Source organism: Odontesthes bonariensis, chromosome 3 (assembly GCF_027942865.1).
Source record: "Odontesthes bonariensis isolate fOdoBon6 chromosome 3, fOdoBon6.hap1, whole genome shotgun sequence".
Taxonomy (NCBI): Eukaryota; Metazoa; Chordata; class Actinopteri; order Atheriniformes; family Atherinopsidae; genus Odontesthes; species Odontesthes bonariensis.
This window is the reverse complement of record NC_134508.1, coordinates 33935362-33994317: the sequence shown is the minus strand read 5'-3', so window position 1 is coordinate 33994317 and position 58956 is coordinate 33935362. Positions and strand designations below refer to the sequence as shown.

General features: G+C 41.0%; 1 long non-coding RNA gene and 1 pseudogene across 2 annotated transcripts; one reads left to right on the top strand and one right to left on the bottom strand.

Annotated features, from left to right (window-relative positions):
* Nucleotides 1-753: 753 nt before the first annotated feature.
* On the bottom strand, nt 754-1467 carry LOC142377487 (uncharacterized). Of its 2 annotated transcripts, XR_012769517.1 has the most exons (4): nt 1439-1467; nt 1151-1298; nt 979-1031; nt 754-878 (listed from the first exon to the last, which is right to left on the bottom strand). It is a non-coding gene; the product is annotated as an uncharacterized LOC142377487 (long non-coding RNA). The 2 variants fall into 2 exon arrangements; XR_012769516.1 differs by lacking the exon at nt 1439-1467 and having other exon boundaries at nt 1151-1361.
* An 11617-nt stretch (nt 1468-13084) lies between these two features.
* LOC142376962 (dynein axonemal heavy chain 8-like) lies at nt 13085-52326 on the top strand (annotated as a pseudogene).
* The last annotated feature ends 6630 nt before the right edge of the window (nt 52327-58956 follow it).

Sequence of the window (58956 nt, the reverse complement as noted above, 5' to 3'; positions counted from 1 at the left end):
ATAAGGGCACGAAAGGGCGTATAGCTCCATAGGACTCCATTCATTCTGGTCTCCAAAATTGGGCGCCCCACGTGGAAAGAGGGTGGAACTGCAACCAAAATCGCCTCGTTGGAAACCGGAAATGCACCGTGAGTGGCGTATCTGTCCTATTATAGAATCTGTGCTTGGCATCAGTTTTGGAAGAGTCCCCTCCCACCAAAGCTTTCTGTCGCGCTTACTACGTCACAGTCAGTTGCGCTGATTGGTCAGAGCGTTGGCCTATAGGCACAGACGCGGTTTGAAAGACAACGGGTTGTGCTCATCAACAATGTTCCGTTGTATCCATTGATCGGTGCCAGACTAAATTAGACATCCAATCCATTTAGGCTGGTTTATCAGGCTATACGATATACACAATAAGTCTAAACGCCGCCGTTTGGAATCCGCATTCTTCGCATTCCTCCGGTCCCTGCAGAGTCTGCGGAGTTGTCAGACGTCCTCATCCTGGATCAGAAGCTGGCTTCTGGGAGCTGTTGGAATAACCAATAAATAATCCATGCACAGCATATTGACAACTTGTCTATAAAGTAACAAAAGTCATATTGACAGCGTATATGTTCTTACTCTCTTTCACTCTTCTGTGGTGAGACTGTGAGTATTTCGGGTTGGCTTCAAGACGCGCCTCTAGCACAGCACACAGGTCCGTCACGCAGCTAAAAACAAACAAACAAGAGGAATGAATAAAATGACCAGTGCTTAAAAGTATCAGTGCCAGCCGTGGTAAAAGTCAGCGCCGCTCACCCTCGATAGTGTCCCCGTCTGCCTCTCTGAAGTTCGGACTGTTTGCCACCGCCTCCTTCAAGCGACTCGTTACATCCATATTGTGAGGTGACAGTAGCCTGTAAAAACAACAGGCCTATGGTTAATAAAAAAAACTGCATTAACGTAACATCGGGTCCAACTCAACTAGATATTGGGAGAACATTCACTTATTCTTACCCTTGACCTGGATTATAATGCCACGGTGAGTTATGCAGGCGGCGAACTGCTTCCTATAAATTGAAAACACGAAATACATTTTTTTAAATAAAGCAACTCACACTGGTTTTCACGTGATGGACACAATTAAGTTGAGTTTAGCCTAAAGCCACAGTCAATAACCTACTCTTACCGCGGTTTTCGGATTCTGTATCCGCCTTCTCTTGGGGGTGCGCTCTTCAACTTCTCTGGAATGTAACTTCAGTCCGTTCGACGGCCATCTTGCCTCCAACCTAGTGAATCTCGGTCATAGCATTCAACAGGACTTTCATTTGATCTGCCTGTAAGCAAGTGAGTAAGTAAGTTTAATATACAGCACATTTAAAATCAGCGAGAACTGTCCCAAGTGCTGTACAGTGTCAACAAGACTAAAATTAAACAATCAAATGGTCATGTGCAAGTAGAAAAAAAACACACAAACCTGTAGACCCGCAGAGAGTTGCTGGGGAGCTGAAAGCAAGTAGTCTTCCAGCCAGATCTGCTCCTTAAACTTTTTGTTTACACTGCACGACACAATGTTTCTCATACGTGATTGAACGAGAGCTTATGCGAGCCGTTAAGCTCCACCAATCATATGCGTATACGTCATTACACGGAATACTCGCGAGACAACCTCCCGTCCTTTTGCTATTTAATGTTGTCTGACCACAGCTGGCAATTTGCAGTGTTGACACAAAAATGGACTCTGCAAGGAGAAAGAAAAGACCTCGGCGATATTGTGACCATTGTGACACCGAATTAAGCCATACACAATAAAACACTGAGCGCACTACTGCACATTATGTATACAGGCCAGATTTCTATATTTTTATTTCTATTTTATTTAAGAAACCTTTTAGAATATTGCTGTTGCATGCTTATTTTATCTTTATCTTATCTTTATTATTATACATTTGGACATCCAGTGCGTGCAACAAAGAAAATAATTTCATTGTTCAGGGAAACACGTTTCTAACTGCACACATGACAATAAACCTTTGAATCCTTGAATCCTTGAATTTTGCCCACAAAAAGCGGTTACAAAAGAGGTGTTTGGGAGAAAAAAAAACAGATATGCATCACCTGTCACCAGCAGACAGCGTGCACCTCTTCTTTTTCAAGACAACACAGCAACAAACTTGGCTGGAGTTGGAGGTGATAGTGAACGTGTAGAAACAGGCCTGCCCACCCCCCACCTCACCTCACCCCACCACACTTGAAAATGACTGTGGCACCTCCTGACCTGATCACTGGCATTTACATATTAAAGGCTCTCCTAAGTAGGGGAGGGGAGGGGGGCATGGGGGAGCAGTTGCCAGGTCAATTTGCGACAATTTGGGCCAAGTTTTCACTTTTACCACCGCAAATGCAGGGGCTCAACGTATGCGGACATGTAAGGGGCCACATACATCCGTAAATCCCTCTTTTCATGCAGTGCTGAACATCCTCTCCATGAGACTGTTATCAGAAAACAGAGTCTCTTCAGTCAAAGGCTTCTTCAGTTTGGATGCAAAACGGACCGCTACAGGAAATCTTTCCTGCCCACAGCCATCAGCATCTATAATAACTCTTTGATTTAATTGAGCTACATCAACATTTAATTTCCCTCTGGGATAAATAAAGTATTTTTGAATTGAATTGAATTGAATAAAGTGCATTGCAGTAATCTAGCCGAGATGTAATAAAGGCGTTGATTACTGTTTCAAAGTGCGTATGTGCAAAGAAGGGCTTCACCTAAGACCAGATACACTGAGACTAAGATACAAAAAAAGCTGGACTTCACTATTGCACCAATTTGCCGGTCCAATTTAAAATCACTGTCCATCTTAAAACCCAAGTTTGCGACTGTTGGCTTCCTGTATTGCACCAAGGGGCCCAAGTCAACAGGAGGGGATTTGCAAGAGCCACTGGGACCAAACACCATCACTTCTGAAACAGGAAGGAATGCCGTTGGACCATCCTACAGGATGTGACGGACCACAGTTTCTGTTGAGCATGAAAAATATAGTTTATTATTTTTGACTGGACCACAGGAGTTGGTCCTAAATAGGTGGACTTTGAGCCTCCAGCTGCTGTGCAGACGGGTGAAATGGATCGGTCATGTCAGCTTCAGGGCCTCCTTTTGAGAAGTTTTGGTTTGTAAATGTTTGTCCAGCAGACCCGAGCACGACACATTCAGCAACAATGTCCATTGGGTTTTACGTTTACATCCCCCATCTGAGCTGGGGGACTGATGTAGAATCATTTGACGGGGGCAGAATGTCAGTTGTACCATTTCCCATTGCAGACACAAGCCACATATTTGTGTGATTTTATTTGATCAATTTATTTATACGCCATTTATTCTTCACAGCTACTGTTGCTGATAATGCAATATTCTGCCCGTACAGTCTGTTTGGTTCCCAAGCACCTACGTAATTGTTTTCTGGTGATGATGCACGCCTCCTCCTCATTATATCCACTCAGGAGAGTCAGATCAGGCCAAGTGATTTCTCCAAGAATAAAAAGCAACAACAGGCTGGCTGAAGATGCACTTAGACTTTCCTCAAAGCTGCTGGGGTTAAATGCTGGGGCCCTTGTCCACTTGAAAGCATGACAAGCTGTTCTTATGGAATAGCCAGCCCTTTCAAACCCTTTAATTACGTTCACATCTTTTCATAGCTGACACCTGATCTCAGGTGGTAAGCTGTTATTCAAATGAATTGTTCTGCGCTATTTATCAGCATTCTGAAAAGGCTGATTTGTTTATTTCACAAGAGCAGGAGAGCCGCACACTTTCCACATGTTATGTTGAGAAGTGATCATTTACATACGAGGTGGCTCCAGTGCTCTCTCATCTGTACCCTCTTCATACTCACTTTCCTTTTGACCTACTATCCACTGGATACAATAACGATCAGCTTAACTGCCTCGTGTGTTTCTTCAGCCTTAATGTTTGTTCTCATATATTTTCTTATGTGTGCAGCAAAGCAGTGAAAGCTTTGGTTGGCATAATGATCACCAGATGTGAACACAAACTACTTTGTAAAGCTGCCCATCCCCTTTGGCATCTTTATTTTGTTGTGTTACAACTTTGACATGTGTCTGTTTTTTTGGATTTTTATGTCATAAAAGTGAAAAATAACTGCATGTATGGGTTGTTTTTTAAGGCCTTCAATTATGATCCGTTGCTGAAACTTGCATATTATGTCCATTTTTATTCAATCAAAGTGTCTGAAGATCCCGGTATGTTTAAAGCTGTTGTGAGAAGCCCCACCACTGAGCAACATCAACTTGTGTTTCATTTTGTTAACAAGCATCACGTCGGTACGTGTGCAAAAAGATCCCGTTTGATATGTTGTGTCAGAATCATTGATCCAACTTTTAGTCTAGAGTGTTAATCTCATTAGAAATTATAAACATGTCAGTCCACATCCATCTGAACTTATAAGCAGACTCTTTTTGTCAGGGACTGACGGCACATTTTTATACTTGATCAAAGAGCCACCTGCTGGAGGAAAAGTAAGAGCAGATGTTTAACATTATTTTCCATATGATGGATGGGAAGCTGTTGTTTGAGTATCATCCGCACAGGTAAAAGTAAAGCAAAATCATTGTCATTAAGACTTTGGCTGTGGAGTCATGCTGCTTATTGCATTAAAAGTGAAAAAACACGTCGCTGAAGGTGTAAAATCAGTTGAACGACCAGTTGAACCCCATGGCTTTCGTATGCATCACGGGGAACAATGTCTGCTTTAATGTCTTTTACTAAGTTGTTTTGCAGGAGATGTGCACGTAAAATAATGTTTCTCTTATAGAATCCATCATATTGGGCACCTCAGTCTTAGTAAAAAATGGAAACGTACAGATCAAGCAACTTTGAAGCTTTTCTTGCAACCACAGGCCTCCCCTGTTATTCTTTCAGCGTGTTGCACTTCTGAAGACTGCTGGGATCACTGCTGGCATTAAAGCTGCAGTCTGCAACTCTTTTTCAAGCATAATGCCTGGAACTGTCCGGGGATTCTGAAAGTAGTACATTAAATACCCCAATACAAAAAAAAATGAGTTCTCTAGGTCCCCTATATGTCCCGCTAGGTCCCTCCAAAGCCAGCAGGTTTGTTTACAAAATTGCAGACCGGACCGGTAAAAGGTAACCAATCAGGTTTACGAGCTGGGCTCTGCTGCCTGTCAATCACCGATTGTGCACGCGCGATACAAGGTAGGCTCGTCCCCACGCTTATTTACCTGGACTATTGAACTTCATTACGGGCTAGTCTACTTACTGTGTCTTCCATGATCGCAAATGACAGGTGAGTTGATGAATGAGGAGTCGTGTAGGCGCATCTGGCATGCACGTCTACGTGCACGAGTTCTCATGTGTTTTGAAGGGGCGGGACAGAAAGTTGAATAACTTTTTATTTTTCGGTTAAAAAATAAGCATTTCTTGCATTTTGCGACTACGGAGGTCACCGTTTTCAACTTCAAGCGTTCTGATAGATCATATAAACTCTTAAAATGCCAAAAAGTAGGACTTTACGTATGACAACAACAAATCCTGCAGACTGCAGCTTTAATGTAAAGTTATTCAATTCAATTCAATTCAATTTTTTTCTGTGTGAGTACACCTGAGATTGATGCCGGAGAGACTGCTTTGATTGAAACATGGTGGAAGTCCGCAAGCTTTCCAGAACTATTTAACTGTGGTATTTATAGATCAGAAGAAGAATCTATCATTCCTCTGCTGGTGCTGCAGTCTCTCCAGTCTCTCAATCTCCATGCTTTTTGGTTCAACTCATCTTTAGCAGCATTTTGTCTCTTATGGGCTTAGCTCTGTCTGAATGAGGCTAACAGAAAGAAGCCACGGGCATCTCAGAGGTCAAGTAAAAGTGTTTTGCATCTTAACAGCATGGGGCTAATGTGCTGGAATTGTGCACACACGCGGCACACTTAACCTGGAAAGTAGCCAGAGTCTCTTTGTGCTGGTTTACTCAGCTGTGGAAGGCAAGGTCCGACCGAGTCAGATGACTCAATTACGGATACCCGACCAATCTCGCCTCGGGATCAGGGGGAATCGGGGAGGGGTATCTCTGTCTGAAAGGCTCTAACAAAGGCCCTGCCCTGCTTACTCTGTTCGGACAAGGCCCATCGACAATCTGCAGGGGGGATAATCCCAGCAGCACTAAAGAGTTCTCTAAGGAAATGATGCTCACTTTAGGGTTTAACAGGTTATCTCAACATTACATCTTCATGCAGGTTACGCGTATCGATGTTTCAAAAGTTGTTGTAGAACATATCTGAAGGAGGCTGACTAAAGTATGTCACTTGATTAAAGTTTTACTGGTTAAAACCCATTTTAACCAGTTTGAACTCTGACCAAAAAAATGAATGAGTCTGGCTGGCAGAGCCTTCATCCACCCTGTGGGATTGAATGTAGGCCTTCTTCACCAAATAATAGGGGGCACTCATAGTTTGACCCACCCAGTTAATGTGTTTAACCCCTTAGGGCAGTACATGACTGGCTGTTTAAAAGGGCTCATGTTTAGTGAATTTTCAAGGCTCATTTAATTTTGTGTTGATAGTTTGTATGTTACTGTTTTGTCATTTAGAATTTAAGATCATTCTTAATGAGTTGATGACGATGAAAAGATGAGTGACCTCAGGAAATACAGAGAAGCAGTGGGTAGCCTAATCTATCTTAGTTCATGCACTAGACCAGATTTGAGTTGTGTCGTAAGTAAACTTTCACAATATTTCAGTGCGCCAACAGAAGAGCAGTGGACGACTGTAAAACATGTACTGAAATATCTGAAAGGCACAATTGACAAGATGCTGTGTTACAGGAAATGTGATGATGGGTTACAGTTGGTGGCTTATAGTGACTCGGATTTAGCCTGATTAACATAGACTTTCAAATCTCTTCGAGATTCTGGTCTGACCAAGACCATAACGAATACGATTCGAAATGGCCTGGTCAACCCGCCTCCCTCGGGTTGCTACTGGTTGTTGCCAGAAAAGGCTGTGCCTAAGCTTAAGGCTGCGGCTACACGAAAACGTTTTTCACTGTAAACGATACTTTTTCTTATCGTTTCGCTGTCGCGGCCACACGGAGCCGGCGTTCCCACTACCCCAAAACGATAGTTTTTGAAAACGGGTTCCAGAGTGGGAAAGTTTGAAAACGGCCTCGTTTCGTTTCCATTGTTACAGCTAAAACGTTTTTGCGTCAGTCACACGTTGACGCTGGGAGCCAATTTTAACACTTCTCTATTGTCTCACAGCGTGGCGTGACACAGCGGCGTGTGTACTGCATCGTTTCATCGTTCTCGTCTGGACAGCAGCGCGTTTCCGTGTGGTCGCAAGAATTTTCGTACCCGTTTTCAAAAAAAACCTCGTTTCGTTTTCGTGTAGCCGTAGCCTTATAGTGACTCGGATTTAGCCTGATTAACATAGACTTTCAAATCTCTTCGAGATTCTGGTCTGACCAAGACCATAACGAATACGATTCGAAATGGCCTGGTCAACCCGCCTCCCTCGGGTTGCTACTGGTTGTGGCCAGAAAAGGCTGTGCCTAAGCTTAAGTCAATTACACCACTCTTTCCTCTGACGTATGATTTAACTACCAGCGGGGCTAACTGGTAGATTAAACTCTTACCAAAGCCAGTAGGGAGCAAGGCGAAAACGTCTTTCCTGTCAAGAAATGATTCAAGGGCTGTTCTTTGCTCGATTTTTAACGAGAATCTCCCGTCGAACACTTTTCTTACAGCGTCTACAGCAGTGTCAAAAGCTTGACGCTGCTCCATGTTGATATTGAATGAAGCGCTTCCGTGTACAATCCATGGGTTGAGTGGCAGTTCAATCACGTCACTACCTTGAACACGCCTCTACCCTGGGCCGTTGGCGCTGCTCAAAGTCGATTGCTTCCCGACAAAGTGGGTGGAGTTCCCATTTTTTCGGGAACTCGAATCCACCTGAATGAGCAGTTTGCCTGAGTAAGTGTAGCAGAGCCGAAGGTGTTGCGTCACTGCGAGGGCGGAGCCTGGGTAACTCGGATTGGGCAGGAGATGCAACTGACCGACGTAGTACATCTGGTTATTGTGTTAGCCTATGTAAGAATGGTCCTCTGATTTCTTGGAAGACCAAAAAGCAGCCAACTGTAGCACTGTCAACATGTGAGGCTGAGTACATGGCGTTAGCTGTCACTACACAAGAATGTTTGTACCTGTCTCAAATGCTTAAACATCTTGACTCTCATTATGATGTACCTGTAATTTATGAAGATGACCAGGGGGCAATTGCATTGGCAAAGAATCCCTTTAGCCGACAGAGATGCAAACACATTGACATCAAATATCATTTTGTAAGATCTACTGTAAAAAATGGTGATGTGTTTTTGGAGTATTGCCCAACAGATCAAATGGTTGCTGACCAAATGACAAAACCAGCTACAAAAGGGAAGCTTCTTGCCTTTTCTAGGTTTCTATTTAGGTGATTGCCGAACCAAAATGTGATTTTGCTCTTTGCAATGTTTTTGTTTTTCTTGTTGTAAATGTGAGAACAAGTGGGGGTGTTGATTGATGCTTGTTGAGGGCCTTAACTATCTGAGTGTGCTCTCAATTGACAACCTTGATTGAGGCCAGGTCATGTGACTTTACTTACTAACTCTCTCTGTTCATTTTCACCCAAACCTGTGTTGGTGCCTGTTCATTTTGGTCTTTGTCTCCAGGTAGCAGTTCAGTTTGTAACACAGGGTCTGCATGTGTTCAAGCAAACTTTTATTTCTTTTACTCGCAATGTTTTTAATGTAGGAATCCTAAGACAAGGCCCCTCCTCGCCTTGTAAGGCCAACAAACATGACAAATGTTAGGAGTGACTAAAACTGGAGTGGTGTGAGGAGAGCTCTTGGCTCTTGTCATCCTGTTTTTATAACCTCAGCTTGGTCAAGTCATTTTTAACACCCAACCTTAATCACATCATTTTCAGTACCAAGAAGTTTGTAATGTGTAAAAAGGAGATGAAACAGTGGGGGAAAATGCAAGGAAAGACTGAAATTTCTCAATTTCTCAATGAGCACATTGTCCTTACATATGTGATGCAACAGTCCATATGTCACAATTACACCAAGGCTGTGACAATGCGTTGACAGTTATTTTCATGTGCTGTAGCACATAAAGAAAAAGCAGCAAAATTTGTCTGTTGACACAATAAATGGATTATATTTATTTGAAGATTTCACACCTTGTCATGATACCAAATTGCGAGTAGTGACATGAATATAGACAAATTAAACTAATAACATTCAACATAGTGTGAAACATCCATCCATCCATTTTCTATACCGCTGAATCCGTCGGTCGGGTCGCGGGGGGGCTGGAGCCTATCCCAGCGGTCAATGGGCGAGAGGCGGGGTACACCCTGGACAGGCCGCCAGTCCATCACAGTGCCACACAGAGACAAATGAGGCAAACAACCATACACGCTCACACTCACTCCTAAGGACAATTTTAGAGACACCAATTAACCTAACATGCATGTTTTTGGACAGTGGGAGGAAGCCGGAGTACCCGGAGAGAACCCACGCTTACACGGGGAGAACATGCAAACTCCACACAGAAAGGCCCCAGCTGGGAGTTGAACCTGGAACCTTCTTGCTGTGAGGCAACGGTGCTAACCACCACACCTGTGAAACATCCTTTATGGCTAAATGAAAACAGCCCCCACCCTTTAGTAACGTTTGCTTTGACGTGGGACTTCCTAAAATGTCCCTTTGTTACTGATCTAATCCACGGTTCAACAGTAAACATAGAACTTCAGCAAAGAGTTTTTCACAAGGGCCCTTCATGCCTGCGCGTTTTTCAGATATTTTCATTCCCAAACAATTCTGAGCACACATGCAGTGCACGCAAGCAATTGATTATTGAATAACCAGAGTAATAAAAAGACAACTAAACTGTTATGGGAAGCTGTGTCTTTCATCACTTTATGACAGCTCTGTTTAAACATTTGCGCAAAGTTAGAAGAGCCATTTTAGACAATGTTGATTACCTGTTAACTCAACCTCGGTAACCTATTGTCTGTTTGCTTCCTCAGACACTGAAATTTCTATAAACTGCATGTCAGGCTTTCTAAGCTATTCATATCTGAGCAATTTAAAACCTGATATACATAATGTGTTCTATTTACAACCAGGATCTACATAAGACATGAAAAAAAGTGTTAAACATGGTGCTCAACATTTACTAAAGTGAGAAAAAGCAAGTTTTTGATATGATTTCAAACAGTTTTAGACATGAAAAGGTTCTGCATTCTCTGTGTTAGTTAAAGCTACATAGAATTTTTTTGTTTAGTCTGATCTGGTAAAAGACATTCAAAATGTACTTGTCTGTTGTTTTTGTTTAAGATATTTCTCTCCGTAAAATATCTGGTCAAAAGAAAGAAAGAAAGTCATGCAGGAGTGTGAATAGCTTGGTTTGAATTGATTTGTGATAGTGAATCACCTTTAAAGCTTCCACTGATCTGCACACTGTGCATCTTTAGTGAAGAAAAATGATACTTTATGGAAAAGAAAAGCATATTATCACATCTGGCCCATGATTCTGTGCAAGCATCGCTTGGAGGCTGTGTTCCAGATCAGCAGGGCAGTGTTTGAGTTCAATGTTACCTTTGCTTCAACATTAATCTCACACATTAGAGTGACTGGCTGTCAGCCCGTGACATGTCTTTCATGGATTAACAGTGTTACTGGAACGATTCTTTGTTCCTACTAATGCTGTGAGCAAGGTATCGAGGGAGCTATCAAACAGCAGATAATTAACTCAGGGGCCGACCGAGTTAGTAATAGAATGATGAATTATTCAGTATTTGTAGGCTCTCTCTCCTCATATTGCAGGCAACACAATAGTCACTGAGAGTCATACTCACTGAAAATTAGAAATTCATTTTTGTATACTGCCACTGTATAAATACACTCAGCAGAATGACTCAACTATTTGAATAGATGTGCCCAAGCAAACAAGCAAGTTCTGTGTTAGGTTTTGTTAAGTTTGTCTTTGTTTTATGCTTATTTGTTTTTGTTTTCATGTTCTTCTTGTCTTCCAGAGTCAGTTCCTTGTATATCTCAGTCTTGCTTTTCTGCTCTCTGCTCCCCCCTCCTGGCCATAGATTCCAACAACAGTTACACACAACCTTTTGTGACACTGAATCAACTTAGTAAATCCTCAAGTGAATGAAACAACACACAAAGCTTTAATATGGGCTATCTTTCAATGTACACTGAGTGCAAGTGCACCATCATTTTTATCAAGACCGAAAGCTCATTAAAGATTGATTTTAGAATTATTTTTCACATCAAAATAACTTTCAGTTTGAGGTTGCTGGTTGTGTGGATGGGAATATGACCAAAAGACACGAGGCTGTGTGCCCTTGAACAGTCTTAAGAGTATGAAGGCTCTGGGAACGCTGCTTTGAGGGTGCTGATTCTTATGTCTATTTTGAAACAAGACTACAAAGTTGTTGTTGATTTTTCTGCAGAGCAGTTGCGCTAAACCATAGAGTCTATCCATTCAAGAATAAGGGACAGGCTATGTGGGATTTGATAATACCTCTTAAAACTTGGCCTGTCACAGGCCTGTGTAAGGAGAAGGTCAAATTGTGACGGAAGACATTTTGTCGAGTTTGGTACCTAGAAATATGTATCTCTTTGTCCTCAAAGGCTATGCACTAGTTGCCCCCCCCCCCCCCGTCCAATAAATACACACACTTTACACCAGGGGTCGGCAATTAAGTTTGGACCTGGGCCAATTTTTTTCTGACAATGGTATTACGGGCCATGGCCATGTTTTTCTATTGTGGATTTACATAAATGCATTTCATTTTTTTTAATTTAAAACATTTTTTTCTTCTATACACTGTTATTAGGCTGAATGTTGCATCTCCTGGCATCTCTCATGAAACAGGCGATAAAACATGAGGTTTGAAAAATATCTTTCAAAAATCATATTTCAAAAATTCCATCTTGCGGGCCAGATATAATTGATGGCGGGCCACTAATTGCCTACCCCTGCTTTACACTGACAATGGAAGGACTTCAGCCAGAGGGTTCTTCAGGTTCACAGCCATAATGACAGATACTAGAGGTCATTCTTGTCTACAACTTTAACTTAAAACAACCCTTTATTCATTCTTTATCATCACATTTATCTATTTATTGTTTTGACTGTGACAATAAAAATTTCATCAGCTGACATTCAAATAAATGTTTTTGTCCCATTACTGTACACCACACTGCGTGTGGTAGCTCTTGACAATCAAAACAAAACTTTACTGTGAACAAAATTTGGGTAATGGCTCAGGAAAAAAAAAAAATCTTGGACATATACTTGTAATTCTTAAGCAACCCATTAAAAACAGAGTGTGAGAGCTAATTATTAAAACGTTAGCTCATCCAACAGTCCTACGTCATCCACGCGCCAACGGTCGTGACATCTCAACGTTTAAAAGGAAGTTAAAAAAAACAAAACCAAAAAAACGGTTAAATAAACGTTTGGAATCAGTAGCAGTTCTCAACGGCTGGAGAAAAATATTTCCATGGTCCAATAATTCAGAAACTCAGAAACGACACAAGAAGAAAAGCTGAACATTGGAAGCTACAAATACGTCGGATGATAAAGTTTCGGTAAGAGCAGAATATCAAACTTGAAAAAGTGAATGAACAAACAACATAAACTGAGACGTAACGGTTGAGCTAACATACCTTATCAGCTAGAAAGAAAAATAATTAGCGTTTATTCATGCTCAAATTGATCAGGAACCTCACCAAAGTAAGTTTAAATAATATAGAAACACAATAAAAACATTTGTTTGTAATTACCTGCTCCTTTGAATTTGAAGGAATTACTTTTAAAAATGTTTGAAACATGGATCAGATGTTGCACATCCAGCGCTTAGGAACTGAGGAGACTGTTGATGTCACTGTATGCATTTTATTTACTGAATTACAGGAAAAAGTTGATAAATCAACAACATTAGTGGCTAATAGTGTTTTCTCAGAGGGAATAAAGGGAACCGTTGAGTATTACGGCTTAAGGGGTGATTCTCCCTTCCAGACATCGTTATGATGGACACACCCAATCCAAAAGCAAACAAGTGTGTGTCTCAGGTAAGTTTCAGTTGTTTCTTTTTAGAATTAAAGCAGCCCATTTGATTCAGCTTATTCGTTGAGATACAGCTCTAGTTACGTAGAGCAAATACACTTCTACACTATTTACGACTCTTGTCTTCCTTCAGGCCAAACATAAGCAGGCAAGAGAAGAGAGGAAAAAGCTGCTCACCCCTGCACACAAGTACATGATTGACATCCTGGCTGACCGGCTGTCTTTGGCACCAACAGAGGTGGAGGAATTTGTTTTGGATTCTCCTTCAGTAAGTTCCTCCTCAGTGTGACTCCAAACTGGTACTAATGCTATCAAAAGCAGAAATATCTCACCAACACAAATCAGAAGTCAGGTGATCAGCTGAGGTTTTGTGGGATTGATTCATAACGCGTTATTTTTGTGGCTTTTTCTTCAGTTTGGTGTGATGCTTTCTAAACGTTTCGTTCCAAGGTTATGTTTTGTTTTTGGTTGTTTTATACTTGCATCGTAATATGATGCAATGATTAATAATGTTTTTGTGTTCTTCCTTTTTTCTTGCTGACTAGCTGCTCGCTTTTGATCATTTCTTCGCCTCGGGGGGCAGCAAAACCATTTCGTTTGTGTATCAGGAGTCCGAAGTCCCAGGAATAGGTATGAAGAAATCTGGAAAGTCTTCAATTGGAAAGACTGTCCATGCTTATTTTAATTGAAATTTTTTCCGTTTGACAGCTGTTATGCCGGGTTTTATATACTAGTATTTTTTTTGAAGTAAAATAGGAAAAACGTCCTATTTTCGAAAAACTGAAATACCGATAGATGATACAATTTTAGGGAAAGTCTTCTAATCAAATTTGATTGATTATCTTGCATGATAAAGACCCAGATATTCCACACAACATTATGAACCGGAATGTTTTTTCATCTCTTACAAAACCATTTGGATTTGATTTCAGAATGTGGGCGCGTATATCCTGGACCAAGCAAAGGGGGCAAAGCAATGAGGCTGTTTTTAGCCAATTTAGCAAAAACGTGCCTCACAGGGATCTGCTGCTCCTTCACACGGACCAGAGTGGACATTCCTGTGAACCCAGAAAACATACACGAGGTAAGGTCAAAGGTGGCGTGTCTCAGTAATTGTTAAGTATTTATTCTTGTGTTATGTGTCATATCAAAAGATGTAATCACTTTATAGAAAAGCTTTTGTTTCAGCTTATTCTTTATCACTACTCTATACAAACTTGATGATTAAAGTGTTACCCTTGCTTCTGGAAACTTTATTGAACAAGACAAAAGATAAAAATGGCACAGCTACGTCTTAGCTTAGCATCTTCCTTAAACCTCCGGGTTCCCTCCCTGAGCAGCTCACCTCATGGCAGTGTGTGTAGCAACGTATTACATCACAATAATAACATTGTTACAGCTGTCACGTCCAGTTATTGTCATACAAAGAGAATCTCTAATAAAAAAGTTAATTCACTAATAAACACTGTTTATACACAAGCCATTTAGGATGGCGAAGTGATCTTTGATAATGCACAATGTTCTTAAAGGGGAACTCCGGGGCATTTGAAGCGTGTTTCCATTGCTAGAGGTTGTCAAATAATGATAGTATGACACAGAGAGGTGCGTATCTGCGCTCCCTGTGTGGAGATTGCTCTGTCCGCACAGCATGTCATGCGAGGCTAATACGTGGTGGCTAAGGGGCAAGCGCTAACCCTTCCACGTAAAACAACAACTTGCACACTGCAGAAACGTCACACCTCTTTATAACCCAGCCGACAATAAAGTCACAAGCCTTACCATCAAAACCATATGCATGGTTCTCACATTACTGGCATGGGGAGGTTACAAAACAACTGTATAAACAGCATGTAACTCACCGGCTGGTTGTAGGCTCGCGCATGTGAAAGCCCAGAAGAGTCGATGGAGGATAATCCCATATACAAAACAATTATATTCTCTAGAAAAACTGCGTTCAAGTATTTAAAACATTACAACAATATTACTGGGCATGTATTGTTGTAATGTTTTAAATACTTGAACGCAGTTTTTCTAGAGAATATAATTGTTTTGTATATGGGATTATTCTCCATCGACTCTTTTGGGCTTTCACATGCGCGAGCCTACAACCAGCCGGTGAGTTACATGCTGTTTATAAAGTTTTTTTGTAACGTCCCCATGCCAGTAATGTGAGAACCATGCATATGGTTTTGATGGTAAGGCTTGTGACTTTATTGTCGGATGGGTTATAAAGAGGTGTGACGTTTCTGCAGTGTGCAAGTTGTTGTTTTACGTGGAAGGGTTAGCGCTTGCCCCTTAGCCACCACGTATTAGCCTCGCATGACATGCTGTGCGGACAGAGCAATCTCCACACAGGGAGCGCAGATACGCACCTCTCTGTGTCATACTATCATTATTTGACAAACTCTAGCAATGGAAACACGCTTCAAATGCCCCGGAGTTCCCCTTTAAAGTTATTCATTTGTTGGTCTTTTTAACCTAAGGATTAAAACCAAACATATTTTACTTTACTAAGGTTATGTTAGGAGTTTAATGCATTATTAGCAGTTAGCTAATGTTATGTGCTCCACAACGTTATTTGATGACTATGTTAAACTAACGCGAGCAGTAAAACCTCCACAGACAAACACCCCACCGTACAAAAAATGGCTGTTTACTGAGGAGCCTTTGATCTACGGAAACACCGTTTACAGAGTAACGACTCACCGACATGGTGTGCTGTGTTGGCTTCAAACTTGTTTCTCGTCTTGAGCGTGGGAGGGGGCGTCTTATGTAAAAAGATGGCGGACTTTGATGTGGACGGTCTACTTGTTTTTACAAATGCATGCATCTCCTTGTGATTCTTCTTTTTTGTTGCCCTCCTCTTCTCTACCTTTTTCCTGGATAAGATCTGTGAAGCGCTGAGAATATATTAAGTCTAGTTGAGTGTATACATGCAGGATGGATTCGACTCCCAACTGCATTATCTGCGTATATTAGTCTGGCTTTGAGAAGTTTGATTTCATTCCCTTGGACTGACACGTTTACATTCATTTTTAGTCTGCTCTGGTTTTTCCTGTTGCCCAGATGTGAGGTGTGAGCTGCTGTGCGTTTTGGCCGCTGGTTTATAATCTGAACGTTTCTTTTTTCAACCTCTGTGGGGTCAATTCATATGAATTTACAGAGCTGATTGCTTGTTATTTTTTCAAATGAAGTGGTTTATGTTCTTTACGTGATTTACAGAAATCACGCTCTCTATATTTGTGTACTCTGCTATCTCAACCAGATGCATTATCAGGTACCAAAGTTTGGCACAGCTGATGTAATGTCAGTCAGTAGTTCGAAGCAAGAGCACATTTTCATGAGAACCCTAACATCTCAAACCAAATCATGTTTCTCCCTCACAGTTGAAATGTTTTCTGCTTCGGATTTCATTAAGTGATGGGTTGTCTTTTCTTGATGCCTTGCAGGAAATCTTTTTCTCAATGATTGATGCCAGGGATGGCCTCCTGAAAGGAATAAGGGATTCCTACGATGCACTGCTTCCAGCCCTTACTACAGGACAGAACTGGGGAGCTGTAGACAAGTCTAGACATGGAGCAAAACTTAAAAAGAACTTCTTCTATTCCTTTAAACATTTTTTGAACTCTTTAGATGGTAAGAATGTTTCACATTTATTGCCAACTGAATGTGAATAAGTTATTGGAGGGTGGCTCTTTAGAAAGATTGTAACTTTAAGCTCCATCTCTCGGGCAAATCTTACTCAACTGATTTAAAACCATCTTATGTTGAAGTACACAATAACAAGCAATACTGTAACCAAAAGATGGTTTGTAACCAGTACTGATGATTTTGTACTTTGTCTTATTTATACTTCAGATATCCAGAGGAGCAATGAGAGCGTCGTTCATCTGAAAACAGTCACAGATATTGACTTGTCTAAACTGGCCTGTCTGGATGATATGAAAGCTGCGGCTGCCAACTTTGACATGGTGCAACGGCTGGAAGAAATTCTGATGCAATGGTGCAAACAAATCGAGCAGGTTGGTAGATTTCAGAGTTTATATTTGATCCAACAACCTTAATTTGTGCTGTTAAATGCTAAAAATGAATTTGCGATGACTGTGATAGGCACAAAGCTCATTGGTTAGAGATGGTGACATCAGGCCAAGATGGATTAGATAGTTATGGAAGATTGGGAATATGATAGGATTGCTCAGACAGCAAAGCTTAATGGTGATGTTGGTGATGTATCCATTGTCATCAGGTCCTGATGGAGAGTGATTTGTTGAGGAAAGAGGATGATTCTGCCGGACCACTGAGTGAGTTAGAACACTGGAAACGAATGTCTTTACAGTACAACTCTATCATCGATCACATCAAAAGCCCAGAGTGTAAGGCGGTGGTGATGGTGCTCCATCTCAACCATTCCAAAATAATGAAGGTACTGACACAAGTGTTCAATGTACACAGAGTAATACCAAAGCTATTGAACATTTTCACTTTGTATCAGTTTTAGTGTATGTAGTTAAGGTTTGCTGCATGTAAAGAGAAATTAAAAACAGTCTGTGATACATAAATCATGACAAATGCCTGAAAATTGCAATGTAGAAGATATCGACGTTGGATAGCTTGCAATGATCATGGATTCAGTGTTCACTGCATGTAGGTGATCTTCACAGATGTATGAAAAAAATAGTTTTTGGAAATGATTATTTGTTAACACAGTACAGTATGTAGCCGTTCTGCATTAAGATGATGCTGAGTAGGCACTGTTTCATTTCACTGGAAAGTGTTGGTGTCACATCTGAGCCTAGTCCTGAATTATTTCATGTATTCTGATAAAATCCTATGCTAAGATCATTTGTGAATGACTAGATTTATTAAATCAATCAATGGATTCCTATTAACGCAGTCTTGTACCCGTGCAGGTGTGGCGGGATCTCGACACGAGGATAACATATCGTGTCAATGAGGCAAAAGACAATTTCAAATTCTTGTCAACACTTGAGAAAGTCTTACATCCTCTGTACAACAGTGACCCCGTATGTACATTTAACAGTTTGATTCTAATGAATAGTTTGTGTTTGGTAACACTGAATTAATATGTCCTTATTACATTGTTTTGTACTATCCAGGCAGCCATTATTTAGACAACTTATATACATTTTTTTTAACAAAGAATTAGTAAAAAGTTTGGAAGTTTGGCAAACTTAAGTGTAGAAATAGATGATAATTCATCTTCATTGACCCTCCTAAATCCTGAAATGTGATTTCAGGTTTCCATGACAGAAAATGTGCCGAAGGTCATCAGTGCCATTCACATGATTTACCGTGTTTCACTATATTACAATACAAGCGAAAAGATGTCTGCGCTGCTTGTCAAAGTAAGTGAAGTGTGTTCAGTTTCTGAAATATTTAAGTTGTCACCGGAAAACGTAACTTTCATGAGAAGACGCAGTGCAAGGATCCAGCTCCCTTTGTAAAACTGTAGCCACACAACTGACCACTTTTCCAGATCACAAATCAGATGGTCACAGCATGCAGATCCTACATTACTGACGATGGCAGTTGTCTTATATGGGATCAAGATGCTGAAAAACTCATCAGAAAAATGCAGGTGACTGAAGCTGATATTACTAAACATTTGGGTTATTATTACCAAGGCTTAAGATTACACATTTTGACATCAGTAGACTGTAGCTGTCATCATGTTTCTTTTATCTTTGGCAGGTCTGTACATGCTTATATCAGGAGTATCAGACCTGTTTCCAGAAAAAAAAGGTACAAGTAATGGAAGAAACTGGGAAAACATTCCTTGAGGTTTCAGAGATGCAGATTTTTTGCAAGTTTGAGAGCTTCTGCAAGCAACTTGAAAAGGTGTTGTCTTTGTTCATTCTCTTAAATCTCCATCCCACTTCTATCATAAGGCCTTGCAATGTGACGACGAATATTGTCTTTTGTAGATCAAGAAAATAATCACAGTGTTCAAGACATTTGAATCTCTTGAAAAGTCAAACATTGAAGGCATTGAGAAATCAGCCAGACAATTCCACACTGTGTCCATGAATCTGAAAAGGAAGAAGTATGACATGTTGTCCCCGAGGACGACTGAATTTGAAACTGATTTTGTGAAGTTCATGGCTCAAATGAGCCACATTGAGGTAAGTGTAATCTACAGCTTGTACCCAAATGTTGGTTCAAGCTCATTTTTTCAGGAAGCCTCAACCAGATGAAGATCTTTAGTGAAAGTTGGGAACAGGTTCATACGTGCAACATCACAGCAACACTCATTTACTCCAAACAGCCGTTGCATTCACACATGGCCACACTTAAAAGAATTACACGTTTAGGAACAGAAAGAAGGACTAGTAAGATTGTAGAATCTCTGAGGAATGAGGATCTACTGCTTGTATCGACACAGCTTGAAGCTGAAAAAAGAAAATAATATTGACGTTGTATTCTCAGAGTATCCCCACAATCTTGTCCTTTTCCACAGAGTCAGCTCCAGGCATTTATGTGTTCGTACTTCTCAAACATCATCTCATCTCAGCAAGCTCTTTGCCTGCTACAGCGGTCAGTACAATTTGCAGAATTTGGAAGTATGACATGAAGACTCTATTCTAACTGTGGCATTAAAAGGAAAAAATATAAGCAATCTATGAAATTTGTTTTGATAGTTTTCAGAAGCTGAACCTTCCCTGTCTTGCAACTCACATTTCCAACATTTTGGGTGTTATTCTTCAGCACTTTGCTTCAGAGGTGGAGTTTGTGAAAAAGGTATTCAGTTTGCTTGGGCTTAGATACCAAACAATAAACCTTATTAAACGTATTAAGCTGAAAGAAATCTTCAGATGAGTGAAACATTTTGAATTGAAAATGGAAGAAAACTGTTAATGATTTCAGTATGTTTTGTAAACTTCAATTGCAGGTCTTTGACAATCAGAAGGATGACATTCCATTATCCAGAAATATGCCACCAGTGGCTGGCAGGATTGGTTGGGTCAGACACCTCTATAAGAAGATAGAGGAGCCGATATTGTACATGAAAGTGAGACACAGTTTCTATCAGCAAAACAACTTTACAGTTATACTTCACAGTGACATTTTAACGACGATCAAATCTCCCTTCCTTTGCAGGAAAACTCGGACATCCTATGTAGTCCCGTGGGACAAGATGTGGTCAGAATGTACAATGGGACTGCAGCTATGTTGGTCGACTTTGAGCTTCTTCAACACGAAACGTGGATGGAGAAAGTTTCCAAACTAGATCACGGTTGGTTCTCTTGTTCTGATGTCATAATTTGACACTAATGGCAGAAAACAGCCCCTGTCGATTCCATTATTGCACACTGTTAAAACGAGCTTTCTCTGTTCCGTATAACAGTCTTGAACATTACCCTGCTGGTTCGCCACCCAAATACTGGAAAATTAGTCGTCAACTTTGACCCTAAAATAACCGAAGTCATTCGGGAGGCTAAGTGTTTGTTGAAAATGGGGCATAAGGTTCCAACGCAGGCTTCGCTTCTTATCAAGATGGAAAGCAAAATAAATGCCCATCACCTCAGACTAAAGGTAAACCGGGATTTACATTTTTTTTACGGGATTGTTTAACTTAAGAGAATTTGACCTGTATGCCTTTTTATAGACCATTCTGGAAGATTTTGAATCCACTTGTGAGAGCATACCCGCAGACTTCAACAGTTTGATGGCTTCAAAAATAAAAAACGTAAGCTTTTCATACCGTGTGTACGGCAGGTGGTCCGTCTTCTTTAGTGGGACATTGTTACTTGATGAATGTGAACCCTGCTGTAGGCAGTGGGAAGGGGTTTTGCCGATTTGAGAAATGTCTCGAGCAGACGTGTCCTGAAGAGCTTTTGATTGTAATTCTACATCCTTAAAATGTCCAGGTGGAATCTGCACTTCGACACGGTTCGGTGCTGCTGACCTGGTCTTCCCTCCTCCTGGACAAGTTCTTTCAAAATGTTGAAACTGCTCTGTCTGAGCTCCAAAATCTTGTAAAAAAGGTTTGTTGATGAATAAAAATTCTACTGATACTGAAAAGTATCAACATCAGGTTAAATGTCACATTGTTCAGATATGTTTGGGTTGGTGTGACAGCTCTCTTGGACAAAAGCCACGCTTCTAGATGCCACTTTCTTTTTCAGGTGCAGGATATTTGTAAGATACAAATTGATGATGTCCTCAAAGACATGTCTGAGACTGTTCTGATAGAGCTCCCAGAAGGCCGTGCATCTTTGCTGCAGCAGCTGGTTGACCACAATAAGGCATGACCATCTTATTTTTATTCTCCATATCCATTAAGGGAAGTTAAAGTGTTTTTCATCCATTACGTGAGTTTGAAACAATCATTACTTTGTCAAAGAGCAAAGGCTCGATGTCGTGGTTTGAGTAAACTTTTGAGTTTTCCAATGAACTCTGAATTCTGTTTCATTGAAACGCTCGTAGTGCAACTATTCCTCTTTTGTTTTTCAGAACCGTTGTAAGGAGTGGGCAAAGACACTGGATTACAAATGCAGTTATGTTAAAGGAGCTGTTATGGAGTTGGGTAATGTGTTAAGTGCTATTTATGAACCAAAAGGCACCAAGATTGTGGAGGAACCTGTTCAAGGTGTGTAGCACAAATGTAAATGACTTTTCTTTTCGTATAATTAGCATCTCAGCTTTTTTTATACATATATATATAAATTTCAGGGAGGAGTGTGACCTTCTCAAGAGAGAGCAAGAGGCTTTTAGAGGGTCCATTGAAAGATAAACAGATCAAGTTCGAAAAGGTATGATTGGATACCAACTGCAAAACATGTCTTTTCTATAAACTGTTGTGTGCCAACACAGGCATTAATGCCTCAAATAAAAAATCCTCATTTCAGGAGTTTAAGAAGCTTTATGAACTCTTCAGTACAAAGGTATTCGATGCACTTGTCAAAAGCACCAAGTTATCCCTGGAGATCCTTAAAAGGAGAATTTGTGGCACCAAGTGAGTATTTCTGGGTTTAAATAAGAAGAACAGTATCACAAAGAAAGGAAATAACCTCTGAAAGAGTAAAATCAATAAATGTGTATTTTAGCACTTACCAGAGGGCAAAGATTAAGCCGAAGGTGGTCCCACTGATTCAGTCTGAAGCCCAACTGGACAAACCCAATATGGTGAGTTATTTTTTTCTTTCTACTCATGGTTGGATGATTTTCATTCGCTACAATGGTTTATGGTCAGGGGAAATACATTATCTTTAATTCTTTGCCTGTCTTGTCAAGCACTACAATGTTGCTACTATGTCTGATATTTGTCCTCAGGTAATGATTCCCAATGTAGATGAGATCCAACAGGCCATAAATCAACTTGTTGACTGTGTGTTGGAGGTTAGCAAGGGTGTTGCTTGGCAGAAGGAGTACAGTCAAGATGACACACAGAACAAAGGTTACTAACTGTCAGCATGCACATACATGACAGCAGACACCTGATAAAACAAGTCCGCAAATGGGGATCTCCCATAAATTGTCATTTGATCAGTTATAATTAGGATTATTTCATTTAAACTTTCATGTATTATATTAGTTTTAATATCATACATTTTTTAAGTTGTTAGACACGAGCATGCAGAAGTCTGTGAAGATGTTTCAAGTGCACTGACTTGTGTGTGTAAACAGGAGCGAGGGGCCTTGGCTGCAATTAGTTATTGTGACGACATTATCACGAGATCATGAGTTTATTCTACTTTTATCTGAGGATAACAAAACTACTTTCCATGGGATAACAAGGTCAATTGCTATAGTTTCCACCAGAAAATGACCGTATAAAGATGCAGCTTATCAGCAGTCAACAAGCAACCTAAATCCCCCAAAAAGCTGTTATCCTGCGTAAAATGTAACTTTTAACAATACAATGGCTGCACAAATACTGCTTTAAAAATGAAATCCCACAACAGACATTGTCAAAATAGCTTACTGTTTTCATCTGACAATCAGGTGTCTGATAAGTAAAACAATCATTTGAACAGGATTGGTTTTGTTCATGAAATTGTCAAGATCAACGTTTGGTTAAAACTGTGTTTAAATTAATTTATTTTCCCTTTTTTTTGTCCTATTTTCATCACAAAAGGCAACAATTTCTTCCAGAGTGTTTTTGAACACAGGGACATTAAAAAAGTTGTGGTCGATCTGAAAACTGCAATCAGCTCCCAGAAGGAACAAGCAAGTGACATTTTGAAGCATTTCGATCCTTTCAGGGTGATTTGGAATGTGGACAGGAACCTCAAAGTCCAGGTTTGTTTTCCCTAGAAGACATGTTGGCTGTTTTTTCCCCTATAATGATAACGGTTTAATTGTCTTCATTTTTTTTTTTTTACAGGAATTTATGGGTAGCAATCCATCCCTGATTCAGATTAAATCTGAAATCCAGTACTACGACTCAGTTGAGCAAGACATTGATGCTATCAAGCCTGAGATTGTTTTTGGGTCTACTGAACTTTCAACAGGTAAGCTGTTGTTTTTTTTTTTCTTTTTTACTTCTATGCTGCCTTGCGAAAGTATTCGGTCCCTTGAACTTTTCAACCTTTTGCCACATTTCAGGCTTCACACAAAGATAGAAAATGTATTTTTTTTGTGAAGAAAACAACAAGTGGGACACAATCGTGAAGTGGAATGAAACTAATTTCAATGTGTCAAACGTTTTTAACAAATAAAAAACTGCACCGCCTTTAGCTGCAATTACAGCTGCAAGTTGCTTGGGGTATGTCTCTATCAGTTTTGCACATTGAGAGACTGAAATTCTTGCCCATTCTTCCTTGCAAAACAGCTCGAACTCAGTGAGGTTGGATGGAGAGCGTTTGTGAACAGCAGTCTTCAGCTCTTTCCACAGATTCTCGATTGGATTCAGGTCTGGACTTTGACTTGGCCATTCCAACACCTAGATACGTTTATTTGTGAACCATTCCATTGTAGATTTGGCTTTATGTTTTGGATCATTGTCTTGTTGGAAGATAAATCTCCGTCCCAGTCTCAGGTCTCTTGCAAACTCCAACAGGTTTTCTTCCAGAATGGTCCTGTATTTGGCCCCATCCATCTTCCCATCAATTTTGACCATCCTCCCTGTCCCTGCTGACAAAAAGCCGGCCCAAACCATGATGCTGCCACCACCATGTTTGACAGTGGGGATGGTGTGTTCAGGGTGATGAGCTGTGTTGCTTTTACGCCAAACATATCGTTTTGCATTGTGGCCAAACAGTTGGATTTTGGTTTCATCTGACCAGAGCACCTTCTTCCACATGTTTGGTGTGTCTCCCAGGTGGCTTGTGGCAAACTTTAAACAACACTTTTTATGGATATCTTTGTGAAATGGCTTTCTTCTTACCACTCTTCCATAAAGGCCAGATTTGTGCAGTGTACGTGTGATTGTTGTCCTATGGACAGACTCTCCCACCTCAGCTGTAGATCTCTGCAGTTCATCCAGAGTGATCATGGGCCTCTTGGCTGCATCTCTGATCAGTCTTCTCCTTGTTCCAGATGAAAGTTTGGAGGGACGGCCGGGTCTTGGTAGATTTGCAGTGGTCTGATACTCCTTTCATTTCAGTATGATTGCTTGCACAGTGCTCCTTGGGAAGCTTGGGAAATCTTTTTGTTAGGGATGGCTCGTTTGACACGGACGCTTCGGCGCTCGTTTCATCTTCGTGAAGCAAAGTGGTTCGGCACAATGTTCCGGGGCGTGTATGAAATGGCGCTAATCACGTGATTGATGACGTCCGAAGCGCCGAATGCATTGTTTGGTGGAACCACGGTTCAGAGGTCTCTCATCGTTTGAACACTTGGGCGCGCTATTCTCTATAAAAGGAGAATGAATCCCAAACTGGTTTCCCAACCAGTTCTGTTGCCCTGTCAGAATTGAATTCAATTCATTGCTCTTTTCCATGGCTTCTGGCAAGAAACGTTTTGTGGCTTGGGATCACTTCACCTTGGTTTCTCCTAATAAGGTGATACTATTGTATAGGGGTAGGCGGTATGCACGGTATCATACCTTATGCGGTATTTTTCACCAATGGTAGAGATTTTTTTGCCATACCTTATACCGCAATAGCTCATGAGTCCTGTAGATGGCAGTAATGCAAAGTTTTGAACATCCGCTTGGATATGCCGTGCGACAGTAATTGCAAGACAAGGTAACACGAGTAATTTGTTTTACCACCTGCGGGGTAACCATGCTCCGGAATATGAAACGAGTCAAAGCCGGTGTTCTGTCGATTTCTCCTACTTGTCGAGATTTGCTACTTTGTGGTTTTGCGCATGCGCCGAGCCGATTTTCTAAGTTTCGTTTTCACGCCCATAATGTTTTGCTACCCTGCGTCTCAGCTGGTGTGTAACGGTAACATCCTCAAAATCCTGATTATTTTCTCTTTTGGAAGACATGGAAAGTAATAAAACACTCATCGTATTAACAAGCAGTTTAACATGCACAAATGGGGTGTCTGAAACATGACGCATATTTGAGCATGTTGAATAAGTGGAAGGCGCCTATGAAAGTTCCGTTATCCAAGAGGCAGCGGCTTTTCTCTCACAGAGTTTATTCGAGGAAATGTACCTTTTCTTGTTTTTTAAATATAAATATAACGTATATATTTTTTATATTTCCTGTGTTTTCTGTTTTGCACAATAAATTTAATTTAATATTGCTGCAAAAATCCTGATTGAAAGTGTTTATTTGGTGCTATGGTAACCACTGAGAAACTGTTCTGTTGTAATTTATATACAAAAGTACCATACCGCGGTATATACCGTATACCGTCAGTGGCTCAAATTTTACCGGGGTATACATTTTAGGCCATACCGCCCACCCCTACTATTGTACAATATACTATTGTGTGATGTAAGATGTTTGCTAGTTTTTGTTTTTCAAGTGTAAATATAAGCTTTATTATTATTATGGGTATGCATGCTAATATAGTTCTCTTCTTAAAATAAGGGGGCAGCACATTTAAGAATCTAAGTTATGTAGGACAATACATTCATTTTGGACTTGTTTATTTAGCACATATCACAAACAAAGCGCTTGCGGCCATTATTACACAGCTGTGTCCCGTGTACCAAACGCCTCTCTGTCTGTGTTCTGACAGAAAGGTGTGTTAATTACGCAAAGTGTTTCTGAATTATTTAAAACAACTAAAGTGTACTATTATTCTTAGCTATGGATGATGTCTTTAACTAGACATCATGTAGATGGTGGGTTGACGCAGTCACTTAACTGATAGCTCAGTGATTAGCTTAGTGGCTTTTGCATCCAAAGGTTATGAGTTTGAATCCAGCATTTTACAAGTTTGCCCTGCGTTTATTTTCTTGATATGCAGAATTTTATTTTTGTAGTGTCAAGGAAGCAAAAGCTTGATTCTGTGTGGGTGGATATGATTGTTATGGATGTGCAACCATTTTCTATTGTGGAAGATAAAGGTTTCAAGGTACGGTGGCTAGTAGTTCTAGTAGAACTACTAGCCACTTTCAATGTAACACAAGCACTTGTCATATAAAATCACAATTTTCTTTCTTTTACGCTTTTTATTTTGTACATATTAAAGTATAACAAGGACAATGAGGCTGGTTGAAGCAGATGATACTTGCGGTGCACCACCAGATTCCACTGTTCTGTGTGGTTTCAAAGCCCCGAAACTTTGGTTCATTTCCTGGCACAATCAGATGAACTCTGTGGAAGCTTCATGAGGCTTCACCGGCCATCCCTACTTTTTGTATCCAAATCCGGCTTTAAACTTCTCCACAACAGTATCTCGGACCTGCCTGGTGTGTTCCTTGTTGTTCATGATGCTCTCTGCGCTTTGAACAGAACCCTGAGACTATCACAGAGCAGCTGCATTTCTACGGAGACTTGATTACACACAGGTGGATTCTGTTTATCATCATCAGTCATTTGGGACAACATTGGATCATTCAGAGATCCTCACTGAACTTCTGGAGAGAGGCCCCGTTTACACAATAGGAAGACGCAGATATTTTCCTGCGGTTTGGCCTCTCATTTACACCAAAACCCCGTTTTTATCACAGAAAACGATTATTTCTAAAACCTCCGGCCAAAGTGGAGATGTCTGATAACGCCGGTTATGTGTTGCCGTGTCAACTGGGAGAAACGGCGTTCTAGGTTCTTAAACGTCACATTATGCGCCAGAAAATGCTTAACGTCATGCGAGCGCCTTATGTTTACAGTTTGTTTGGCTACTGATCAGGATTATCATGGATGATGTTAAAGTTCTACTAATTTTTACGTTTGTGCAAACGATTCTGGCCTTATTGCATTTGCCACCCCAAACCTGCTCGCACAGTTCAAAATAGAGGAGCATCACTTTTCCGTGGCTCTCCTGCGTCCAGTATCCACTGACTGTCTATATTTCCCTCTTATTGCCTTCAGTTTTGTTGTGATATTTGCTCGCGTTACCTCCTCCTTCACATGAGGAAAGTCCTCGATTCTGAGGATTTTGATTGGCTTGCATGGCTTTATTCGCGCTTTTATGCGGGTTGATGTAAATGACAAGTTTTTTGAAAACGATGTTGTGTGCACGATGTTATTATTGAAAACGGAGGGGGGGAAATATTCGTTTCTCTAAATACCCGGCTATGTGTAACTGTGGCCTGAGTTTGCTGCACTGAAAGTAAAGGGGCCGAATAATATTGCACGCCCCACTTTTCAGTTATTTATTTGTTAAAAAAGTTTGACACATCCAATAAATTTCATTCCACTTCACGATTGTGTCCCACTTGTTGTTGATTCTTCACAAAAAAATAAAATGTTATATCTTTATGTTTGAAGCCTGAAATGTGGCAAAAGGTTGAAATGTTCAAGGGGGCCGAATACTTTCACAAGGCACTGTATCTACGGCCTGGTAAGGATCAGAGGATTTATCCATTATGATCTGTTAAACCTTAAAACTGAAGGAGGGTGTACAATCTTTTTCAGGGTAAATGCTGATTGGAAAACCCATGATATTGGTTGTACCGTCACATGTTAGCCTTTGCTAGTTTTTTTTTTTAATTTGGTGTTTTAAAGGAGTGATTCAAGCTTTACATGGGAAATTCTTTCTCTTTCCTTTTTTTAGGTTTATTAAAGAAGGCATTGATGGCTGAGACCAAAGCCTGGAAGAAACTGATCTGCAGATACTTGAAGGAGGATTACAAGAAGAAAATGATTAACATCAGTTTACACATCAACAAATACCTTGTACAAGTATCGCATTCTGTTTCTAATCTGGAAGATGTGCGTCATGCCATGGGCACCCTGTCAAAGCTTCGAGATGCTGAAATTCAGACTGATATGACATTAATTTCTATTGAGGTATGACTAGGACGGTCATTCATTTTTTTAGACATATACAGTACCTTAAGCAGAGCTCCCTCTTTGACCTTTACAGTTGCAAACATTGCAGACTGATAAGAAACATGAAATAATGTTGTTTACAGGAAGCCTTTGAAATATTGACCAAAAATGAAGCAGAAGTGACCAAAAGAGAAGCAGAAGGAGTGTACAATCTGAGGCATCTCTTCACACAACTTCAGTCTAAAGCTGTTAGTACTATCAAGACATTCAGGCTTTTTTCTTTAAATGATTTTTTTCATGATGTGTTCCTCTGTAACAAAGCTTCGATAATGAATTTTGAACTCGGATTTTCTCAGAGATCAGTGCAAGATGAGCTGGTTTGCATGCAGCCCAAGTTCAAACGAAACCTTGTGGAATGTGTTGCTGTTTTCGAGAAGGATGTTTACTCTTTTAAGGAAGAATACGACTCTGTAAGTAATCTGTGAATGACCTTGTTTCTATGGGTGTTTGGAAAAATGTAGACGTTCTTATCAGCTCATATGATCCTGCATTTCAGGAAGGCCCAATGGTTGAAGGAATTCCTCCACAAGTAGCCAGCAGGCAGCTGCAAGCCTTTCAGGTACCATTACTGCTCACTCTCACCGTTCTATATTCCAGTTAATGTTTTACGCTTAAAACATGTGAGGAAGAAGAAGAAAAGCCTTTAGCTTTATTTTGAGTGGAAGATTATCTATTTTGATAGAGACTTATAAAGACAAATTGAAAAGAAATTCAAATCAAAAGACTACAAACTACATGAAACAGCAGTACAAAAATGTGAAATTACATTTAATTTGAATTTTGGTTTTGGTTTTATAAACATGGCAGTTTTCTTCTCGTTTGCTGAATCTAATTTTATTGCCAAAAAATGTTCTTTTTACTCAGGCTAGATTTGATGAACTGTGGAGAAATTTCACCACATATACTTCTGGGGAGCAACTTCTCGGCTTACCTGTTACGGAGAATAACTTTCTACACCAGAAGAAGTTTGTTACTATCCTGACAAAGCTTTCTATCAGAGCCATCAATGAAAATTCCATTAATATTAACTAACAAAGATTGTAATATCTTTTAAGGATTTTTCCTTTTTTTTTTTTAGAAAAGAGCTTGAGCTGCTTCGGAAACTCTACGGCCTGTATGATACAGTGATGAGTAAGATCAGTGGGTACTATAAAATCCTGTGGACAGACGTGGACATTGAAAAGATCAATGCAGAACTTGTGGAATTTCAGAATAGGTGGAGTATTTCTGAGCCATTACAACCTGCTTTGTGCCAGCATTGTATTTTTGATTTCTTTTGTATTCCTGTGATAGATATATTGTTTATCATCTCTATTTGTAGGTGCCGGAAGCTGCCCAAAGCACTAAAGGACTGGCAAGCCTTCCTTGACCTAAAGAGGACCATTGATGATTTCAATGAGTCGTGCCCGCTGCTGGAATTGATGGCAAACAAATCCATGATGCGGAGACACTGGGACCGGATTGGAGACTTAACTGGACACCAATTTGAGGTGGAGTCCAAAACCTTTATGCTGAAGAACATCATGGAAGCCCCTTTGCTGAAGTACAAGGATGATATTGAGGTTCGCTGGAAGTTTGAATACATTTAATTCCACAGTTCTAGCAACAATATTTCTTCTTTTTGTATGTGTCTAACCTCCTTAGCCTGGCTTTCTTCATTCATAGGACATCTCCATATCTGCTGTAAAAGAGAAGGATATTGAGGCCAAATTGTCACAGGTAAAAGACTTGTGGTCTGGTCAGACCCTTAGTTTGATGACATTCAAGGATAGAGGAGAACTAATGCTGAAGGGGGCAGAGACAGCAGAGATTCTTACCATCCTGGAGGATAGCTTGATGGTACTGGGCTCACTGCTAAGCAACAGGTAATACAAGTTAACAACAGCTTCAGATTTACATTCCACTGATTAAATCAGTTCCTAAGGAGCCTTGAACTCCGGAACAATATAATGAAAGTCTGTTAAACTAAAGTGAATGTACGCACTTAGTTAAAGAGGAAGAAGTAGAAATAAACTTATCTTGTTCTTAACAGATTTGACATTTACCAACAGCATTTTACAACACCTTTAAAGTTTTAAGTAGCTTGTGTCCTTATCTGCTTCGTACAGGTACAGTGCATACTACAAAACAGAGATCCAGGATTGGCTCTCCAATCTTTCAACATCATCGGAAGTCATTGAACAGTGGGTTATTGTGCAAAACTTGTGGATCTACTTGGAAGCTGTGTTTGTTGGGGGTGACATCGCCAAAGACCTCCCACAGGTGCAGTTCATGCTTTCTATCCTGAGGAAAACTACACCTTAGAATGCTTCCTTAAGTAAAATTCAAACCGCCCTTTTTTTTTCTATTACAGGAGGCAAAACGCTTTCAAGATATCGACAAGTCCTGGATTAAGGTCATGCAGCGTGCTCAGAAGGTGCCAAAAGTGGTGGACTGCTGTGTGGGTGACCCAATGTTAGGGCATCACCTACCCGAGCTTCAGAAACAGCTAGAGCTCTGTCAGAAATCTCTTGCGGGGTAATTCTTTACGAACAACATTAGTCCAAATACTTTAGATTGACTCAAAAAATAAGATGTGCAGAATTAAATAGATTGTTGTTATACCAGTGCAGTGGGTGTTGATGTTACGTATTTCTAATTTAACAGTTACCTTGAGAAGAAGAGGCTCCTTTTTCCAAGATTCTTCTTTGTATCCGATCCATCTCTTTTGGAAATCCTTGGACAAGCCAGCGACTCTCATACAATTCAGGTTAGAATGAGTTTGAACATTGTTGTCACTATGAATATATGGATATACATATACCTATATATAGATATATATCATTTTTAAATTCATTTATTTATATATTCAGTTAAGTAATTAATATAAATTACAGCCATACATCTGAATGTTTGCATGATGTCTTAAAATGAAAATTCAAATAATCACTATGACCTCTTTAAGTTTTACTTGGATAACTTTCAAGTTGACATTTTATCACTTGACAAAAGTCAATTTTGATACAATTGTGTTTCAGTCTCATCTCCTTGGAGTGTTTGACAATGTCAACGAAGCAGAGTTTCATCCAACGAAATATAACAAGATTTTGGCCGTTCTCTCACAGGAAGGGGAGAAATTACCGGTATGTCGTGTGCTTTTAAAGAGTTTAACTGATTCATTTTGGTTTTCTCAACATGTAAAAATATTCCATTGTACAGCCCCAATTCCTAAAAGGTTTGACCACTGTTTAATGTATAATTAAAAACGGAATGCAGTGATTTACAAATCTCATGGATGGTCCCACTCCTTCTTTGTCCGGAGGACGCAGCGTCTGTGATTTCTAAAAAGAATTTTAAATTTTGATTTGTCTAATGACAAAACAATTCTACACTTTTCCTCAGTTCACTCTAAATGAACCATGGTCCAGAGAAGATGGCAGCGTTTCTGGATGGCATTCACATAGGTTTCTTCTTTGCATGATAGAGCTTCTTACTTGCATTTGTGCATGGCAAGGCAAGCTGTTCTCACAGACAGTGGTTTCTGGAAGTGTTCCTGAGCACATGTAGTGATTTCCATGACAAAATTATTGTAAAAAGTTTGTAATACAGAGCTGCCTGAGGGCCCAACGACGACAGAGATTCTACATAGATAGATTCTATCAATCTTTGAATGATATTTTGTACTGTAGACCAGTACAAGCTCTGCAGTTGCCTGATAACGAGCTGATCATTTCAATCAGGTGTGTTGGAGCAGGAAACCTCTAAAACATGCGGGGCAGTGGTCCCCGAGGACCAGGTTTGAAAAACACTGCAGTAGACGATGAAATATTGTGTTACTTTGAGGAACAGTGTTCTGAAATTGCTCCAACATTTGTTGACATAGTTTTTTTGCAGGTTGCTGAGCCCCTGCTCCCTGCTACTTTAAGGGGCTTTTCCAATACCCAGTCATATCCAGCTGCTACACGTTCCTCCAGCTGTTTCCTTTTAGTAGCACTTGCTTTTCCAGCCTATTGCAGATCCCTTCCCAACTTATTTGAGACATTTTGCTACCATCAAGTTCAAAATATTTCATTAAACAGTAAAATGTCTCACTTTCAACATTTTATGTTTTCTTTGACCTAATTTCAACAGAGTGTCCCGACTATATTGAAATTGGGGCTGTAAATCCCTTTTACAGTTCGTGTAAATGGAAAAAAAAAAAAAAAGATTTCTAATCTTTGGTAGTTTAATCTGTAACATTGCTTGGGTGTATCAATTCTTCGGTTTTTAGAAATCTTTGATAATTGCAGTTTGATAAACGTGTATTTCTGCTTTCAGCTGGACAAATGTGTCATGGCGCAGGGAGCTGTGGAGCTCTGGCTTGGAGAGCTGTTGCTGCAACAGCAAGCCTCCTTACACTCCATCATCAGAGCTTCAGATCTAGAGATAAACGATGAAGACTTTGACCTTCTCACTTTCCTTGACAAATATCAAGCACAGGTGAGTAGACAACATTGTGGCCGCTTGGAAATACATTTAGCAGGTTGATTTCTAATGCAAGCCAGTATCTATCAGGTCGCCATGGCTTGCACCTCCAGCAGGTTGTACTGTGTGATATTTGCTTTTGTTATAGATTTTCTCCACAGCTTCAGTCTTGTACTAAATCTATGACACAACTTTCCTCCTTTGTGGAAAAAAGTTTTTTAAATAACAAGTGTGAATATCTTTGGAGTTTTGTACGGAAGCCCAGAGCGGACGTGGTACGTATAAACTTTTGTTTGATGGTTTTCGATCATTTCCAGAAAACAATAATCGTTTTCTCCAGATAACGAGATAATTATCTCGTTATCTGGAGAAAACCATCAAAAAAAAAGTTTATACGTACCACGTCCGCTCTGGGCTTCCGTAGTTTTGAGAGATACGATGGTATCATAATTGATTTCTATATTCATAGAGTTCCCAAGATTCATTTTATTCTGCCTTGTCTGTTTTAAGGTGGGCTTGTTAGGAATCCAGATGCTTTGGACAAGAGATTCTGAAGAGGCCCTAAGAATCGCTGCCGATAAGAAGGAGATCATGCCTCTTACGAAAAAGAGGTTTCACAACCTACTCAGCATGCTCATTAAACAAACCACCTGTGACCTGAGCAAATTCGACAGAGTCAAATATGAAACACTTGTCACAATTCATGTGCACCAGAGTGACATTTTTAATGACCTGGTAAGGTTTTTTTCTTCAGTAAATGTCTGTTCTTTTCTTTCTGTAAAACACTTGAGTTAAGCTCCGCTTTGTTTGCAGGTAAAGAAGCGTGTGAAATGTATCAGCGACTTTGAATGGCTGAAGCAGAGCAGATTTTACTTCAAGGAGGATCTGGACAAAGTCATTGTATCCATAACTAATGTCGACTTCATCTATCAGAACGAGTTCTTAGGCTGTACTGATCGGCTGGTCATCACCCCTCTGACTGACAGGCAAGAAAAGAGAAAATTGATTTTTATAAGCAACTTGCTGTAATAAGTCAACTTTGCTTGTAGGTTTTAATTCCTATGTTGCATTCAAGAACAGTTTTTTTTTTCTACAAAGGTGTTATATCACACTGGCCCAGGCTCTGGGCATGAGTATGGGAGGAGCTCCTGCTGGGCCAGCCGGCACCGGTAAGACTGAAACCACCAAAGACATGGGTCGTTGCCTTGGCAAGTACGTTGTGGTCTTCAACTGCTCGGACCAAATGGACTTCAGAGGACTCGGCAGGATATATAAAGGTACATTAGGCAATGAAACAAGTCATCGAGCAGTGGTGTACAGTTTCATTTATGTGATGTCCTATTGTGTTTTTATTTTCCAGGCCTTGCACAGTCAGGGTCCTGGGGCTGCTTCGATGAGTTCAACAGAATCGACCTGCCAGTGCTTTCCGTTGCTGCTCAGCAGATCTCAATTGTTCTGACATCACGAAAGAAACACAGAAGCACTTTCATTTTTACGGACGGAGACTGCGTGAACTTGAATCCAGAGTTCGGCCTGTTTATCACCATGGTAAGACATGGAAACACACAGTCCTATTAAAAGAAACTCCTTGAAACTAGATGGAAAACATTAGATATACAGTATATACAAAGATATGTCATGCCTCTGTATCTAGAATCCAGGATATGCAGGCCGTCAGGAACTTCCTGAAAATCTAAAAGTGCAGTTCAGGACAGTGTCCATGATGGTGCCAGACAGGCAGGTGGGTCAAGGCTTCTTTCTGTGGAGAGAAACGTTTTTCTTTTTGCTGTGGTCCTAACACATCCCTCTACACTTTTGTCTCCGACAGATTATAATGAGAGTCAAACTAGCCAGTTGTGGATTCAATGAGAATGTTAACTTAGCACAGAAATTCTTTGTTCTTTACAAACTTTGTGAGGAGCAACTCACAAAACAGGTGAGAATCTTGTTAGCATTTCATAAGTCCTATTTTGTTTGGTTATTGAACTACTGACATATAACCTCTGCTATTTGACAGGTCCACTATGACTTTGGACTAAGGAACATCCTGTCTGTGTTGAGAACACTTGGGGCGTGTAAAAGAGCTCGACCTGATGACACTGAGTCCAGCACTGTCATGAGAGTGCTTCGTGACATGAATCTGTCCAAACTGGTATCACACAAACTTAGTTCTTACCAACAGCTGTGATATATTGAATTGTATTGAATTGTGGGTGTGAAAGTATACTCTGTACACTGGATACAGTGCTGTGAATAAAAAAATCCATCTGTGTGTTTCAGGTGGATGAGGATGAGCCCCTCTTCCTTAGTCTTATCAATGACCTGTTCCCTGGTATCCAGCAGGACAACAGCACATATACTGAACTTCAAGCTGCTGTTGCTAATCAAGTTGAGCTTGCCGGTCTCGTTAACCACCCACCGTGGAACCTCAAGCTTGTTCAGGTGCCTTAAAATTGTTGTTTAGCATAATTATTATAAAGTTAGCTTTTGGAAAGTACTTTTCTTACTGGTATATCACTGTTGCTGTCTGGGTCAGCTTTATGAGTCTTCTCGAGTGCGCCATGGGCTGATGACTTTAGGCCCAAGTGGGGCCGGGAAGACCTCGGTTATCAACGTTCTTATGAGATCACTGAGTGAATGTGGAACCCCACACAGAGAGATGCGCATGAACCCCAAAGCAATCACTGCTCCGCAGATGTTTGGTCGTCTGGATGCAGCAACTAATGATTGGACTGATGGAATCTTTTCCACACTGTGGCGGAGGTCACTCAAAGCTAAGAAGGGTAATTCCAACATTTTGTCAACATCTAAGCTAAGAAAGTGCTTGTGATTAATACAGATGAGATCCTAAGAAAAAATATAAAACTGTCCAAATGAAAACGGTATTGTATTAAATAATATCTAAGCAATACATAGTATTGTACTTTAGACATTTTTATCATATTACATTCAGTATAACACAATATAAAGGTTGTTGCAATTTTAATGTGATGCTAAATACTGCATCTGCACGATATTACTGCCCAGCTTCAACAAGACAATGAAAATGTCAGCTCAGAAGCTGAGCACTTTTCTTAAGCTATAGATGCCAGTTCATGCATATTTAGAGCTAAAATATGAGACGTCACATGAGACAGCCAGTATGGTTTACTGCACAGTGCGTTGTAACCAAAACACAACAAAACAAAATGGTGCCTTGGTCGTAAGCACCTCGTCCCTGACATGTAATCCCACCTTTCAGATTGACACCACCGCATACGGAACTACACTTAGCCTTGTCTGGTCCGAGGGTAGCAGCTGGGGCAAATCCCAGGCTCCTGTTCCTACGGGACCCCAAAACAGGCCCCTTTTAAGTTCTGGGAATGACAGTGGAGATGCTGTTGTCCTTGGCACACACTGGCTCGCCCACTTTTGATCCAGTAGTGGGACAGCGGCTCATTAGTGACTGACAAAGTGCCAGAGGCTGCCGGAGAACTCAAACATTTAATTGCTTCGACGGGTTTACTCTTCAGGGGAAGTCATCTGGATTGTGCTGGATGGTCCCGTTGATGCAATATGGATCGAGAACCTCAACTCAGTCCTGGATGATAACAAAACACTGACCCTGGCTAATGGTGACCGCATCGTCATGTCACCATCCTGCAAGTTGGTGTTTGAGGTGCACAACATGGATAATGCCTCCCCTGCTACTGTGTCCCGTGTGGGAATGGTTTTTATAAGCTCCTCAGCTCTCAGCTGGCTACCCATCCTCCAGGTACTTTTGTGATATCTAAGTGTTGAAGACTTTTTTTTTCCTGAAAAAGAACAATGCTTTGTAAGCAGTGCTTAGATAGAACTTGGCTTTTGTATTGCAGGGATGGGCCAAGAAGCGCCCTGCTAGAGAGGCAGAGAGCATCATCGGTTTATATGAAAAGACATTTGAGGATGTTTACATGTATATGAGGCAAAACCTTAAACCCAAAATGGAGCTTTTGGAGTGTAACTACATAATACAGGTGTGTATTTAAAAAAAAAAAAAGACTGAGAATAAAAACAGAATCAGATGATGCCTCGAAGCCTGAATTGTTTGACTATGTTCCTTCTTCAGTCCGTCAATCTGCTGGAGGGCCTCCTCCCAACCAAGGAGACAGAGGGCTTTGCTGGAAGCAAGCACCTTGAGCGCCTCTTTGTCTTTTGCCTGATGTGGAGTCTGGGAGCTCTTTTAGAATTAGAGGACAGAGACAAGCTGGAGGTCTTCATGAGAGGTCATGAAAGCGAAATTGATGTGCCTCAAACCAAGCCGGGAGAGACTATATTTGAGTACATGGTCAACACAAACGGTACAGTTATTTGACACGTAAAAGAGCATCAATTTGATGTTTTTTTTTGTATAGTTTAAAGTGAACAAGCATTTGAATGTGGTGGCATGGTGGTTAAGTTAGCACTTCACAGCAAAAAGGGTATTATTGCGGGGTTTGTGTGCCCTCCCTGTATCTGCATGGCTTACACTGTAGTTGCGAGTGTCTGATTGTCCGTCTCTGTATTAGTCTTGTGTTGGACGCTCTAGCGTCCCTGCCTTCTTAACCAATAGCAGCTGTTAAAGGCTTCAGCTTCCTGCTACCCTCAACAGGGTTTACAGAATCTGGTCTCATTCCAGAGGCATCAGATTCGGAGATTTTGTTAAGACCCCTTTGCACTGCATATACCCACCTGAGAGTAATCTTTAGTATCAGTTATACGTTGTTAATTGTTGTGAAATAAGATGTATTAGAAATATTTGCTTTAGATGTCTGATACTGCCTCGAGTGGTGCGCCACAGCACAGACATGAAAGGACCCATTGTGCATACGTTCAGCACATCGCCAGCTTTGACAACGATGGGATGAGAATGGGTTTATATGTGACTAAAAAGAATGGCGACTTTTGTTTTAGGTGAATGGTGTCACTGGAACAATCTTGTGGAGGAATATGTCTATCCAACTGACCATGTGCCTGACTACACCTCCATTCTTGTTCCAAATGTGGATAACACAAGAACCTCTTTCTTGCTGGAGACTATTGCCAAACAACACAAGGTGATCTTGTGGTTTTTAAAAGAATATTTAGATAATGTTTATACTTAAAAATATGTTACTTTTTGTCTAAACTCTAAATGTTTTATATGTACAGGCCGTACTGCTTATTGGTGAACAAGGGACAGCGAAGACAGTGATGATCAAAGGCTATGCAAAGAAATACGATCCTGAGACGGATCTGTTCAAATCACTGAACTTCTCATCTGCCACAGAGCCCTTGATGTATCAGGTAAAAGATATTTTAAAATGCTTTTTGTGCTTGAATTTTTACAGTCCTACATTGGTTCATGTTTGCAAAAACTTTCTTCGTACACAGCGATCAGTGGAAAGTTACATTGAGAAAAGGATTGGCAGCACCTATGGACCCCCAGGAGGACGCAGGATGACCATCTTCATCGATGACATAAATATGCCTATTGTCAACGAATGGGGAGATCAGGTGTTGCTTTCTTTTTTTTTTTTAATGAACATCTGTCTGTCTATCTGTCGCTTTAATCTGATGAGTTACTTTATGTGGCTATCCAACCAGATCACAAATGAGATAGTCCGCCAGATGATGGAAATGACTGGCATGTACAATCTGGATAAACCAGGAGATTTCACCACGATTGAGGATGCACAGATTCTGGCTGCCATGATCCACCCTGGTGGGGGTAGAAATGACATCCCACAAAGACTGAAGAGACACTTTACAGTCTTCAACTGCACTCTGCCAGCCAACACCTCCATTGATAAGATCTTTGGTAGGTTGGTCTAAAATAATCCCATTTGTTCTGCTTCCATTACTGTAGTTTTCATTTTACAGTTAACGGTTTCTTCATGTTCTTTTTGTGCAGGTGTGATTGGCTCTGGATATTTCCATGAATGCAGGGCATTCCAGCCAAGCATATCAGCAATGGTTAAATGTCTAGTGTCTGCTGGGAGGATCGTTTGGCAGTGGACAAAGGTACTTACCTGGAATATGATGAGAAGTTTATAATAGGAATTGATTATAGGTATATGGTATTGATAAGTTTGTTAACTTGTTTTATGACACCACATTGAAGGTCAAAATGCTTCCAACACCATCAAAGTTCCACTACATTTTCAATTTGAGGGACTTGTCCAGGATCTGGCAGGGAATGTTAAACGTTAAGGCAGAGGAGTGTGGTGACATCTCCACCCTATTGGCTCTTTTCAAGTGTGAATGTACAAGGGTGATAGCAGACAGGTAAAATCCTTTTTTAAGTTAAAAAACAAAAAGTTGGAAGAAAGCATTACTCTAAGACTTTGCTTTGTTGCAGGTTTATTTGCTCTGAGGACAGAGATTGGTTTGAGAAGGCTGTATGTCGTGTCATCCAAGAGCACGTTGACCCAAACCTCGTTCAAGAGCTTCATTCTGAGCCGTATTTTGTGGACTTCCTCCGAGATGCACCTGAGCCAACTGGAGAGGAAGACGATGATGCCTGTTTTGATGCCCCTAAGATCTATGAACTGGTGTGAAATCTGAATTCGTACATCAGCGCTTGATAGTTTCATGGTAGTAAGTTGATGGAGGAAACTGTCACCATAATCTGTATGAACAACTTGTTTCAGGTGCCAGATTTTCAGTTCTTGTCAGATAAGCTTGTGATGTATCAAGCTCAGCACAATGAGGTAGTAAGGGGCTCCACCCTGGATCTGGTTTTCTTCAAAGACGCAATGACTCATCTTGTCAAGGTGACACCTGAAGCGAGTATAGCTGATGCATTTCTTGTAGACTAGGCTAGATATAATACTGATTCTTTTTAGATTTGCTCCTCTTTAGGTCTCACGAATCATTCGCACTGACAATGGAAATGCCCTGCTTGTGGGAGTGGGAGGATCAGGAAAACAGAGTCTGACGCGCCTGGCCTCATACATAGCTGGATACAGCATCTTCCAGATCACATTAACCAAGTGAGATGAGTCATAGTTGTGAGAGCTCTGTTTGTAGGGACTTTAATCACACTGATCAAACTGTTCTTGGGGCTCTCTGAGGGTTAGAGGCGCTCCCCAAAGGACAATGAACCATCAGGGGCTTTTTTTCTGCTTGCATTCAAGTGATATAACCTGCAAACCTGTCTCAGTCGGCCCTAGGTGTCACTTTAAGTCCATTCCTCTGTTTCAAAAAAATAATAATAATACAATAATTTCTTATTATATATTGCTTATAGGCAATGTTTTAAATAGGTTTGTTTGTTTTAGTTTTTTTTACTTCCCTTTGATAGTAGTGGTTCCAGTGGTGTGTTCATACCTTCAACCAGTCACTGTACACTTACCTCATCTGGACCTATCACGTCACCTTCATGTCTCCGTTATGCTGGGAAAGCTCCCGCTCCAAAGTAGAAATTAAAGACGCCACAGAAGGAGTTCTATAAACTGTGAGCTCCTACTATAGACGTTCTTCCAGGGTCTCGGGTGATTGGTCAAGCACATGAATACAGTACTAAGATCAGCTCTAATTAACTGCAATTAATTTTATCCTTAAAAGTAGGAAACAAATAAAAAGTTCAATTCGATAAACGTACCTATTAAAGGCGGGGTAGGGGATCTTTTTCTGGAACATTTTTTTACATATTGCTTGAAATACTCTTCACACCCCCATTGCAACCAATTAATTAAAAGTTTTGACACAAATATGAAATTTTTTAGTGGCCTCTAGAACGTACAATCTAGGAAAAACAGTATGCAATCATTGTGAACGGACCGTTCACAATGATTGGATTCTGATGCCGTCTATCACCTGCAATCTGCTTCCCCCCCCCCCCCCCCCCTGTGCGCGTACCCTGCTCCGTGAACGAATTATACGTCTAGAAGCTTGGCAGGAAGCTAAACTAGAGCCAGCTTGGCTAGCACCTAGCATTATTAAACGTATAGTTAGCATAAACTAAATACTAAATACTAAATACGGCAACAATCGATGCTTGCTGTCAGAACAGCGCTCGTGCACCTTCTTGCTCGTGCGCATTCATGTACTCTAGAGGCGTGCCTTCGGGGGGAAAGTGAAGAAAAGGGTTGGGACTTTTTACCTGTGTATTTTCAAAATGCAGCTTCGCTGGACCCAAAATCCAGGATCTCCTACCCTACCTTTAAAATACAAGAATGAGTGTCCTATGAAGCCACGAGCTGTTTGTAGTTGCATTTGCACTGAAAGTGAAATGCTGGGCCTTCTTTCCAATTATGTGGTGTTTATTTTTCCTTACTTAGAACATACAACATGAGTAATTTCATGGATGACCTGAAACTGTTGTATAACACAGCGGGGGCTGAGGGCAAAGGCATCACCTTCGTCTTTACAGACAACGAAATCAAGGATGAGGCTTTCCTCGAGTACCTCAACAATATTCTCTCTTCTGGAGAGGTGAGATCTCATAAAGGTATAAAGGCGTATCTGAATATCTGCTGATTGTGTAACTGAACACTGGAATCTTCAGTCTAATTGAAACGGACTGGAATTGGTCCTGTATGACTGAAACAAAGAGGTGGGGCAGAATGTAACGTCTCAAAGGAAAAGCTTCGCTGGTCCTGACCATGTTGTAATCGTTTCAGGTCTCCAATCTTTTTGCAAAAGATGAGATGCAAGAGATCACCCAGAACCTGATCCCAGTTATGAAAAAGGAGTTTCCTCGAATTCCACCAACTTTTGACAATCTTTATGACTACTTTATATCTCGGTTTAGGAAGAATTTACACGTTGTTCTGTGCTTCTCACCGGTAAGTTGAAACTTTGTATATTTTCTGTTTATACCCAAAAGCAACCGCCCAAACTTTTGCTACTTTTATTCCAAATCTCTTTTTATTCACAGCATGTTTAGATGCTCAACAGTGACATTATATATACACTTACACCCATAACTACCTCCATAAATGAACCTTTTCATTGGAGTTTTACTCTACTCTTGTTTAAAGGTGGGGCAGAAGTTTCGCTCCAGATGTCTGAAGTTTCCGGGCTTGATTTCCGGCTGCACAATGGACTGGTTCACCCCTTGGCCCAATGAGGCTCTGGTTGCTGTGTCCACCTATTTCTTATCTAAGTTTCACATGGTTTGTCCAGCTGATGTGAAGACTTCATTGATGACCACCATGGGAACTTATCATCACAAAGTATCTGAAACATGTGAAAGTTACTTTGAAAGGTATCACATTTACACAAATCCAATTTGTTCAGAAACATACGCTATCAAACACAGTCCTAACGCTGTATGTTGTTCATCTCTCAGGTTTCGAAGACGAGCTCACGTCACCCCTAAATCTTACCTTTCTTTTATAAATGGTTACAAAACATTTTATGCCGAAAAGCACAACTATATCAACACTTTGGCAGAGCGCATGAATGTTGGTAAGGAATTTGAACAGGAAGGCAGTTGTGTCTTTATAAAGATTGTGTACTTTATGGAGGATTTTGTATGGTCTACTCCTGTAAAAGATTACACCAGATGTTACTGATTTCCAGGGTTGGACAAACTGATGGAGGCCAGTAAGTCGGTGGCTCAATTATCAAAAGATCTTGAAGTAAAGGAAAAAGAGCTCGCTATTGCATCTGCCAAAGCTGACAAGGTAAATCAGATACGTCCAAGCTCCTGTGACCTGCAGATAAGATTGATGATGGATGGATGTTTATGAGCAACTTTCCTCCAATCAGTACTTCCACAGTAATGTAAAACCATAAAATTAAGAACAATTTGAGTTCTGTACATAGTGAGGTAGCAGAATCAGTTTATTCATAGGTTCATTGTGGAAATTAGCTTCTGGTTTGATGTGAATAGCTGACAGAGGTTTTGTCATTTCTGAAAAGCTGTTTGAAAGGTCAACACCATGGACGCACGCGTATGATGCATTTGAAGGCATGAGATGTTTATTTTTGCATTCACCAAGGTGCTGGCAGAGGTGACAGTCAGTGCTAAAGCTGCAACCATTGTGAAGAATGAGGTCCAAGTTGTGAAGGACAGAGCCCAGAAAATTGTGGATGGAATAGAGTATGAGAAAGCTATAGCTGAGGAAAAGCTGGAGGCTGCCAGGCCAGCTTTAGAAGAAGCTACAGCTGCACTGAATGTGAGATATCTCTGACTTATTTGAAGATATTTACACCGTGCATTCTACGATATGTTACATGATATACTTAAAAACTCCACAGACCATCAAGCCAGCTGACATTGCCACAGTGAGAAAATTGGCCAAGCCTCCACACCTGGTCATGAGGATCATGGACTGCTGTCTGATTTTATTTAACAAAAAGTTAGACCCTGTTACATGTGATCCAGAACGAAGCTGTCTTCAACCATCATGGTCAGAAGCACTGAAGGTAACAAATTTCCTTTTTCTAAAAATTCAGTTGTTGCAAATGATAAATATATGAATTCCACTCATATATTAAAGGAGACACATTGTGCCCTGAGGTCTTAAATGTGTCATGTTTGGTTGAAATACTACAGAGATATAACACAGCAGCTCTTTTCAAGCCCACATTTGCAGGCCTTTTTTTCAGTATTAGTTTTAGGAGGTGGAGTGAGCCAGCGGACTCAACTCTGCTCCTCTCTTCTGCAGGGTGTGCCTTTTTTGAGATTTGTTCTACAGCTTTGATGCTTCCATGCAAATGTAAATTTGGACACAATTCACACCTAAAAACCCTTAAAGTGCATTAATATGTGAGAAGGTACAGTAGGTAGCCTGAAAGCTCATGAAATGAAAGAAGGCCTGTAAGAAGTTGGATTATTATCAAATTGATTTCTTAAGTAAACTTAACTAAACAAAAAGCAAGAACAAATTAGTCTTGACATCTGGCTTTTGGGTTAAAGCGAATGCAGCACGATTTAAAGTTGAAGTTGGATGGGGATGAAAAGATGGCAGCTGGATAATTCTGCTCTGAGTGCAAAACTGAGCGGCGTGTTCTTCCTCACAAATGGCATTTGCATGAATTCATTTGTTTTGTCCTTTTCAGCTTATGAGTGGCTCTGGTTTCTTGACAAGCCTCCAGCAGTTCCCAAAGGACAGCATTAACGAGGAAACTGTGGAACTACTGCAGCCTTACTTTGACATGGAGGATTACACCATGGAAAATGCCAAGAAAGTGTGTGGTAGTGTAGCTGGTCTGCTCGCATGGACTCGTGCTATGGCCTCATTCTTTGCCATCAACAAAGAAGTGTTGCCACTCAAGGTAAAGTTAAAGTTCATCATGTTGGCGACTGTTTTTTTTTTTTTTCTTTTTCATTTTAGATTTGTCGTAGGCGGCTATTCTTCTCCAATAATGCCATTTAAAACTCTCTATTCTCAGCCTGTTTGAATCCATTTTAGGTAAATAGGTGATTAAACCTCATTTTTAGCCCAAAGCCTTTTTATGCTACAGTATAACTGCATTGTTTGTTTCCAGGCCAACCTTGCCATTCAAGAGAACCGTCTAACTGTGGCTAATAACGAGCTGTGCGCGGCAGAGACTCAGCTGGCTGAAAAGCAAGCAGAGTTTGACAAAGTCAAGGCCAAATGCGACGCTGCAATGAAAGAGAAACAGGTGTGACGCACCCTTTTGAAAAATGTCACGACTGCGTTGACTTAAATCTAGAGATTGTAGCTGACACAGGCGTCTTGTCTTTCAGGAATTGGTGGATGATGCTGAGATGTGTAGGAATAAAATGCAGGCTGCATCTGCACTTATTGACGGACTTAGTGGAGAGAAAGCTCGCTGGATCGAGCAACGCAAAGAATTTAAGTCACAAATAAACAGGCAGGTTACAAAGGAAATGCAATTGAATATCAAAATGTTATATTCCAAGGGGGGTTAGTCTTTAAAGAGGTTCATTACTAGAATTAAGGATTGGTTCTTCAAGGACAGATTTAAAAGGTTTTGATAATGGCTTTTATATGAGTCCAGCTGCTTCTACCTTTGTTTTCAGACTTGTGGGTGACGTACTCCAGCTCACCGGCTTCTTGTCGTACTGCGGTCCATTCAACCAGAGTTTCCGTGATATGTTGTTGAAGGACATCTGGGAGGCGGAGCTCCGGAAGCACAAAATCCCTTTTACAGAAAATCTCAACATCATTTCTGCCCTGGTGGATGCTCCCAATGTGAGAACAATGCCAGCCTATTTTTATTTGATACTAGTCCTGTGAAAAGTAAAAAAAAATCATTTGAACCATTGACTATCATTTTTAATATTTAAGATAAGTGAGTGGAACCTTCAGGGACTCCCGGGAGATGACTTGTCAGTTCAGAATGGCATCATCGTCACAAAAGCAACAAGATATCCCCTCCTCATCGATCCACAGACTCAGGGAAAAGCTTGGATTAAGAAAAAGGAAGAGGCCAACGAACTTCAAGTATATAGCCAAATGATTTTCACTTGTGTCATTTTTACCCTAATTACACGCTTAAGTAAAGCATGTCGTAGAAGTAAACTGATTTCATGTTCAGGTCACGTCCCTCAACCACAAATTCTTTCGCACACATTTGGAAGATTGTATTTCCATGGGACGCCCAATGCTCATTGAGGATATATTTGAGGAGCTCGACCCTGCCCTGGACAACGTGCTCGAGAAAAACTTTATCAAATCTGGGACCAGTTTCAAGGTATTTTTAACCTTCATGTCCATTCAAATTTACCAATACAACTTTAAAATGTGTACACTCTTAAAATTGTCTTCAATGTTTTTTTATAGGTCAAAGTAGGAGACAAAGAGGTAAACGTAATGGATGGGTTCCAGCTCTATATAACTACCAAACTGCCTAATCCAGCATACACTCCAGAGGTCAGCGCAAAAACATCCATTATTGATTTCACTGTAAACATGAAGGGCCTGGAGAACCAGCTGCTCGGCCGAGTCATCCTCAAAGAAAAATACGTGAGTGTGCCATTTGTTCCAGAAACGCAGCTTGCTTTCCCCATTTGGTTTAAAAATATAACTTTATCTGTGATTGTTTTAGATAACTGTTTTTCCAGTGTAAGAATATGATATTGACTGGCTCTTGGTTTTTTTCCACTCATCTCAACAGGAGCTAGAAGCAGAAAGATTGAAACTAATTGAGGATGTAACTGCTAATAAAAGAAAGATGCAGGAGTTGGAAGACAATTTGCTGTACAAACTCAGCAGCACTAAAGGTCCTATAGTTACTGTTGTAGACTAATGCCAGTTTCTCCAGTCATACCTGTTCTTTTTCCTAAAGTGAAAGTGTGTCTGTTTGTCTGGTTAAAGGTTCTTTGGTTGATGATGACTCCATGATTGGCATTCTGACCACGACTAAGCAAACTGCTGCGGAAGTTAGTGCAAAGCTCAGTGTTGCAGCTGAAGCAGAAGTAAAGATCAATGTCGCTCAAGAAGAATACCATCCAGTTGCCTCTCGAGGAAGCACATTGTACTTCCTCATCACGGAGATGAGCATGGTCAATATCATGTACCAGACCTCCTTGGGTCAGTTCCTCAAAATCTTTGATCTGTCACTCGCAAGGTATGGCTTTATCGTGATTTAAGAAGTATGTCTGCACAGTCTTATCATAAGATGTTTGAGATTAAAGCTCGGAAACTATTCCAACCATTACTTCCTCTAATGACCAACAAATTTGTCTGGAAAGAACAATAGGTTGACAAAGATGTTTCTTTAACCACGCTGTGGTGTGGTCGTATTCTTCAAATATGCTTTGTTCTCTGTGTCTTTGTCTCCCTCGTTTTTTTATGCTGATTTTTTGTTTTTAATTAATGCGCTTTTGCAGGTCTGAGAAGGCCTCCAAAACTCAGAAGCGGATTGCAAATATTATTGAATATCTGACGTTTGAGGTTTTCCGATACACAGTCAGAAGCCTTTATGAAAACCACAAGTTCATCTTCACACTCCTGCTGGCCCTCAAGATTGACTTACAGAATAACAGAATACAACACAACAAATTTCAGATTCTTATTAAAGGTAAGGTGTGCATCATTCCCAGGAAAAGTTGAATTGCCTTTTGGACTTGACATCTCTGAACATAATTGATGAAACAATAGGTGGCGCAGCTCTTGACCTGAAGACCTGTCCATCAAAGCCATTCAGCTGGATCCTGGATATGGTGTGGCTGAACTTGGTAGAACTCAGCAAGCTGCCACAGTTCACTAACATTATAAACCAGGTAAGCCATAGATCCACGAATGATCTGGACATCTGAATTCTTCATCTGCTTGTAGTGTCATCAGTTTTGGTATTGACATGGTTTGTAGGTGTCCCAAAATGGGAAAAACTGGAAAGCATGGCTCAATCTTGATGCCCCAGAGGAAGGCGTCACTCCAGATGGATACAACTCTCTTGATGTTTTCCATAAGCTTTTGCTGATAAGGTTGGGTCCTCCTACTTGAATGTTGATTACATGTTTGAATACACCATATTATAAAATGCAATCACCTCACAAGCATTTTTTCTCACAGGTCTTGGTGCCCTGATCGCACCTTGTCTCAGGCCAGAAAGTATGTGGGAGACTCTTTGGGCATGAGATTCGTTGAGCCTGTCCTCTTGAACCTTCACAGCACCTGGCAGGAAAGTGATCCTCGCACCCCCCTCATTTGCTTCCTTTCTATGGGCTCAGATCCCACCGAACAAATCGAAGCACTTGCCAAGAAACTTAATCTCGGTGAGTTTGCCCTGTCCTGCCCCATTTTTTATTTTATTTTACTGAACTTTTTTATTTTCTGCTGAAGATGTAATGCCAAAATCTCCTGACGTCTGATTGTGTTTACATTCAGACCAGTTCCCAACTTGCGACGCTATCTACTTTTGATTCAGTTAGAACGGTATGAAACCCAAATTTTGTGATTGATGTCCCTGTGACCGTGGTAACCAACTGTATCCTGGATGTTGGTTGCTGTGTGCTCTTTGCAGTGGCACCTTGGGTGTTCACTGGGCAATCCAGCTCATGTATTTGTTTTCCTGAGCATAAATTCATTTGATTGTGGCTGTTAAAATTCCACTAATTGAAAGGTCTGTGGTTTGATCCGTGGCCCTTAATTCCCCGTAATGTTTCATCCTTGTGTAAGTGTGTGTGTTATGTTGTGTTAGAAAGATAATTATGTTTTGTATGTACAGTATAGTTAAAGGCCTGTGGCTTGTACTGCAAAGTCCTGAGTGGTGGATTAGACCAGGGGGGAAAGCACTATTTAAATGCACTCTATATGTTCATGTCTATGTAAATACTCCCACTGTTTCGGTTTACAGAATGCAGAGCAATATCTATGGGACAAGGACAAGAGGTGCATGCAAGGAAGCTGGTCAAGACATCAATGACAGAGGTGCTTTTAGAAGTTACTGAAGAAGTATAATGCATGAGTTAAGCCTTTCCAACTGAGGCAGTTCCAGGATTGGTACCAGTTCTTTGACCAAGAACCCCTCAATTCAGGGTCTGGAGGGAACCTGTGAACTCTGAGACCAGCTAACAGTTTGACCGCCATTAAAAAGATAAATAAATGAATACTGAGCAAGGGGAACATTTAGACGTAAAATCGATATAGCATCGAAAAGCTAATGATGTCATTTTTCATCTGATGTTTTAGATAGTGTTAATATTGCCAGTTGTGGTTTGCAAATGGCCATACACACAGAATTGACCATGTCTGAGTGGGATTTGTAATGGAAATCAGAGTTTATAAATAGCATTGCAGCCAGGGCTTAGAAATGCCAGCTGGCAGTATTAAAACATTACATACCATTTATAAGCCTAGATGCAAACTGCATTTGTGAAAGCACCCCTCATAGGGCGGTAATCATAAATGCTGACTGTGTTGTTGGAACGAACGTATATGACCACAAGGCTCAGGAGTGGCTCTCGTGCATGTGGACAAGCAAATGGTTTCATAGAAAGTTCACAAAGTAAAGCAGCTTCCAGCAGGTGACGGCATCTGGTGAATGCTTTCATGTGGGAGTGTATTGGATTGTCCTGATGTGCAAGCTAGAGTGTTGCTTCTTGCTTTCAACAGCAATGGCTGACTGTTTTACCTGATCCGTGGCTTTTGTGTCTGGATGTGTACAGGGAGGTTGGGTCCTTCTGCAGAACTGTCACCTGGGGTTGCAGTTTATGGATGAGCTGCTAGAAACTATCACAGTTACAGAGAGCATGCATGACACGTTCAGGGTGTGGATCACCACAGAGCCACACGATCTGTTCTCCATCACACTCCTACAGGTGAGACTTGACAACATCGTCATAAAAAGGAAGGTGTTAAAAGTTTTTGTACACGCACAGACTGTCTCTCACTCTTTACCTTTTAAGTCTTCCATCAAGTTCACCAACGACCCCCCCCAGGGAATACGTGCTGGTTTGAAACGAACATTTGCAGGAATTTCACAGAACCAGTTGGAAGTCAGCAACCTGCCCATGTGGAAGCCTTTGCTGTACGGTGTGGCCTTTTTACACACTGCTGTGCAGGTACTGCGCATTCTAAGTTCACGCGTGTCATAGTGGAACTTTATTTAAAGGAAATATTAAAAAAGAATGCATGCTTTGCTCCTGGCACAGGTTATATGAGAAACAGAGTGAACTAACCATATTTAGAAGTACCGTAACCTTGACAATGGCACTACTTAATTTGGTAGCCTTTTTTTTCTTATTAATTTCATAATTGATAATGAAATCATTTGTGCCATTTTAATAATGCATTAGGCAAATTTTCCACCTCATTACCATATTGAGAATGTGTTGGCTTTAGTTTATTTTATAGCCTTTTGAAGTTTGAGTGGTTTGTATTTTCCAGTGTAGCACAAATCAACTCGTGTCTGTGACTTTTTTCCTCCAGTAGAAGGAAGGCTGTTCGTCATAATAACACAGGGATTTTCTGATTTTACATGGTAACCTTTTCTTTTTTTTTGGCTTTGTAAGGAACGACGTAAATTTGGACCCTTAGGTTGGAACATACCTTACGAGTTCAATTCGGCCGATTTCTCTGCAAGTGTTGAATTTGTTGAAAGACACTTGGATGATTGCGGCCCCAAGAAGGTGAGCGTTTTGCAGCCCTGGTTTAATATTTGTATGTCATCCTCCCTCCCTCACTCACTACTTTGTGTCCCCCCCCACAGGATGTGTCATGGATAACCTTGCGATACATGCTCGCTGAGGTGCAATATGGAGGAAGGGTCACAGATGACTATGACAAACGCCTGTTGAAGTGTTTTGCTCGTGTAATAATCCCAGTTTTTTTGTTGATTCGTGTGTTACAACTCCCGGTGTTTTATGTTGCATTGTATTACATTTGATACGACACGTGAAGCTCAATGTTCTTAATTACAGGTGTGGTTCAGTAAGAAGATGTTTGACCCAACATTTTGCTTTTACACGGGCTACAAAATTGCGGTGTGTAAGACAATAGAAGAGTACATGGATAACATTCAGAGTTTACCCACTGAGGATTCACCCCAAGCACTGGGGCTGCACGCTAATGCTGATATCACGTAAGGAGAGTGTCGTCATGATGAGGCATTAAAGCTGCGGCCGGCAACTTTTTTTTAGTCATATTAGCTTGAACTGTCATGGGATTCTGGAAGGAGAATATTAAATAGGCTGTTTAGGAAAAATAACGAAATCTGTAGCTCCCTCTGAAGCCTGTAATCATGCTTGCAAAAACCGAGCGCTCCCGGCTGTTTTTAACCAATCAAGTTAGGGCGGAGGAATCCTACCTGTCCATCACAGCTTGTGCACACGCTGCTGAGCGTGAGTCTGCCCCAGCTTGTGTGCGCTCACACTGGTGTGAACTCACGTGCACAACCTCGTCCACAGAGGGGGAGGGGTTTGGGGGGCGATTCGGAGCTTGTTAGAGGTTGGGGGAGGGACCTGAGAGTGTATCAGTTTGAATTTTCCGACTTTAGACTCGGAATTTTGAAAACCTGCCGACTGCAGCTTTAAAAGCGGTCTTGTTGTATTTACTATACTTAGGTTTTCTTGAGGTTATTGCATTTCTCTTCTATAATGAATGTTGACCAGATACCAGACAAACACATCTGCTGAGGTGTTAGACACAATCACAAATATTCAGCCCAAGGAAAGTGGAGGGGGATCTGGAGAGACTCGGGAGTCCATCGTCCACAAAATGGCAGAGGACATGTTGGACAAACTGCCCGCTAATTACATTCCACATGAGGTCAGTTGGTAGGATCATTAGGCTTTTTACAGGCCAATGTACACGTTCTCTTAATCTAAACTCTGTAACTTTGATGGGTTCAGGTCAGAGCCAGACTGTTGACAATGGGAGCTCTTAACCCAATGAACATCTTCCTACGTCAGGAAGTGGATCGAATGCAAAGGATCATCTCTGTGGTGCGCTCGAGTCTGACTGACCTGAAGCTGGCCATTGATGGCACAATAATAATGAGTGATGTAAGATTTCTGATTCCTCAGCACATCGCTTCATATTTGCTTCTTAAGATACGCACTTCTCTGTATGTTTGTTACTCAGTTTTTTCATCAACGATTGTCTGTTAGAGTTAGATTAGATTTTCAGGAGGCTTTAAAATGCTTTCGAACTCCTGGTATGTACTTTGTTCCTAGAACCTTCGTGATGCTCTGGACAATATTTTTGACGCTCGTGTGCCCAGCCTGTGGAGGAAGATCTCCTGGGAGTCTTCCACTCTGGGCTTTTGGTACACCGAGCTTATCCAGAGAAACAAACAGTTCTACAGTTGGGTGTTTCAAGGAAGGCCCAAAGCGTTTTGGATGACGGGTTTCTTTAACCCTCAGGGTGAGTTTGTGGTTTTGATGGAATGAGGCCTTTTACAATGTCAAACACTGAGTTGGCTGCATTACTGGTTAAGACCTTGAAGTTTTGAGCATGATGGAGCTGACACGTCTTAAAGACTTCCAGCAGCTAAAGTTACACGTTATTAGACCTAATGTTTACTTGAATGTTTGCAGGTTTTTTAACAGCCATGAGACAAGAAGTAACCAGGGCGAACAAAGGCTGGGCTCTGGACACAGTCACACTGAACAACAAGGTCCTGAAGAAGTCAATGGAGGAGATCACAGCCTCGCCAACGGTGAGTGGGTGTTTTCTGCTCACTGGAAATGTGAAAGGAATTTAACCGTGTGCTATTTTGTTATTGAATGCCTTTCCTCTACAGGAAGGGGTTTATGTCTATGGTTTGTTCCTGGAAGGGGCTGGTTGGAACAGAAAGAACATCACTCTCATCGAGTCCTCACCCAAAGTACTCTTCACACCCATGCCTGTCATCCACATGTTTGCCATCAAATCCAATGCTCCTGTGGATCCGAAGCTGTACGCCTGCCCCATCTACAAGAAACCAAGGCGCACAGACCTCAATTACATCACAGCAGTGGTGCTACCTACTGTCCAGTCACCAGACCACTGGATCTTACGTGGGGTTGCTCTGATCTGTGACATCAAATAATAAACAACTGTATTACTTTTTAATGTTGTCCAAAAAACAAATAAACGTTTTTTCTGCAGATTAGGTGAATTACTTGTTGACTATGTATGTGAGACTCATCTATGGAGCCATTGATCAACTACTTAAGTGATAAAAATATTACATTAGTTTGCTTTGAGGGCTTACCACTTATCACAAGGACGTTAATGAGCCAGTGAGTAAGTAAAAGCTCCGGTGGCTCCAGCAGCTCTTTTCTTACCATGGAGATCATATATGATGTCTATGGTCTCACCTCGCCCTTCTTCTTCTTCTTCTATTTTGTTGGCGGTTGGCAAACAACTTTTGGAAGCATTACCGCCACCTATTGAAATGGAGTGTGAGTCTGGGCGAAAACTATCTCAGCTAAATATAAAAAAATAAGAATAAATAAATAATTAAAAAAAGGTATTATATCCTTCTAATCAGTCATGTGGCTTCTAGATAGTGAAAAAGGTACTTAAAGCACATCTCACTTGAGTTCTTCTGTAGTATTGTTTTAATGTTTAATTGCACACTTTCTGACTCTAGTCCTAGGATGAGGTGCTGCCTCTCCTGGTCAAACCTGACACGTTGCTCTATTACATGCTCCACGGTCTCAGTAGCACCACATACACTACACTTTCCATCAACATGCTTTTTAAAAACAAATAGCGTACTGTTCAGACCAGAACGCCCAAACCTCATCCTAGATATGATGTCCTCCTCTTTGGTGGGTCTTGCTGTTGGTCTAGCATGACCAACCACCCCTTGGATGGCAAAGTACTTTCTCCCAGTAGCTGCACCACTCCACTCACTCTGCCAGATCTTCCTGGACTTTGTCTTGACAAGTGACTTTATCTCTGACTTGCTATAAGCTACTTCTAAGGTAACCTCAGGGGTCACACATGCTTTCTTTGCGTACTTATCCGCCAACTCGTTCCCTCGTAAGCCAACGTGTGCTGGTACCCATAGGAAGCTGATATCGGTGCCTGAGTTTATGAGTCCATTTACCATCTGTGCAATTTCTAAAACAATATCCTGTCTGGACTCCGACATGGTACTCTGAATACTCATCAGGGCAGAAGCAGAATCTGAGGCAATTAGCACTCATACTCACACATTCCTTGGTCTATTCCCCTCTATCCAGGTCAAAGCAGCGAGGATGGCTACTAGTTCTGCGGTGTATACAGCAAGATCATTGTTTAGCCTTTCTTTTTTGCACATCTTAAGCTCTGGTACTACAAATGCCACACCCACTTTCCCGTCAGGTGACTTTGAAGCGTCTGTAAAACACACAAGTTTATCCTTGTACTGAGCTCTGATATGGCACTCAACCATTTCTTTGCTGAACTCCTCTTGCTTCTTCAACTCTAGAAGTGCTAAATCTATTACAGGTTCCTTTAACAGCCATGGTGCTACAACTGAATATGTGACAGCTGCACACAGAGTAAGTGCCTGCAGGCCTCTGCCTTTTGAGGAACCACCCACCCAAAGCTTCTACCTGGTTTATCTTTCTCCTGGCAGTGAGTTCACACAGATAGACTGCTGTGGCCTTCCCTTTGCCCTCTGAGGTTAGCCCAATAGACTAAGGCCAGCTGATCTCTCCTTATATGCAGTGGCATTTCCCCCACCTCTACCTGTATAGCATTAACAGGAGTCGACTTCATTGCTCCACAACGCGTTCTTACGGCTTTATGCTGAATAACATCCAGTTTTGCCAGGAGCGTCTTAGATGCAGATCTGTAAGCCACACGACACATCCATAGTCAAATACAGACCTAATAAGGCTGATGTATATCGTTCTCAAGGCTGACCTGTTTGCTCCCCAGTCCACCCCTTTCAGACAGCGCATGGCATTCAGTACCTTTTTACATTTCTCAATCATTTTTTGCATGCGAACAGACCAAGTTAATCTCTTATCTAACCACAGGCCTAGATATTTAAAACAGTTTACTCTCTCTAGTTCTGCGCCTGATAACTTCAGCTTCAAACCCATGGGAATGTTCTTTCTAGTAAAAAACAAGGTTTTAGTTTTGTCAATAAACATTCTAAATCCCCATTCAAGGGCCCACGCTTGGACATGGTCTACTGCCTGCTGCATTTTACGCACAATGAAATCCACATTTCTGCCCCTTATCCACATTGCACCATCATCTGCAAACAAAGCAACATGGACAGATTCCTGCACCTCTTTAAAGACATCATTAATCATGATCAGGAACAATATCGGGCTGATAATGCTTCCTTGCGGAGTGCCGTTTTCCACTGTATATTCACTGCTGAACTCTTCATTAATTTTGACCGTGATACTCCTGCCTGATAGGAAATCCTTGACCCACTGAAACATTCTACCCTTGATACCCATTTGCCTGAGTTTAATTAGGAGTCCCTCTCTCCAGACCATACCATAGGCCTTCTCTATATCAAAGAATACTGTCAGTACTGTCTCCTTATCAACTTGGGCTTTCCTTATTGAGTCTTCTAAGGCCACTACTGGGTCCATGGTGCCCCTTCTCTGCCTAAATCCACTCTGGTAGCTGTACAAAATATTTCTCGTTTCTAACCAGTAAACCAACCTATCATTCACCATTCTTGCCATTATTTTACCCAGCTGTGAGGTCAGCGCTATAGGTCTATAGTTTGATGGCATCTTTACATCTTTCCCAGGCTTCCTAATAGGGATTATTACAGGGATTATTATTACAGTCAATTTCTCCAACATAATGTAGCATATCTCATCCCTTCCTGGGGTGGACCTACCCACTTTCTTTAACGCCCTATTCAATTCACTCAGGTTAAAGGGCGTATTTAGAGCATTCTGCTGCCCCATCTCCTCCTCTAACATATGCCTGTAGCTATCTATTGTGATTTCTCTTCCTCTTGCCTCACTGGGAGTAAGATTCCCTGAGCTGTGTACCTTTTGAGCCACTGACGGTATACGGTATATACCGCGGTATGGTACTTTTGTATATAAATTACAACAGAACAGTTTCTCAGTGGTTACCATAGCACCAAATAAACACTTTCAATCAGGATTTTTGCAGCAATATTAAATTAAATTTATTGTGCAAAACAGAAAACACAGGAAATATAAAAAATATATACGTTATATTTATATTTAAAAAACAAGAAAAGGTACATTTCCTCGAATAAACTCTGTGAGAGAAAAGCCGCTGCCTCTTGGATAACGGAACTTTCATAGGCGCCTTCCACTTATTCAACATGCTCAAATATGCGTCATGTTTCAGACACCCCATTTGTGCATGTTAAACTGCTTGTTAATACGATGAGTGTTTTATTACTTTCCATGTCTTCCAAAAGAGAAAATAATCAGGATTTTGAGGATGTTACCGTTACACACCAGCTGAGACGCAGGGTAGCAAAACATTATGGGCGTGAAAACGAAACTTAGAAAATCGGCTCGGCGCATGCGCAAAACCGCAAAGTAGCAAATCTCGACAAGTAGGAGAAATCGACAGAACACCGGCTTTGACTCGTTTCATATTCCGGAGCATGGTTAGCCCGCAGGTGGTAAAACAAATTACTCGTGTTACCTTGTCTTGCGATTACTGTCGCACGGCATATCCAAGCGGATGTTCAAAACTTTGCATTACTGCCATCTACAGGACTCATGAGCTATTGCGGTATAAGGTATGGCAAAAAAATCTCTACCGTTGGTGAAAAATAGCGCATAAGGTATGATACCGTGCATCCCGCCCACCCCTACAGGTAGGGCAAGAAAGATAGTGCCATGGTGGTCCAAAGAGTGCAGGAAGGCTATCAAAGAGCGCAACAAAGCGTTTAGAATTTTAAAGAAAACATTGAACTTTGAGAATTTGATAAATTACAAGCAGTGTCAAGTGGTAGTGAGGTCTAAAGTTAAAAAAAATCTAAGAGGGAGTACTGGAAAGCATTTTGTGAAACTTTAGACAGAACTACCCCAATAGGGGATGTATGGGGAATGATTAAAAAAATGAGAGGCATTAGGAGAGAGCTGGAATATCCAATAATGAAGGTAGAGGACAGAGTTATTATAGGCAGTAAGGATAAGGCAGAGGCCATTGCTAAAACACTTGTACAGGTACACAGCTCAGGGAATCTTACTCCCAGTGAGGCAAGAGGAAGAGAAATCACAATAGATAGCTACAGGCATATGTTAGAGGAGGAGATGGGGCAGCAGAATGCTCTAAATACGCCCTTTAACCTGAGTGAATTGAATAGGGCGTTAAAGAAAGTGGGTAGGTCCACCCCAGGAAGGGATGAGATATGCTACATTATGTTGGAGAAATTGACTGTAATAATAATCCCTGTAATAATCCCTATTAGGAAGCCTGGGAAAGATGTAAAGATGCCATCAAACTATAGACCTATAGCGCTGACCTCACAGCTGGGTAAAATAATGGCAAGAATGGTGAATGATAGGTTGGTTTACTGGTTAGAAACGAGAAATATTTTGTACAGCTACCAGAGTGGATTTAGGCAGAGAAGGGGCACCATGGACCCAGTAGTGGCCTTAGAAGACTCAATAAGGAAAGCCCAAGTTGATAAGGAGACAGTACTGACAGTATTCTTTGATATAGAGAAGGCCTATGGTATGGTCTGGAGAGAGGGACTCCTAATTAAACTCAGGCAAATGGGTATCAAGGGTAGAATGTTTCAGTGGGTCAAGGATTTCCTATCAGGCAGGAGTATCACGGTCAAAATTAATGAAGAGTTCAGCAGTGAATATACAGTGGAAAACGGCACTCCGCAAGGAAGCATTATCAGCCCGATATTGTTCCTGATCATGATTAATGATGTCTTTAAAGAGGTGCAGGAATCTGTCCATGTTGCTTTGTTTGCAGATGATGGTGCAATGTGGATAAGGGGCAGAAATGTGGATTTCATTGTGCGTAAAATGCAGCAGGCAGTAGACCATGTCCAAGCGTGGGCCCTTGAATGGGGATTTAGAATGTTTATTGACAAAACTAAAACCTTGTTTTTTACTAGAAAGAACATTCCCATGGGTTTGAAGCTGAAGTTATCAGGCGCAGAACTAGAGAGAGTAAACTGTTTTAAATATCTAGGCCTGTGGTTAGATAAGAGATTAACTTGGTCTGTTCGCATGCAAAAAATGATTGAGAAATGTAAAAAGGTACTGAATGCCATGCGCTGTCTGAAAGGGGTGGACTGGGGAGCAAACAGGTCAGCCTTGAGAACGATATACATCAGCCTTATTAGGTCTGTATTTGACTATGGATGTGTCGTGTGGCTTACAGATCTGCATCTAAGACGCTCCTGGCAAAACTGGATGTTATTCAGCATAAAGCCGTAAGAACGCGTTGTGGAGCAATGAAGTCGACTCCTGTTAATGCTATACAGGTAGAGGTGGGGGAAATGCCACTGCATATAAGGAGAGATCAGCTGGCCTTAGTCTATTGGGCTAACCTCAGAGGGCAAAGGGAAGGCCACAGCAGTCTATCTGTGTGAACTCACTGCCAGGAGAAAGATAAACCAGGTAGAAGCTTTGGGTGGGTGGTTCCTCAAAAGGCAGAGGCCTGCAGGCACTTACTCTGTGTGCAGCTGTCACATATTCAGTTGTAGCACCATGGCTGTTAAAGGAACCTGTAATAGATTTAGCACTTCTAGAGTTGAAGAAGCAAGAGGAGTTCAGCAAAGAAATGGTTGAGTGCCATATCAGAGCTCAGTACAAGGATAAACTTGTGTGTTTTACAGACGCTTCAAAGTCACCTGACGGGAAAGTGGGTGTGGCATTTGTAGTACCAGAGCTTAAGATGTGCAAAAAAGAAAGGCTAAACAATGATCTTGCTGTATACACCGCAGAACTAGTAGCCATCCTCGCTGCTTTGACCTGGATAGAGGGGAATAGACCAAGGAATGTGTGAGTATGAGTGCTAATTGCCTCAGATTCTGCTTCTGCCCTGATGAGTATTCAGAGTACCATGTCGGAGTCCAGACAGGATATTGTTTTAGAAATTGCACAGATGGTAAATGGACTCATAAACTCAGGCACCGATATCAGCTTCCTATGGGTACCAGCACACGTTGGCTTACGAGGGAACGAGTTGGCGGATAAGTACGCAAAGAAAGCATGTGTGACCCCTGAGGTTACCTTAGAAGTAGCTTATAGCAAGTCAGAGATAAAGTCACTTGTCAAGACAAAGTCCAGGGAGATCTGGCAGAGTGAGTGGAGTGGTGCAGCTACTGGGAGAAAGTACTTTGCCATCCAAGGGGTGGTTGGTCATGCTAGACCAACAGCAAGACCCACCAAAGAGGAGGACATCATATCTAGGATGAGGTTTGGGCGTTCTGGTCTGAACAGTACGCTATTTGTTTTTAAAAAGCATGTTGATGGAAAGTGTAGTGTATGTGGTGCTACTGAGACCGTGGAGCATGTAATAGAGCAACGTGTCAGGTTTGACCAGGAGAGGCAGCACCTCATCCTAGGACTAGAGTCAGAAAGTGTGCAATTAAACATTAAAACAATACTACAGAAGAACTCAAGTGAGATGTGCTTTAAGTACCTTTTTCACTATCTAGAAGCCACATGACTGATTAGAAGGATATAATACCTTTTTTTAATTATTTATTTATTCTTATTTTTTTATATTTAGCTGAGATAGTTTTCGCCCA